The sequence below is a fragment of the Triticum urartu genome, chromosome 6A (genome assembly GCF_056163025.1).
Source record: "Triticum urartu cultivar PI428250 chromosome 6A, HENAU_Tu73, whole genome shotgun sequence".
Classification (NCBI taxonomy): domain Eukaryota; kingdom Viridiplantae; phylum Streptophyta; class Magnoliopsida; order Poales; family Poaceae; genus Triticum; species Triticum urartu.
The window spans coordinates 345,198,103-345,270,191 of NC_141878.1; the positions used below are offsets into that span (position 1 = coordinate 345,198,103).

At 45.6% G+C, this 72,089-nt stretch overlaps 1 protein-coding gene and 1 pseudogene across 1 annotated transcript; one reads left to right on the forward strand and one right to left on the reverse strand.

Annotated features, from left to right (window-relative positions):
- Positions 1-8,711: 8,711 nt before the first annotated feature.
- LOC147965203 (uncharacterized) lies at positions 8,712-40,778 on the forward strand (annotated as a pseudogene).
- An 11,579-nt stretch (positions 40,779-52,357) lies between these two features.
- LOC125516157 (nuclear transcription factor Y subunit B-1-like) lies at positions 52,358-55,477 on the reverse strand. Its single transcript, XM_087530337.1, has 6 exons — positions 55,314-55,477; positions 55,050-55,179; positions 54,514-54,592; positions 54,326-54,399; positions 52,875-52,956; positions 52,358-52,413 (listed from the first exon to the last, which is right to left on the reverse strand). Exons 1-6 carry the CDS (start codon positions 55,475-55,477, stop codon positions 52,358-52,360), a joined length of 585 nt encoding a protein of 194 aa, XP_087386463.1.
- Positions 55,478-72,089: the final 16,612 nt, after the last annotated feature.

Sequence of the window (72,089 nt, forward strand, 5' to 3'; positions counted from 1 at the left end):
TTCGATTGCTATATTTGGATAAAAGGTACTAGTACTATGGTCAACACTGACGTGAAGGAGGAAAGTATTTCTAGATTTGGATATAGGGAATACATTGTGTTCTCATATTGTTTTTCCTGCAGTTCATTCCTTGCTCTGCCAGAACACATGTACTCAAGATGCTCGGCCTTGCCATAACTGAATACACCAGTTTAATGGTAACAGTGAAGACAAGCCATGGATATAAGTTTCGAGTTGGGTTCATGAACCAAGAAGATCGCTGCTTTTTTATGGCCGAACTTGGATAAACTTTCTCAAGTGTTACGGACTGAAAGTTGGCGCACGAATGTTGATGGAAATAGCAAAACCTGGTCTCATCTTCACTGCGATCTTCCACCCCGACGTCGTTCCAATTGTTCATCCATGTTAGTTTTGTATCTGGTCCTTGCTTGTTGCCTTGATTACTTCTTAATCCACCTATTCTGTCTAACTGATCACAATTTAACTTTAGAAGTAGCAACGAATCTCTCACGAAGATGTTACTTCTAACTAATATTTTCTTATAATTGGTGGCACATGTAGGTTTTTTCAGAGTTAAGCAGGCTGCTCGTTTGTTATTCTATAACAACTCAGCTATTACTGATTGCACTGAAGTTGACTGGGACGACATCCACAAGTTCCTACACTTTATTGATCGTCTTGAGGTCCTTGTGGAGCATTTCAATGGTGGAAGGCAACGTGGGATATGTGTGCCACTGCTGTACTCATTGAACAGGTCCAACTGTGTCGAGAAACTTATGGTACAAGCTATTTTCTGTTATATATGTTGTTCATAAACTATTGCTTATACACAGTTTTACAGTTGTGATCTTCTTGAAACAGAAACTTCCCAGTTCTATTGTTCCTATACAGATGCCGGACCATGGTCGGGTCAGACTCACGCTTGGTCACAACATGGTGTTTATGTCGACCTACTCCATTCCCCTAGGAGGTGAAAAGATACTTATTCATGGGTGGTCTCAAATAATGAAGGCCCGTCCATCTTGGAGAATAGGACAGAAGATTATGTTCCAGCTTTTCCATGGATCTAAAGTGAATATCCTGTTTATTGACCACATTGCGAGATGAAGCCGCTTTCAGAAGGTTGTGGATGCACGGGGTGGCGCCTGGGCCTTGTCCTAGGGCTTGGCGGCCTCACCCTTGGTTAACTGTAGGCAAAGTAGCACTGTTCGAGGTGTGCTTTGTACGGTTGAACCTGTATAAGTACTCATACTGCTTTCAGCTATGGTTGTTAAGTGCCCTTGCTGGCTTCAGTTAAGGTTGTTAAGTACTCCTACTGCTTTTACAGTCTGTCGTGTTTCTTCAATCCTGTCTTCCTCCAGCCGCCAAAACCAAACCAGCTTCGGCTGGGTCGCCTGCTTCCGCCTCCCATGGCTGGCTGCGCCTCAGCGCACGCATCGCCGCCCCACCGTCCCCTAAATCGTTAACGCCGACGTCCGAGGCCTAACCATCGTCCTCCGCGCGCTTTGGTGCGCTCGCCGCGGCGCCGCCCTCTCGCGTTGTCAACATGGTCAACAAACAATAGGAATCAGCAGAAGTACGTGGAGAGGATGACATTAGGGCCCACCATGTCAGCGTATGGAAAAATAAAATGCTTCCTCCTAGTGTTTTCCTGACATCTGGGACCCACGACATTGTGAGCGTATATAGTCAATAGACAAGAGAACAGCACAAGATCGGCTGACACCTGGGACGTAGCAGCTCGAGCAGTATTTTTTTGTTATTGTTGAGACGGAGCAGGGTTTGAACTGGGCTGTGGCCCGTCTAGCCCAGGTTTATATTTCATGTTCACTATGTGACCAGCCCAGCTATTTTTTCTTTGTGAAAATGAGCCCAGCTTATTTTTTCTGAAGAATACCCAATCCAGGCCTACTTATTTTTCTACGCCCTGATGGGCTGCAACTCTTTCAAGACGCCTGCAAATCTTGAAAGTAATATGAAATGGGTTGTAAATATAAAAACAAATGACAAATTGGCAATTACTTTATAATTTCTGATTTTTTTTTCACATTTTCAGATTCCTATTTCACTGGGCATTAACCTAATTTAAATATATCTTCAAAGTACTTTAAATCTGGCTCGACATTTCGGCATTAAAAATAGTTTGGAACCCACAGAAATATGCAAAATTGGCCCTGGCCAACCAAAAAACGGACTGCAATAATTTGCATAAGAAGTCGCAATGAGCTCTATATAAATTATTAAAAAAAGAGGGAATGGTCTGACTTATGGGCCTATTAAGTTGACGCGTATGCAAGATTTTTTTAGTTATTATATACGTCAACAAACGATTCTAGCAGACGTAACCGTTGGATGTCAATCCAACGGCCATCGTGTTTCTTCAATCTCTGATCTTCTTGCTCCAGCCGCCAAATCCAGCGCCGACGGGACCGCCTGCTCCCGCCTCCCATGTAGGCCTCACCGCCCCCTACTACTCCTACCGCTGGCCAGGGCATCCCTCTACTCACCCACACCCCCTGTTATTCTGTGGCAACGGCAGCCTCACACCGCAGCCGAACTAGTGAACCCTCGTACTCCTCTCCGCGTGGGCATCCACTGCCGCGTCTTCCCCGGCTCCGCGTAGTCGCCTTTTTAGGCCTCGCCGTCGTCCACCACCCTGGTGCTCTCGGTGTGGCACGGTCAACGTGGTCAAGGAATGACTTCCATCGGAAGAGTACTGTCGTGGAGAGGCTGACAGCTGGGTCCACGGCAGCCGCAAGGAAGTGCCTCCTTATTACACGGAAAATAATTATTCCTCCACCTGACAGCAGGGACCCACCGGATGGGCCACCGTATTTGGCAAAAAAAATGTTTCCTCCCAGACTGTTGGGACCCACCAGACGGGCCACCGTATTTTGTGAAAAATGTTCCCCCCGCTGTCAGCTCGGACCCACCGAAAGTGCCTCCTTATTACGCACAAAAAAATGAATACTCCCCCTGCTAGTTGAGACCCACCTTGGTGGGAGGCTGACTTGTGGGCCTACTAAGTTGACGGGGACGGAGTGCTTTGTCAACTTAGTCAATATGAACGGTTCTATCTCCAGTGACCGTACGATGTCAATCCAACGGCCGTAGTGCTTCTTCAACATCTGGTCTTCTTGCTCCAACCGCCCAAACCAATGCCGGTTGTGCCTCATGCTCCTGCCTCCCGTGGCCGGCTGCGATGCGGCGGAGGCCTCACCGCTCCCTACTACTCCCACCGCCGGCCAGGCCATCCCTCTACTCACCACACCCCCTGTTATTCTGCGGCGATGGCAGCCTCACACCGCAGCGAACCAGTGAACCCTCATACTCCTCTACGCGTTGGCATCCACTGCCGCGTCTTCCCCAGCTCCGTGTTGTCCCCTTCCTAGGCCTCACCGTCGTCCACCGCTCTGGTGCTCTCGGCGCGGCGTGGTCAACGTGGTCAAGGAACGGCTTCCATCGGACGTGGACTGTACGTGGAGAGGCTGACAGCTGGGTCCACGGCCGCAGCAAGGAAGTGCCTCCTTATTACGTGCAAAATAATTATTCCTCCACCTGACAGCGGGGACCCACTGGACGGGCCACCGTATTTCGCGAAAAAACGTTTCCGCCTGACTGCTAGGACCCACCAGCTACATCTTCGCATGCAAGGAAGTGCGTTCGGGCAAAAAATCGATTCGCCCCCCTGACTCCTAGGACCCACCAGCTACATCTTTGCACGCAAGGAAGTGCCTGATAATCGGGACCCACCTGGTCGAAGCGTACGTAGCGTTGTCATTCTGGTCGCGAACGTGTACGTACATACTGGTCGATGTAGAGGCGCGCACGTAGCATGTACATGTACGTACAGCGGCCAGGGTGCAAGAAAGTAAATACGGCCACATACATACATACGGGCGGGGTCTTGAACGCCTACTCGTGCGTACGTACGGCCAGGGCCCATGTACATGGCTGGGTCAGAACGGAGAAACAGCGTCGTCGTCGTGTTCATGGGGAGCCAACTGGTTGGGTCGGAACGAAATGTGTCGTCGTGTTCATCGGGGGGGCATGGAGAGAACAGCCGATGGAAACGAGGCCTGGCATACCGCAAAACGGAGGAAACGGCTTTGTGTTCGACCGGCCACGTTCGAAACGGGATCCTGTTCAACGGGAGGGGTCTGGCATACCGCAAAACGGAGGAAATGGACCTCATACGGTCGAAATGGGGGTCCTGTTGATCGGGAAGGGTGTGGCGTACTGCAAAACGGAGGAAACGGACTTGTGCTGGAGCGCTTTGGTCGAAAACGGGGGGTCCTGTTCATCGGGAGGGGTGTGGCATACCGCAAAACGGGACTCCATGAGATATTGTTCATCTCCACCGTCGACCCCCTCCAGCCTCCACGGGCTACTGTTCATCAACCGTCGACCTCCTCCAGCCTCCACCTGCGACTGTTCATCCACGGTCTCCTGTTCATCCAGCCTCCACCGCGCGCTACTCCACCGGCTACTGTTCAACCAGCCCTCTCCACGGGCTCCTGTTCAACCACCCCTCCAGGGGCTACTGTTCATCTAGCCCTCCACCATCTACTGTTCATCCTGCCCTCCACGGGGTGGTCCTGTTCACCCTACCCTCCACGGGGTCCTGTTCATCCAGCCCCAACCGGCTCGATCGATCGGGGTCCTATTCATCCAGAGGCAACACCACGGGGTCATGTTCATCCACCCCTACCGGGAACTGTTCATCCAACCCCCTCCCCCCCCCCCCCCGCAACGCTCACTGTTCATCCAGACCCAGCATCGATCGGCTTCAGTTAGCAGCAGTAGCGAAGGAATCGCTCGATCGGGTTCAGTTAACAGTCATCGATCGACCGCTCGGGTTTAGTAACGCGTAGCCTGCAGTGCAATCGCTCAGGTTCAGTTAGAGCCCAACGCCTCACACCCACGCACGTGCGTGTATGAGAGAAATGCGCATCGCTCGGCCCCGACCACCCACCGTAACCGGGAACACCCCGATATTTTCCTCGCCCTCGCTTCTACCATGGTTTTTTCCATCATGGATGGCCCAAAGAATGTCATGCAGCTGCGTCTCCGGCCCGCCTAGGATGAAAAGCCCATTTTCTATCATGATTTTTTTGTCATAGAAGTAGGACCCCACCACATCTATGATGATACCGTGTTTTCTCATAATTATTGTCATAGAAGTGTCATAAGTATGACAGAAAAAAATTTCGTTCGGCCCAAAATGTCATGGATGTGTCTTTTTTTGTAGTGACTTACTCTACTTTGCTGCATCACCCTTTCCTCTTCAAGGGGAAAACCAACGCAAGCTCAAGAAGTAGCATGCGCCTTCAGTTGTAGAGAGTTGGTATTCGAAGTCTTTCTAGTCGTACCAGCAATCTAGCACATATATTCCAGCAAGTACCACTTTCCTGATTTTACTCCTGATGCTTAGGGTTTTCCCATTATATATAAACTGCGATCTGTGTAGGTGCTTTGTGTCCTACTAGCAGTTGTCCACCCTTTAAAGCTAAATAACACACCAATCATACGTCCTAAGGTTCTTTAAATACGAATATGATATGATACTGAAATTAGCTAATAGACACACATTTAATTGGTTAACTAATACTCCCACTTGAGTTTCCAAATGCATGTGGCCACATATAGAGAGACATCACGGAATGGCATTTCTTTGGGCACTCTGATTCATTATGGGTGGGCAACCAACATTGTATAGAAAGAAGGGGAATATCAATAATATGCTTCCCCTTGTATTCTTTAACATGGTCCTCTTCTGTTCTTCTTTAGTAAGTATAGTATGTTCCTTGTCAGGAAGGGGAGTAGGGACATGTGCAGTCGACGACTCTATTTGGGCCAGTTCTGCTACATGATTTCACACTTCGAGTTGGTCTGGCATAATTTCCCAGAAATGGTGGGAGCTGTGCGGTCTTTGATAGACTAGACTTATAGTAACAGATGTGTGCCTTCAGATGAATAGAGCTGGCCTATAGGTGATCGATAGGCTGCATATTAGTAGCGGCAACACCCTGTATTTTCCATCCAGTTTCGCTTTCCTGATTTATTTATGGTGATTATGGTGTACCCCTATTATCTACACTACGATCTGCCTAGTGGCTCTACGCTCTCGTTATCATGGTTTGGCAATAAACTTTCTATACGGTATATTATGAACCTATCATTTGCCAACTATCCTTATAGCTGGAGCTCCCAACAAGGAGCCTATTTTTTGTGTAGTTATGCCAGATTATATTAATCTACTCACCATATTACAACACACATGGGCTCTCTCGTCAGAATCCAGTGATAGCACACAAGGGTTTACAGGGAGCCCCGATTATATTACAATATGCTCTGCATTACACAGATAATCTCACTACTATTTATGTTTTCATGCTTTTCAGATATTGTACGTAATCACAATGAATATAAAAATGCGCACATCAAAGGAATATTGCGGAACAGTTCAATGGGTAACAAACTTGGCATCAAGGGATTGAGGTCCATTGTGGATCCAATGAAACCCACATGCTCCAGACCTATAGATTCGTATTTAGAATATGATCCTAATGACTATTCTGAGCTCAAGGAGTCAAAGGCAGATGGCCTATCATGTTCACCCAATAAGGCGCATGTTCTAATTTGGCATGGTTTATTGGTTGCACATATCTTGCATAAGGTGTCTTGCATTTCTTTTGCTTCGTTGCACCGCCATCTGGTTAGTTTACTCATGATATGTGTGAAGATGCCATGCCCATCCATTATCAACACCTATTCCATTTCTCGTCATAGCATGTTTTTCCATTCAAATGATGTTCTTGTGTTTCAGACATCCAAAAGAAAGAGGGTGATTGCAGAACCTGAAGGAGTACAAGCAAAGTCCTTGAAAAAGGTGGTGCTACCGGAGAAATCACATAGCACCCGACGTATATTGGCGATAGAACCAGCATTGCAAAACCTAGGATATCATAACTATGCTAGTCAGTGCTTTGCTCTTGTGAGTACCTATTGTCCTATCGTTGTCCTTACATTCATACCTGGTGGATTATGTGACATTATTGTGCACTATAGCTTGCTTATCCACTGTTCGCTCCAAATTATCATATCTATATTAATGCTTAAATTAATGTAGAATAAACCCAATGCTTATGAAGAAATTTAGTTCTGCATTGTTCTTGTAAGTATCTGCTGTCCTTCATCATTGTACTTATATTTGTCAACTAGTTCTTCATGTACACTTTGCAGCTTATTTTCCCTTGCCCTCCATTTTCTACATATCGGATCTACATTTACTCTTGCCAAAATATTGAATAAAACGAATGTTACTGAAGAAGTTTAGCTCCGCATTTCTCTTGTCAGTGCCTTTTGCCTATATGCTATATTTATATTTGTTCCTATATTTTCACATCTATATTTACTCTTAACAAAGTGTAGAATAAAGGCAATGCTCTTGAAGAAGAGTGTGCGATAAACTTCTTGAATTGCCCCCCCCAATCAATATGGACAAGGGCCTTCACTACTAATGTAAGTTTGTCCTCCTCGAGCCTTCAAACTTTGTTGTGTATATTTGGATAGCTATGAGTGCAAATGATGTTTATTTTTGTCGTCCACTACTAGGAAAATGCTTATAGATAGAAGTTTACCATTAGCATTTGTTTATGACCCCACTCTACTAGTAGTTAGTAGTAGCGCTGGCTAGAAAGAGCGCTATTGGTATCAGTTAGCAGCAGCGCTTGTTCTCTAGCCCCACGCTACTGCTAAGTGTAACACACCACACCCCCTTATCAATAAATATTAGCAGCGTTGGTCGTCCAACCGGCGCTACTATTAGTTTAGGATCTATAACACATGTTCAAAGAGACGCGCTACTGCTATTTCTTCTATGTATAACATTTTACTAGTAGCGTGTATAGGTGACCCGCGCTACTGGTGGTGCAACACTAGCCGTAGATATTTTGCAGGCGCCCATAGCAGTAGCGCGCATAGGTGACCCGCACTACTGCTATGGCCGCCAGCCACCTACCACCTTTCCCCTTCTTCCTCCCCTTTCTTCTTCCTCCCCCTTCCTTTCTCCCCCTTTCCTTGCACCTTGCTTGTTCCTTTCAATGCTCCCCCTCCACCACCCCCTCCATTAGAGCCCTCCCTCTGCCTCTTCTTTTCCCCTCCACCACCCCTCCATTAGAGCCCTCCCTCCCCCTCTTCTTTGCCCTCCACCCCCCTCTTCTCTGCCCTCCACCGCCCCCCTCCATTAACGCCCTCCCTCCCCCTCTTCTTTGCCCTCCACCACCCCTTCCATTAATGACTTCCCTCTCCTCTCCCTTTCCTCCCACTCTCCCCCTAGCTAGCTAGTTAGAGCTATATATCTAGAGCTACTAGGTAATTAAGAAGAAAGGTGCTCGATATCCCTCTCGACACATAGGTGAGCAAAAAAAGTTTTTGTGTGGATAGGACCGAAACTATATATATGGGAGATATGAGAATATACCGAATTGTGTGTGGCATAATTTGAGTTGCCTACATTGTGTATTTGATTAAATAATGTGGGTGACATGAGTTGCCTATGTTTTGCCGAAATGTCGAATCAATTCCGTTTCAGCGAATTTTGGGCAAACTCAATATGTCCTATGTTTAGGGAAGGCCATGCCTAAATTTTGTATGAATTTGATCCATGCATGCACACGTGGTTATAATATTTGCTCCGTGCGCAGGTGATCATGAAGGTCAACAGAAGGATGGTGGAAAGATACTAGCAATCCACTGTGGACGACATCTATAAAAAAGACTGAAGGATGTTGTATGTCCATGCAGAAAATGCAAAGGAATAGTCAGGCTCGACCCCTTTGAGGGTGGTACATTCAAGGCGCACTTGCTCATGCATGGTTTCATGGATGGCCATACTCCATGGATAAGTCAATATGATGATGATGAGGAGGAGGACATCGACGGGGCAGGAAATAATGACATGGGGCCACTGGACGAAGAGATGACCGATTATGTGCCCGAAGAGGAAGATGGACTCGGAAATGTCGATGGCGAAGAGGCAGTTCAAGGCAGAGAAGAAACGAACATGTCGCCGTCTTTGTCGCTACTAAGTTCAGCCATGTGGGACCCGCATGTTCGAGACCTGCTTCGCAAGAGGACGACTAGCGACAGAGCTGCTTCTAGAGAGGAGGCCAAACTGGCGCAACTGGAGGTAGACTCGATGACTCCTTTGTATGATGGTTGCAATCCCGAGGTGACCCGCTTCAGTTTCACACTAGAACTTCTAAATACGAAGGCAAAAAACAAATGGACAGATGTAAGCCTGGATGAGCTTCTGAAGTATCTAAAGAAGGTTCTTCCCGCGGGAAGCCTGTGTCCTACTAGTGTCGAGGAGGCAAAGAAATCGTGTGCCCTCTTGATCTGCCACGCATTAGATAACACACATGCATCAATGATTGCATCATATATCGGAATGAGCACGCGGAAAAAACCATCTATCCAAAGTGCAATGCTTCACGATATAAAAAGGCCAAAAAGAAAGCTCCACAGAAAGTTGTATGGTACTTTCCGATCACTCCGCGGCTACAGAGGTATTTCATAGATCCTAAGGAAGCAAAGCTTATGCACTAGCACACGGAGAGGGTGAAGCCAGATGATGAAGATGATCCGGAGCTGAGACACCTCATAGATGCTAGCCAGTGGAGAGCATTAAATGCTGAATTTGATTTTTTCACAAATGATCCAAGGAACATCGTGCTTGGCGCTAGTAGTGATGGCATGAATCCGTTTGGCAACCAGAACACCAATCATAGCACATGGCCCGTGTTTGTGTGGATGTACAACCTCCCCCCTGGTTGTGCATGAAGGAAAAATACATACACGTGGCTATGCTTATTCAAGGGCCGAGACAACCGGGAAATGATATAAATATGTATCTCAGGTTACTGAAAGAGGAGCTACAGACCTTATGGACAACGCCGGCCAAGACATGGGATGCAAGCAAAGGAGAGTATTTCTACATGAGAGCCACGCTGATCACAACGGTGCAGGACTATCTTGGTTACAGCTATCTCTCCGGCCAGGTGTGCCATGGATATTGCAGATGCACGAGGTGCATCGATGATACAACTTCTCAGGAGCTACCGAAAGATGGCGGGTCTTCGAAAATCATGTACATGGGGCATCGAATATGGCTCGAGAAGGATGACCCATGGAGAAAGTGTGGAGAACTATTCAATGGTAAGATTGAGCATCGAGGTCCTCCACGTAAGCATAGCGGTGCAGAAATATATGAGTTATTGAAGAACTGGGAAGAGTGCCCCTCGCCGGGAAAGACGAAGAAAAAGGTGCCGGAGCCCCTGCTGAAGGTATGGAAGACGAGATTTGGTTTCTGGGACTTGGAATACTGGCCCAAACTTGACACGCCTCATAGCCTTGATCAAATGCATAGCACAAAAAATATCCTTGAGAGTTTGCTTGGAACATTGATGAAAATGTTGGAGAGGACCAAGGATGGGCCAGAGGCAAGAAAAGACTTGGAATTTTTTAATATCAGGAAAGATCTCCAAATGCCCGGTAAAAAGTCATCAAAGGAGACCGAGACGGAGACCGAGACCGAGACCGAGACGGAAGATAGGGGAAAAAAAGTAAACAAGAAGGAAGAACAATATCCCCCCTCTTGCTTCACCTTAGATCCGAAGGAGGTCGATCAATTGTTCAAGTGCCTTGCCGAAATCGAAGTTAGTTCCGGATACTGTGAGAAGATAAGTAGATATCTGGACACTAAGAAAAAAAGGTGCAATGGGGTGAAGTCTCACGACTGTCATGTGATGATGACGCAGTTACTCCCGGTTGCACTTAGAGGGATTATGGACACACATGTGCGTGAGATGCTTACTGACCTATGCCAATTTTTTGATGCTATCTCCCGAAAGTCGATCAGTGTGAAGCAACTCCATAGGCTACAGGAAGAGATCGTTGTCATACTGAATGAGCTAGAGATGTACTTCCCGCCCGCGTTCTTTGATGTCATGGTGCATCTATGTGTCCATATCGTGGACGACATCATTGACCTAGGGCCGACATTCCTGCACAGCATGATGTCGTTCAAGAGGATGAATGGGGTCATCAAACGATTCATTTGTAACATGTCCCGTCCAGATGGAAGCATGGCCCAGGGATATCTGACCAAAGAGTGCATCTCTTTCTGTGAGAGTTATCTAGTAGGCACCGGAGACTGATACGTCTCCAACGTATATATAATTTTTGATTGCTCCATGCTATATTACCTACTGTTTTGGACTATATTGGGCTTTATTTTCCACTTTTATAATAATTTTGGGACTAACCTATTAACCGGAGGCCCAGCCCAGAATTGCTGTTTTTTTCCTAATTCAGTGTTTCAGAGAGACAGAATATCAAACGGAGTCCAAATGGGATGAAACCTTCGGGAACGCGATTTTCCCATCAGATAAGACCCAGGAGACTTGGACCCTCCATCAAGAAAGCGACGAGGCGGTCACGAGGGTGGAGGGCGCCCCCTCTAGGGCGCGCCCCCCTGCCGCGTGGGCCCCTCGAAGCTCCACCGACGTACTTCTTCCTCCTACATATACCTACATACCCCCAAACGATCAGAGAAGGAGCCAAAAACCTAATTCCACCGCCACAACTTTCTGTATCCACGAGATCCCATCTTGGGGCCTGTTCCGGAGCTCCGCCAGAGGGGGCATCGATCACGGAGGGCTTCTACATCATCATCCAAGCCCCTCCGATGAAGTGTGAGTAGTTTACTTCAGAACTATGGGTCCATAGTTAGTAGCTAGATGGCTTCTTCTCTCTTTTTCGATCTCAATACAATGTTCTCCCCCTCTCTCGTGGAGATCTATTCGATGTAATCTTCTTTTTGCGGTGTGTTTGTTCAGACCGATGAATTGTGGGTTTATGATCCAGTCTATCTATGAATAATATTTGAATCTTCTCTGAATTCTTTTATGTATGATTGGTTATCTTTGCAAGTCTCTTTGAATTATCAGTTTGGTTTGGCCTACTAGATTGGTTGTTCTTGCCATGGGAGAAGTGCTTAGCTTTGGGTTCGATCTTGCGGTGTCCTTTCCCAGTGACAGAAGGGGCAGCAAGGCACGTATTGTATTGTTGCCATCGAGGATAACAAGATGGAGTTTTTATCATATTGCATGAAACTATCCCTCTACATCATGTCATCTCGCTTAAGGCGTTACTCTATTTTTAACTTAATACTCTAGATGCATGTTGGATAGAGGTCGATGAGTGGAGTAATAGTAGTAGATGCAGGCAGGAGTCGGTCTACTTGTCTCAGACGTGATGCCTATATACATGATCATACCTAGATATTCTCATAACTATGCTCAATTTTGTCAATTGCTCAACAGTAATTTGTTCACCCACCGTAGAATACTTATGCTCTTGAGAGAAGCCACTAGTGAAACCTATGGCCCCGGGGTCTCTTTCTCATCATATCAATCTCCATTACTTTATTATTGCTTTGCTTTTTTACTTTGCCTTTTACTTTTCACTTTGCATCTCTATACCAAAAATACCAAAAAAATATTATTTATCATCTCTTTCAGATCTCACTTTCGTAAGTGACCGTGAAGGGATTGACAACCCCTAAGCGCGTTGGTTGCGTTGAGCTATTGTTTTTGTGTAGGTACGAGGGACTCGCGCGTAGCCTCCTATTGGATTGATACCTTGGTTCTCAGAAACTAAGGGAAATACTTACGCTACTTTGCTGCATCATCCTCTCCTCTTCGGGGAAATCCAACGCAATGCTCAAGAGGTAGCAAGAAGAATTTCTGGCGCCGTTGCCGGGGAGTCTGCACAAAAGTCAAAATACCAAGTACCCATCACAATCCCTATCTCCCGCATTACATTATTTTCCATTTGCCTCTCGTTTTCCTCTCCCCCCAATTCACCCTTGCCGTTTTATTCACCCTCTCTCTCTATCCTCCCACTCTTTCTCTATTTGCCTCTTTTCACCTGTTTGCCTCTTGTTTGCTCGTGTGTTGCATTGCTTGTTTGTCGCGATGGCTCAAGATAATACTAAATTGTGTGACTTCACCAATACCAACAATAATGATTTCCTTAGCACTCCGATTGCTCCTCTTACCGATGCTGAATCTGGTGAAATTAATACTGCTTTGCTGAATCTTGTCATAAAAGATCCGTTTTCCGGCCTTCTTAGTGAAGATGCCGCTACCCATCTTAATAGCTTCGTTGATTTGTGTGACATGCAAAAGAAGAAAGATTTCAATAATGATATTGTTAAATTGAAGCTATTTCCTTTTTTGCTTAGAGATCGTGCTAAAGCTTGGTTTTCATCTTTGCCTAAAAATAGTATTGATTCATGGAACAAGTGCAAAGATGCTTTTATCTCTAAGTATTTTCCTCCCGATAAGATCATCTCTCTTAGAAACGATATTATGAATTTTAAGCAACTTGATTATGAACATGTTGCACAAGCTTGGGAGAGAATGAAATTAATGATACGTAATTGCCCTACTCATGGTTTAAATTTGTGGATGATTATACAAAATTTTTATGCAGGATTGAATTTTGCTTCTAGAAATCTTTTAGATTCGGCCGCGGGAGGCACTTTTATGGAAATCACTTTAGGAGATGCTACTAAACTCCTAGATAATATTACGGTTAATTATTCTCAATGGCATACTGAAAGATCTACTAATAAAAAGGTGCATGCGATAGAAGAAATTAATGTTTTGAGTGGAAAGATGGATGAACTTATGAAATTATTTGCTAATAAGAGTGTTTCTTCTGATCCTAATGATATGCCCTTGTCTACTTTGATTGAGAATAATAATGAATCTATGGATGTGAATTTTGTTGGTAGGAACAATTTTGGTAACAACGCGTATAGAGGAAATTTCAATCATAGGCCTTATATTAGTAATCCCTCTAATAATTATGGTAATTCCTACAACAATTCTTATGAAATTATAATAAGATGCCCTCTGATTTTGAATCAAATATTAAAGAATTTATTTCTTCGCAAAATAATTTTAATGCTATGATTGAAGAAAAATTGCTTAAGATTGATGATTTGGATAGGAACGTTGATAGAATTTCTCTTGATGTTGATTCTTTAAAGCTTAGATCTATTCCACCTAAGCATGATATCAATGAGTCTCTCAAAGCCATGAGAATTTCCATTGACGAGTGCAAGAAAAGAACCACTATTAAAGCATGTTTTTCCAATTCCTATTAAAATAAAGATGAAGATCTAAAAGTTATTGATGTGTCCCCTATTAAATATTTGTTTTGCAATATTAATCTTGATAATGATGGGACTGAATATGATCCACCTTTACCTAGAAGGCGTTCTAAAAATTCAGAGTATTTAGATCTTGATGGTGAAATTGATACAAGTGGGATTAAAAGAAATAAAACCCTAGATGATGCTAAACCCACTATATTGGATTTCAAGGAATTTAATTATTAAAATTGCTCTTTAATTGATTGTATTTCATTGTTGCAATCCGTGCTAAATTCTCTTCATGCTTATAGTCAAAATAAAGCCTTTACCGAACATATCGTTGATACCTTGATGCAATCTTATGAAGAAAAACTTGAGTTGAAAGTTTCTACCCCTAGAAAACTTTCTGATGAGTGGTAACCTACTATTAAAATTAAAATTAAAGATTATGAGTTTTATGCTTTGTGTGATTTGGGTGCTAGTGTCTCTACTATTCCCAAAACTTTGTGTGATTTGCTAGATTTCCGTGATTTTGATGATTGCTCTCTAAACTTGCATCTTGCGGATTCCACTATTAAGAAACCTATGGGAAGAATTAATGATGTTCTTATTGTTTCAAATAGGAATTATGTGCCCGTATATTTTATCGTTCTTGATATAGATTGCAGTCCTTCTTGCCCTATTATTCTCGGCAGACCTTTCCTTAAAACGATTGGTGCAATTATTGATATGAAGGAAGGGAATATTAGATTTCAATTTCCATTAAAAAAGGGCATGGAACACTTCCCTAGAAAGAAAATAAAATTACCATATGAATCTATCATGAGAGCCAATTATGGATTGCCTACCAAAGATGGCAATACCTAGATCTATTCTTGCTTGTTATGCCTAGCTAGGGGTGTTAAACGATAGCGCTTGTTGGGAGGCAACCCAATTTTATTTTTATTCCTTGATTTTTTCTCATGTTTAGTAATAAATAAATTAATTATCCTCTGTTTTTGTTGTGTTTTTTGTGTTAATTAGTGTTTGTGCCAAGTAGAACCGTTGGGAAGACTTGGGGAAAGTCTTGTTGAACTTGCTATAAAAAAACAGAAACTTTAGCGCTCACGAGAACTGCTGTCATTTTTATTTGGAGAGTGATATTTAGTTAATTCTTTTTGCATATTATTAATAGATAAATTCCTCACGTCCAGCAATTTATTTTAGAATTGTTTAGGTTCCAGATCTTGGGCTAGCTACAGATTACTACAGACTGTTCTGTTTTTGACAGATTCTGTTTTTCGTGTGTTGTTTGCTTATTTTGATGAATCTATGGCTAGTAAAATAGTTTATAAACCATAGAGAAGTTGGAATACAGTAGGTTTAACACCAATATAAATAAAGAATGAGTTCATTACAGTACCTTGAAGTGGTCTTTTGTTATCTTTCGCTAACGGAGCTCATGAGATTTTCTACTTTAAGTTTTGTGTTGTGAAGTTTTCAAGTTTTGGGTAAAGATTTGATGGATTATGGAACAAGGAGTGGCAAGAGCCTAAGCTTGGGGATTCCCATGGCACCCCAAAGATAATATAAGGACACCTAAAAGCCAAAGCTTGGGGATGCCCCGGAAGGCATCCCCTCTTTCGTCTACTTCTATCGGTAACTTTACCTGGAGCTATATTTTTATTCACCACATGATATGTGTTTTGCTTGGAGCGTCTTTTATGATTTGAGTCTTTGCTTGTTAGTCTACCACAATCATCCTTGCTGTACACACCTTTTGAGAAAGCCATACATAATTTGGAATTTGATAGAATACTCTATGTGCTTCACTTATATCTTTTGAGCTCTATAGTTTTACTCTAGTGCTTCACTTATATCTTTTGAGTTTTATAGTTTTGCTCTAGTGCTTCACTTATATCTTTTAGAGCACGGTGGTGGATTTTTTTTATAGAAACTATTGATCTCTCATGCTTCACTTAGATTATTTTGAGAGTCTTAATAGCATGGTAATTTGCTTAATAATAATATGCTTGGTATTCAAGATTTGTAAAACTTTCTTTTGAGTGCGTTGAATACTAAGAAAAAAATTGATGCTTGATAATTGTTTTGAGATATGAGGATGGTGATATTAGAGTCATGCTAGTTGAGTAGTTGTGAATTTGTTAAAGTTTGTGATTCCCGTAGCATGCACGTATGGTGAACCGTTATGTGATGAAGTCGGAGCATGATTTATTTATTGATTGTCTTCCTTATGAGTGGCGGTCGGGATGAGCGATGGTTTTTTCCTACCAATCTATCCCCCTAGGAGCATGCGCATAATACTTTGCTTTCATAACTTCTAGATTTTTGCAATAAGTATATGAGTTCTTTATGACTAATGTTGAATCCATGGATTATACGCACTTTCCTTCCTTCCACCATTGCTAGCCTCTCTAATACCGCGCACTTTTCGCCGGTATCATACACCCACCAAATACCTTCCTAAAAACAGCCACCATACCTACCTATCATGGCATTTCCATAGCCATTCGGAGATATATTGCCATGCAACTTTCCACCGTTCCGTTCATTATGACACGCTCCATCATTGTCATATTGCTAGCATGATCATGTAGTTGACATCGTATTTGTGGCAAAGCCACCGTTCATAATTCTTTCATACATGTCACTCTTGATTCATTGCATATCCCGGTACACCATCGGAGGCATTCATCTAGAGTCATATTTTGTTCTAAGTATTGAGTTGTAATTGCTGAGTTGTAAGAAAAATAAAAAGTGTGATGATCATCATTTTTAGAGCATTGTCCCAAGTGAGGAAAGGATGATGGAGACTATGATTCCCCCACAAGTCGGGATGAGACTCTGGACGAAAAATAAAAAAAGAGGCCATAAAAAAGAGAAGGCCCAAACAAAAAAATGAGAGAAAAAAGAGAAGGGACAATGTTACTATCCTTTTACCACACTTGTGCTTCAAAGTAGCACCATGATCTTCATGATAGAGAGTCTCTCATTTTGTCACTTTCATATACTAGTGGGAATTTTTCATTATAGAACTTGGCTTGTATATTCCAATGATGGGCTTCCTCAAAATGCCCTAGGTCTTCGTGAGCAAGCGAGTTGGATGCACACCCACTTAGTTTCTTTTGTTGAGCTTTCATATACTTATAGCTCTAGTGCATCCGTTGCATGGCAATCCCTACTCACTCACATTGATATCTATTGATGGGCATATCCATAGCTCGTTGATATGCCTAGTTGATGTGAGACTATCTTCCCCTCTTTTTGTCTTCTCCACAATCACCATTCTATTCCACATATAGTGTTATGGCTCACGCTCATGTATTGCGTGATGATCGAAAAAGTTTTGAAAATGTCAAAAGTATGAAACAGTTGCTTGGCTTGTCATCGGGGTTGTGCATGATTTAAATACTTTGTGTCGTGAAGATAGAGCATAGCCAGACTATATGATTTTGTAGGGATACCTTTCTGTGGCCATGTTATTTTGAGAAGACATAATTGCTTTGTTAGTACGCTTGAAGTATTATTATTTTTATGTCAACATGAACTTTTGTCTTGAATCTTTTGAATTTGAATATTCATACCACAATTAAGAAGGTTTACATTGAAATTATGCCAAGTAGCACTTCGCATCAAAAATTCTGTTTTTATCATTTACCTACTCGAGGACGAGCAGGAATTAAGCAAGGGACACAATGTTTTACCCAGGTTCGGGCCCTCTTGATGGAGGTAAAACCTTACGTCCTGCTTGATTAATATTGATGATATGGGTAGTACAAGAGTAGATCTACCACGAGATCAAGGAGGCTAAACCCTATAAGCTAGCCTATGGTATGATTGTTGTATGATGAAGTTGTTCTACGGACTAAAACCCTCCGGTTTATATAGACACTGGAGAGGGTTAGGGTTACACAAAGTCGGTTACAATGGTAGGAGATCTTGAATATCCGCATCGCCAAGCTTGCCTTCCACGCCAAGGAAAGTCCCATACGGACACGGGACGGAGTCTTCAATCTTGTATCTTCATAGTCCTGGAGTCCGGCTGAAGGTATAGTCCGGCCACCTGAACACCCCCTAATCCAGGACTCCCTCAGTAGCCCCCGAACCAGGCTTCAATGACGACGAGTCCGGCGCGCAGATTGTCTTCGGCATTGCAAGGCAGGTTCTTCTCCAAATTCCGTGTACCTGCTGAATAATGTCCGATTTTCATAATGTAGCGCACCTTGGCTTCCACGCCCAATAATGGCCGTCTTCCACGTGTCAAATGAATGTGAAAAGTCGGGGTGTTTTTACATTCACACCCCTAGCCACATAAACGAGCCACCTATTTAATGGGATGGGGATTCAGATCCAAACCACACCTTCTCCTCTCCGCGAGTAATCATCAGAGCGCCTCCAGCAAAGGTTCGTTCCAACATGGCCAGCCGTCGTAGCTCCTCCTCTCGCCCTTCCAGTCCTAAACCTGGAGACTGGGAGAGGTGCTCCATCCCGCACAGCGAGCTAGTGTCGCTTCAGGCCAAGGGATTTCTCCCTCAGGCCTATATGGTCCCGGTCCGAGCCGGACTCGCCACCTATAATGGCGGAGAGCAAGCGGAGAGCACCCCCAGTCCCTCCAAAGGAGAGCGGGTGTGCCTCGTCCCTTATCTAGTAAGAGGACTTGGATTTCCAATCCATCCATTTCTCCGTGGGCTTCTGGAGTTCTACGGCCTCCAGCTGCATGATCTCACGCCCGCCTCTATATTGCATATCACGGGCTTCGTCGCTCTTTGCGAGCTATTCTTGGGTGTTGAGGCTCATTTCGCGCTGTGGAAGAGATTATTCTGTCTGGTGCCCCACTCTCAAGAGGGGTCTATATATCAAGTGGGCGGAGCCGAAGTGTGGTGTATCGCCGGGACCAGATATCTATCCGGAACCCCAAAGAAGGCATCCCAGGACTGGCCTTCGGAATGGTTTTATATAGATGATGTCCCGCTACCGGACCCTATCCGGGTCGGTCTCCCCGAATTCAACAGTGCTCCCTTAAAGAAACGCCTGAGCTGGCGTCCGCGGAGCTCTCAGAGAGAAAGCGACAGGGACGTCCTTCGCCTGATGGGCCGGATAAGACTATTGGCTCATTCCGGACTAACCATGATTGGAGTCATGGCCGCATGCATTATGCGGGGGGTGCAGCCGCTTCAATATAGAGCCCCCCCCATGTGGGATTTTAACAGGGAGGATGACGCCACCCATTACGATCGTAAGGGGCCAGCCTCAGCTGCCGCTCTAGTAAAGATCTTATCCTCTTTGTACAAGGGAGAAGAGGAGGAATTCCTCCGCGTCAACCCGCAGGGCGGATTTAGTATGTACAACCCCCCGAGTTGGGTAAGTGAACAATTGTGCCTGCCCATCCACTTTATATTCCCATGATTAAATATGTAGTCCAACGATTTCAACACGGGAATTGCGTCAGGAAGTAGAGGATATAAACAGCCGTCCCCCACAACCCGAGGATCCAGAACAGTCCATCGATCCGGACTCCGAAGAGGATCCGGATATATCGGTGGAGTTGATTGACGGGGTGTTTCATCAGTTAAGCAAGGACAATACCTTGGTGGCCATTACGGCTGATTACCCAGGGTTAATCCCGGCCTCCCAGGTAACAGAGAGTGGAGTCTCATCCCTTTGAGAAGGAATCCATTCTCACGCATTTCAGTTTTCCTGACAACGACCGTGTTTTGCAGGGGAGGTTTCCAAGGCGGGAGGCCGAACCTGCGGCGGCTAGCCAACGAGGGGCCGCAGGGCCCCGTGGGGCAAAAAGGAATGTAGTCCGGACTAGGATGCCGGCGCAAAGGTATAGCGCATCCTCTTTTTCCCTGGTGTTATTTCTTCAGGGCATATTAACGTTCGTGCTATCTTCAGGACGAAGAGACCTCGCCGGACTACATCCGGAGAGGTTGCCAACCGCGCCTCCACCAGCCAGGCTCCAACGCCTGGCCCAGAAGTGGGAGCGAACACGAGGCACGCACCGGACGCTCCTCCGACAGAGGATGCGGACAGGCTGTCTGCCACCAATTCCGAGGTGGAGAGTGCCATGAACCACAGGCGTCGCCGGACAGTTCTTCGCGACGCTTGTTTCTCCCGAGAGGCATTAGATGCCTTCAATTCGGGAGATGCGTACCTCCGTGCCGCTCAAAATGGTTTAACCAGAGCCACAGAGCAATATGTAAAAGACATACGGGTAAGAAAATTTTGGTAAATATATATGTATATACCAGTAGCCCCCGAGACTTGAAACAGTTAGAGTAACTGGTTTAAGGATCATTTGTTATGCAGGTTCTTACAGAGAAGAATACTGTACTGTCCCAGGAGCTGAAAGAGTGCAAAGCCCAACTGGAGGCCGCACTAGCCACGGCAGGGGAGCCTAAAGAGACCCCCTCTGGTAAGATACACTTCGAAAGATTAATATCTTGCGAAGTGCGGCGTGGGTATGAATCTGCCAAATCATATTGCAGATGGCGCCGGACTAGATCCGGAGAGGCAACAACTCTTACTCCGGCTAAAGGCCGGTGAGAGTATGTTGACAAGGGTGAGGCGGGAGAAGAATGAGCTTCAGGATGCCAACACCAAGCTGGACGTTGAACTTAAAGATGTTCGTGGCCAGCTGTCGGACTCTACTAAGGAGAATCAGCGGCTTCGACGCGGCATATTTAGTAAGTGCTTAAGTGAATCTTTGAAAGAAAAGAGTTCGGCGAGGAAGTTGACTAACAGAGTAATGTCTGTAGGTATGCTAACGGGTCGTCCTGCAGAGGAGATGCCCGATTCTACGGGTGACCTTCTTCCCGAGCTCTCGCAACTGCACGAGCGAGTTCGGCAGGCGATGCGAGGCGTTGCCCAAGCCTTATGGCCTTCCCACTCCATGCCCGAGGGCCTTGGAGAGCTTTCGGAGAAGCTTAAGGGAGCTTAGCGGTGCTTCCAGTTGTGGAATATATCGGCCTGCCAACAAGGCGCTAGGGAGGCCTGGGCCATGGTGAAGACACGGTACACGAAGTCTGACCCAAACCACATGGCCGAGGTCGGACCTATGGGGCCTGACGGGAAGGAGATCCCTGTAAGCTTAGTGTACGGCCAAGTAGAATTGGCCGCAAAGTATTCCCAGCAGGACTGTAAGTTAGACAGCCTGTTAGATGGTATTGAAGAGGAATACAATCAGTCAGAGTGACTATGTAGTTTTTAATTGACATGTGTAATGCCTTCTAGCCGGATTGTAGATCGTTTGTCATTGCCGACCTTTTCGCTTCAACCTCAGGACCTAATGGTCCGGAGTGTGTCTGAATACCCTACCGGTTATGTAAGAACCGGGGTATGCATGGAGACCAGGCGTAGGGGTCATTAGTGCTTTATCAGACAAGTGCCCAACTAGTTATGTTATATTACATGGTTAGTAAGAAACATCTTCCAGGGAGAATAGTTCCGTTAGGGGTTCCTTTCTCTGGGAGGCATGCCCTAAAGTGCATGTCCGGACTGCAAATGCAGGAAAATCATCTGGGGGCATATACATAAATAAGTAAAAAAAAGGTCATCTTTTAGTTCACCGACCGAACATTCCCTTAAGAACGCTAGCTTTCGGCTTCACGCAGTCTGAGGTACACATCCGGCTGATCCGGCAGTAACAATCGCAGAGGTGCTCCCTTTACCACCTAGCCGAACAATCGGGAACGTAGGGGTAAGCACAGGAGCCAGGCAACCCAGCTTGGCCAAAACTTAAGTCATATCGATGCATATAATGGTGAAGAAAAGGTACATGCGGAAGTTTGACACATGTGGTGGGCGTGAAGCCCGTATAAATAAGCTTCTGTTAAAGAAGCCCCCAGGTTTAATGAGCGCGAGTAGCACTTCACTTGAGGAGCCTTTAAGGGCTATAAAAGAGAAGAGGGGAAGGAGAGAAATTTAAGACAGAAAATGTAAAAAATGGACAGAGGAAGGAGACAAACACAGAGTCCGGCGCTAGGCATAGAATCTTCGGAGACGGGCTGCGTTCCATGGGTTCGGCTCGAGTCGGTTATCCGACGCATCTCGCAGGCGGTATGCTCCACCAGTCAGGACTTGGTCTATTATGAAGGGACCTTCCCACTTGGGCTTCAGCTTGTCCTTTTTCTTGTCCGTCAGGCGTAGAACTAATTCGCCAACGTTATAGCTTTTGGCCCGCACTTCTCTGCTTTGATATCTTCGAGCCTACTGTTGATAGAATGCGGAACGGGCTTTTGCCACGTCACGCTCCTCCTCTAAGGCGTCCAAACTGTCCTGCCGATCGAGCTCAGCCTCCCTTTCTTCGTACATGCGCACTCGAGGTGAGTCATGAATTATGTCGCAGGGCAAGACTGCCTCTGCGCCGTACACCATAAAAATGGTGTGTATCCGGTGGTGCGGTTCGGCGTGGTCCGCAGCCCCCAGAGTACGGAGTCGAGCTCCTCTACCCAGTGCATGTTAGATTCCTTGAGGGACCGCACTAATCTGGGTTTGATGCCGCTCATGATGAGACCATTTGCATGTTCGACCTGACCGTTAGTTTGTGGGTGATAGACGGAAGCATAATCGAGCTTGATGCCCATGTTTTTGCACCAGAGTTTTACCTCATCGGCCGTAAAGTTCGTGCCGTTACCGGTGATGATGCTGTGGGGGACGCCATAACGGTGTACGACCCCAGGTATAAAGTCTATCACAGGTCCGGATTCAGCCGTCTTAATAGGCTTGGCTTCTATCCATTTGGTGAACTTATCCACCATGACCAGTAAGTATTTTTTCTTGTGGGTTCCACCTTTAAGGGGTCCCACCATGTCAAGCCCCCAGACCGCGAAAGTCCAAGTGATGGGGATAGTTTGGAGGGCGGTGGGTGGCATATGGCTTTGGTTTGCAAAAAGCTGGCAACCGACGCATTTATGGACAAAGTCCTGAGCGTCCGCCCGGGTCGTCGGCCAATAAAAGCCTGTATGGAAAGCCTTGCTTACGAGGGACCGGGCTGCGGCGTGATGGCCACCGAGTCCGGCATGAATTTCAGCCAGCAGGTTCCGCCCTTCCTCTTCAGAGATGCACCTTTGAAGGACTCCGGTAGTGCTTTTCTTTTAAAGTTCTCCCTCATGGACTTTATAGGCTTTAGATCGCCGCACTATACAGCGTGCCTCGTTTTGGTCCTCTGGGAGTTCCTGCCTAGTAAGGTAGGCTAGGAATGGTTCTGTCCACGGGGCGATAACGGCCATTAGTACGTGGGCTGAGGTTGTTATTTCATTGTCAGAGTCTCCGATTATGTCAGATTGTTCGGCGTCGGACAGTGCGGTTGGGTCCGGACTGATATTGCCATGTTCCCCTTCCCATACTACGGATGGCTTGAATAGTCTTTCCAGGAAGATGTTGGGGAGGACCGCATCGCGTTTTGCGCCGATGCGTGCCAGGACGTCTGCCGCCTGATTGTTTTCTCGGGCTATATGGTGAAATTCAAGCCCTTCAAACCGAGCTGACATTTTGCGGACGGTGTTGCGGTAAGCTGCCATTTTTGGATCCTTGGCATCGAAGTCTCCATTTATTTGGGATATCGCGAGGTTCGAATCCCCGCGCACCTCTAGGCGTTGAATGCCCATGGATACTGCCATCCGGAGACCATGTAAAAGGGCCTCATATTCGGCTGCATTGTTGGAGTCCGTGTACGTAATCTGGAGTACATATGGAACTATGTCTCCTGTGGGGGACGTTAAAACGACGCCGGCCCCTAGTCCGGCCAACATTTTGGAACCGTCAAAGTGCATTATCCAGTTGAAATATGTGCCGTACTCTTTAGGGAGTTCTGCCTCCGTCCATTCTGCGACGAAGTCGGCCAAAACTTGCGACTTGATAGCTCGTCGTGGCCTATAAGTTATGTCGAACGGGAGGAGCTCGATGGCCCATTTTGCAATCCGGCCCGTTGCGTCACGGTTGTTTATAATATCATTGAGTGGTACTTCCGATGCTACTGTGATTGAACACTCTTGAAAGTAGTGTCATAGCTTTCGGGATGCCATGAATACCGCATATGCAATCTTTTGATAATGTGGGTACCGTGATTTGCATGGGGTGAGGACAGTGAACACGTAGTAAACCGGCTTTTAAAGGGGGAATTTGTGTCCGTTCGTTTCCCGCTTGACGACGAGTACTGCGCTGACAACTTGATGGGTTGCTGCAATGTACAATAGCATTGGTTCGCCGATGTTTGGCGCGGCCAGGACGGGGTTTGTTGCCAATATGGCTTTTATTTCCTCGAGTCCGGCCATGGCGGCGCCCGTCCACTCGAAGTGTTCGGTGCGCCGAAGGAGGCGATAGAGGGGTAGCGCCTTTTCTCCCAACCGGGAGATAAAGCGGCTTAGAGCCGCCACGCATCCGGTTAATTTTTGTATTTGTTTGAGGTCCTTTGGGATATCCAATTGTGATAAAGCTCGGATCTTGGCTGGATTTGCTTCGATTCCCCTATCGGATACAATGAAGCCCAAGAGCTTTCCGGCTGGAACGCCGAAAACGCATTTTTCCGGATTTAGCTTGATGTCATATGCTCGGAGGTTGTCAAATGTAAGCCTCAAGTCGTCTACTAGAGATTCGACATGTCTTGTTTTTATGACCACATCATCCACGTATGCCTCTACTATTTTGCCGATCTGGTTTGCCAGGCATGTCTGAATCATGTGCTGATATGTTGCGCCGGCGTTTTTGAGCCCGAAAGGCATTGTGTTGAAGCAGAATGGGCCGTATGGGGTGATGAATGCCGTTGCAGCTTGGTCTGACTCGGCCATCTTGATTTGATGGTAACCGGAGTATGTGTCGAGGAAGCACAACGAATCGTGTCCTGCAGTGGCGTCGATAATTTGATCGATGCGGGGGAGGGGGAAGGGATCCTTTGGGCAGGCCTTGTTGAGGCCTTTGAAGTCAACGCACAGGCACCAGGATTTTTCCTTCTTTGGTACCATCACCAAGTTTGCTAGCCAGTCCGGATGTTTTATATCTCTGATGAATCCGGCCTCCAATAGTTTGGCTAGCTCCTCTCCCATTGCCTGTCTCTTGGGTTCAGAAAAACGCCGAAGGGCTTGTTTGACAGGTTTGAATCCTTTTAGGATATTTAAGCTGTGTTCGGCCAGCCTGCGTGGGATTCCTGGCATGTCCGAAGGGTGCCATGCAAAAATGTCCTAGTTCTCCCGTAGGAATTCTCGCAGCGCGGCGTCTACATCAGGGTTTAATTGTGCCTCGATGGAAGCTGTTTTATTGGGGTCCGTTGGATGGACCTGGAATTTGACTATTTCATCCGCTGGTTTAAAGGAGATGGACTTGGATCTTTTGTCGAGTATCACATCGTCCCTGTTTACCGTGGAGCGCAGCGTAGTCAGTTCCTCAGCCACTAGGGCTTCGGACAGTGCCTCAAGGGCCAGTGCGGCTGTCTTGTTTTCGGTGCGGAGTGCTATGTCCGGATCACTAGCGAGAGTGATGATTCCGTTCGTCCCGGGCATCTTGAGCTTCATGTACCCGTAATGGGGTATTGCTTGGAAGATTGTAAACGCTTCCCGCCCCAGCAGAGCATGGTATCCGCTGCTGAACGGGGCCACTTGGAATGTGACCTCTTCGGACCTATAATTATCCGGCGTGCCGAACACCACATCTAGTGTGATTTTTCCTGTACAGCGTGCTTCCCGACTGGGGATTATTCCTCTGAAGGTTGTGCTGCTTCGCCTAATGCGGTTCCAGTCTATTTCCATTTTTCGAAGGGTTTCCTCATAAATGAGGTTCAATCCGCTGCCTCCATCCATGAGTACCTTGGTGAGGCGAAAGCCGTCCACTATAGGACTGAGTACCAATGCGGCTGGTGCTCGAGCTGTTCGGAATTTAGGTTTGTCGCTGGCATTAAAGGTAATAGCCGTGTCACTCCATGGGTTTATTGTTGCTACTTGATAGACTTCGGCGAAGCTGCGGAGTGTTCTTTTTCGCATTTTATTTGATGCGAAAGTCTCGAAGACTGTTAAGACTGTACTGGAGTCCCTGAGGTGGCTTTCTGCGGCCTCCGGAATTAGGAGATCTTCGCCCCTTTTGGCCACCTGCCGGAGTATCCAACATGCTCTAAGGCTATGAGTTGGTGTGGCGTCCTCTGTACTATGAATTTTACAGGGTCCATTAAGCCATCCCTCCAGTACAGTTCCATGCCCTGTAGAGGGTTTTGGTTTTTTGGTTTTTAACCCGGGTGTCTGATGATGATGCACCCTTTTATTTCAGACGAGGTTTCTATTCAGGGCCGGATTGTCCCAAAATTTAGTTTCGATTTTCCGGGCGCTTTCCATCGCACAGTACTTTTGTACTATGGACGCCAAGTCAGCGAAGCGTGTAAGATCACGACGACCTGTGGCGTTGAGGATTCCCTTGTCCGTGCAATTATTGCAGAAGATTGAGATTGCGTTTTCCTCGCGGCAGTCCTTTATCCTGTTCATAACCAGGAGGAACCTTGCCCAATAATGAGTACTGTTTCTTCGGGCTTTTGCCTGATTTGGGATAGATCGCTTATGTTCAGGCGGGTGGGTGGAATTAAATCCGGAACTTCACCCAGTCTAAGACTCAGAGGCCAAGGAGTTTCCGAACTCTGAGGTTTGGATTCTTGGATGTTGTCCAGTGAATCTAGCCCGTTGCCTGATTCTAAGTTCAGGTCTTGAGTTACATCCTCCCCTCCGCGGGTATCCGGCTTGGAGGGATCTGGAATCCGGACGTAGCTAGTCCTTAAGATAGATGAAGAGTCGCCGCATTGTGCCTCTACTACGGCAACGTGATGGGTGACTTGGGGAGAATTAATTTCTCTTAGATCGGCTTTAAGCCCAACCTGGTCATAATCCGTAGTGACCCCCAAGGCGGCGATGCGATCCAAGAACTCGTTTATGGAAGAGAGATCCATTGGATCTAACTGCTCGACGAGTTCCGAGCTGACGTGAAGATTGCTTTTGATGACCCGAGAGGTCACCATTGGCGCGACGGCCGAACATGCGGTCATGAGAAAACCGCCTAGCCGAAGAGTTTGGCCGATAGCCAAGGCTCCCTTAGTAACGGCGCCGTCTTTAAAGACGGGAAGAGGCATCCTTCCTGATTGCGACGACACAGAGGAACTCTCAATGAAAGCACCAATGTCGGTGTCAAAACCGGCGGATCTCGGGTAGGGGGTCCCGAACTGTTCGTCTAGGCCGGATGGTAACAGGAGACAAGGGACACAATGTTTTACCCAGGTTCGGGCCCTCTTGATGGAGGTAAAACCCTACATCCTGCTTGATTAATATTGATGATATGGGTAGTACAAGAGTAGATCTACCACGAGATCAAGGAGGCTAAACCCTATAAGCTAGCCTATGGTATGATTGTTGTATGATGAAGTTGTTCTACGGATTAAAACCCTCCGGTTTATATAGACACCGGAGAGGGTTAGGGTTACACAAAGTCGGTTACAATGGTAGGAGATCTTGAATATCCGCATCGCCAAGCTTGCCTTCCACGCCAAGGAAAGTCCCATCCGGACACGGGACGGGGTCTTCAATCTTGTATCTTCATAGTCATGGAGTCCGGCTGAAGGTATAGTCCGGCCACCCGAACACCCCCTAATCCAGGACTCCCTCATTGAGGATGCTTGATACGTCTCCAACGTATCGATAATTTTTGATTGCTCCATGCTATATTACCTACTGTTTTGGACTATATTGGGCTTTATTTTCCACTTCTATATTATTTTTGGGACTAACCTATTAACCGGAGGCCCAGCCCAGAATTGCTGTTTTTTGCCTATTTCAGTGTTTCGGAGAAACAGAATATCAAACGGAGTCCAAACGGAATGAAACCTTCGAGAACGCGATTTTCCCATCAGATAAGACCCAGGAGACTTGGACCCTCCGTCAAGAAAGCCACGAGGCGGTCACGAGGGTGGAGGCCCCCCCCCCCTAGGGCGTGCCCCCTGCCTCGTGGGCCCCTCGAAGCTCCACCGACGTACTTCTTCCTCCTACATATACCTATGTACCCCCAAACGATCAGAGAAGGGGCCAAAAACCTAATTCCACTGCTGCAACTTTCTGTATCCACGAGATCCCATCTTGGGGCCTGTTCCGGAGCTCCGCCGGAGGGGGCATCAATCACGGAGGGCTTTTACATCATCATCCAAGCCCCTCCGATGAAGTGTGAGTATTTTACTTCGGACCTACGGGTCCATAGTTAGTAGCTAGATGGCTTCTTCTCTCTTTTTGGATCTCAATACAATGTTGTCCCCCTCTCTCGTGGAGATCTATTCGATGTAATCTTCTTTTTGTGGTGTGTTTGTTGAGACCGATGAATTGTGGGTTTATGATCCAGTCTATCTATGAATAATATTTGAATCTTCTCTGAATTCTTTTATGTATGATTGGTTATCTTTGCAAGTCTCTTCGAATTATCAGTTTGGTTTGGCCTACTAGATTGGTTGTTCTTGCCATGGGAGAAGTGCTTAGCTTTGGGTTCGATCTTGCGGTGTCCTTTCCCAGTGACAGAAGGGGCAGCAAGGCACGTATTGTATTGTTGCCATCGAGGATAACAAGATGGGTTTTTTATCATATTGCATGAAACTATCCCTCTACATCATGTCATCTTGCTTAAGGCGTTACTCTGTTTTTAACTTAATACTCTAGATGCATGCTGGATAGCGGTCGATGAGTGGAGTAATGGTAGTAGATGCAGGCAGGAGTCGGTCTACTTGTCTCGGACGTGATGCCTATATACATGATCATACCTAGATATTCTCATAACTATGCTCAATTCTGTCAATTGCTCAACAGTAATTTGTTCACCCACCGTAGAATACTTATGCTCTTGAGAGAAGCCACTAGTGAAACCTATGGCCCCCGGGTATCTTTCTCATCATATCAATCTCCATTACTTTATTATTGCTTTGCTTTTTACTTTGCCTTTTACTTTTCACTTTGCATCTCTATACCCAAAATACCAAAAAAATATTATTTATCATCTCTATCAGATCTCACTTTCATAAGTGACCATGAAGGAATTGACAACTCCTAAGCGCGTTGGTTGCGTTGAGCTATTGTTTTTTGTAGGTACGAGGGACTCGCGCGTAGCCTCCTACTGGATTGATACCTTGGTTCTCGAAAACTGAGGGAAATACTTATGCTACTTTGCTGCATCATCCTCTCCTCTTCGGGGAAATCCAACGCAGTGCTCAAGAGGTAGCAGAGACCCTGTTGTTAGTTTGCCCGTCAACAAGCACTGTGGAGGGCTCGAAGACGAAGGTCACACCAATGGTCATAGGGATGTGAATGTGTTACGCTCGGGCCGACAAAACGACCTTGTAAGGGCAAAGTTAGTAGTGCTACGACACCTAGATGTGCTAGAAGATTTCGTGACACTGCACAAAGAGACCATCGCAAAGAAGTACCGTGACCGTGGGGTGCATAGGACAGATGCTGAAGTTATTAGAGAGCACAACTCCACTTTCTTGCTTTGGTTCAAAGAGCGAGTTCTGGCTAATCCCCCGGAAGAGGGTTGTCCGGGCGGAACTCTCATATACGCCTTAGCACATGGCCCGTCGACCAACCTCGCGACTTATCAAGCATATGATATCACTGGATACACGTTCTGCACGGAGGAGAAAGATATAATCGGTGATGACCAAAACTCAGGGGTGACGATGGAAGCCATGACCGGGAATGTAATTGAAAGATATTACGGAAGGGTCAAAGAGATATGGGAACTTAACTACTCTTGATTGCATAGCGCGACGACGTTCCGTGTCAGATGGGCTAAGAATGTACATACAGAAAACCGACATTTCACTACCATGTGTATACCTGACTCCGATAGCGGTACCGTCAATGCCACCGCCAAAAATGAGCCATGGGTACACGCTAAACATGTGGCACAATGTTTCTTCATAACTGACCCGATCAATCCCAGCCGTGTTTTCATGAGGAGAGGCAAAAGGAGCATTGTCGGGATGGATGGAGTCACCAACGAGGAAGTCTACGACCAATACGGTGATCCAATGGGGGAAGATGATGCTGATGACGGTGAAACATACATCAAAACAAGAATGAAGACTACATTACCTATGAAAGATCGTAATCCTCGGAAAAGGAAAAGTCATGACCATGGGCTCAATTATTCGACAACGAACAAAAGAGGGAAGAAGATCAGTCTGAAGCGTCGTCGTCGCCCAAGCTGACAAACTAATCCACAAATTTTATGTGTGTCTATTTTGCATACTGCCGTTAGCAGTCAAATGATGTAATATATATTATACTAATTATTATCCAGAGGGTAACAGTGGTATTGCTCCAATGACGGACCAAATTAAACCCTAGCTAGCTAGAGCTATATACATGTACTTGTTGGAAATATGCCCTAGAGGCAATAATAAAATGGTTATTATTATATTTCTTTGTTCATGATAATTGTCTATTGTTCATGCTATAATTGTGTTATCCGGAAATCGTGATACATGTGTGAATACATAGACCACACCACGTCCCTAGTGAGCCTCTAGTTCACTAGCTCGTTGATCAAAAGATAGTCATGGTTTCCTGACTATGGACATTGGATGTCATTGATAACGGGATCACATCATTAGGAGAATTATGTGATGGACAAGACCCAATCCTAAGCATAGCTCAAAGATCGTGTAGTTCGTTTGCTATAGCTTTTCCGAATGTCAAGTATCATTTCCTTAGACCATGAGATTGTGCAACTCCCGGATACCGTAGGAGTGCTTTAGATGTGCCAAACGTCACAACGTAACTGGGTGACTATAAAGGTACACTACAGGTATCTCTGAAAGTGTCTGCTGGGTTGGCACAAATCGAGACTGGGATTTGTCACTCCGTATGACGGAGAGGTATCTCTGGGCCCACTCGGTAATGCATCATCATAATGAGCTCAATGTGACCAAGTGGTTGATCACGGGATCATGCATTACGGCACGAGTAAAGTGACTTTCCGGTAACGAGATTGAACGAGGTATTGGGATACCGACAATCGAGTCTCGGGCAAGTAACGAACCGATTGACAAAGGGAATTGTATACAGATTGATTGAATCCTCGACATCGTGGTTCATCTGATGAGATCATCGAGGAGCATGTGGGAGCCAACATGGGTATCCAGATCCCGCTGTTGGTTATTGACCGGAGAGTCGTCTCGGTCATGTCTGCGTGTCTCCCGAACCCGTAGGGTCTACACACTTAAGGTTCGGTGACGCTAGGGTTGTTGAGATATTAGTATACGGTAACCAGAAAGTTGTTCGGAGTCCCGGATGAGATCCCGGACGTCACGAGGAGTTCCGGAATGGTCCGGAGGTGAATATTTATATATAGGAAGTCAAGTTTCGGCCATCGGGAAAGTTTCGGGGGTAATCGGTATTGTACCGGGACCACCGGAAGAGTCCAGGGGGTCCACCGGGTGGGGTCACCTATCCTGGAGGGCCCCATGGGATGAAGTGGGAGGGGAACCAGCCCCTAGTGGGATGGTGCGCCCCCCTTGGGCCTCCCCCTGCGCCTAGGGTTGGAAACCCTAGGGGTGGGGGCGCCCCACTTGGCTTGGGGGGCAAGCCACCCCATTGGCCGCCGCCCCCCTTGGAGATTGGATCTCCTAGGGCCGGCGCCCCCCCTAGGGACCCTATATATAGTGGGGGAGAGGGAGGGCATCCGCACCCTAGCCACTGGCGCCTCCCTCTCCCTCCCGTGACACTCCTCCCTCTCCTTGAGCTTGGCGAAGCCCTGCCGAGATCACTGCTGCTTCCACCACCACGCTGTCGTGCTGCTGGATCTTCATAAACCTCTCCTTCCCCCTTGCTGGATCAAGTTGGAGGAGACGTCTTCCCAACCGTACGTGTGTTAAACGCGAGGTGTCGTCCATTCGGCGCTAGGTCATCGGTGATTTGGATCACGACGAGTACGACTCCATCAACCCCGTTCTCTTGAACGCTTCCGCGCGCGATCTACAAGGGTATGTAGATGCACTCCCCTCTCCCTCATTGCTAGATGACTCCATAGATTGATCTTGGTGATGCGTAGAATATTTTAAAATTCCGCTACGTTCCCCAACAGTGGCATCATGAGCTAGGTCTATGCGTAGTTTCTATGCACGAGTAGAACACAAAGCAGTTGTGGGCGTCGATATTGTCAATTTGCTTGCGGTTACTAGTATTATCTTGATTCGGCGGCATCGTGGGATGAAGCGGCCTGGACCGACCTTACACGTACGCTTACCTGAGACTGGTTCCACCGATTGACATGCACTAGTTGCATAAGGTGGCTGGCAGGTGTCTGTCTCTCCCACTTTAGTCGGTTCGGATTCGATGAAAAGGGTCCTTATGAAGGGTAAATAGAAATTGGCATATCACGTTGTGGTTTTGGCGTAGGTAAGAAACGTTCTTGCTAGAAACCTATAGCAGCCACGTCAAAACTTGCAACAACAATTAGAGGACGTCTAACTTGTTTTTGCAGCATGTGCCGTGTGATGTGATATGGCCAAAAGGATGTGATGAATGATATATGTGATGTATGAGATTGATCATGTTCTTGTAATAGGAATCACGACTTGCATGTCGATGAGTATGACAACCGACAGGAGCCATAGGAGTTGTCTTTATTTATTTATGACCTGCGTGTCCACGTAAACGTCATGTAATTACTTTACTTTATTGCTAAAGCGTTAGCCATAGTAGTAGAAGTAATAGATGACGAGACAACTTCAAGAAGACACAATGACGGAGATCATGATGATGGAGATCATGGTGTCATGCCGGTGATAACGATGATCATGGAGCCCCGAAGATGGAGATCAAAAGGAGCAAATGATATTGGCCATATCATGCCACTATTTGATTGCATGTGATGTTTATCATGTTTTACATCTTATTCGCTTAGAACGACGGTAGCTTAAATAAGATGATCCCTCATAATAATTTCAAGAAAGTGTTCCCCCTAACTGTGCACCGTTGCGAAGGTTCTTTGTTTCGAAGCACCACGTGATGATCGGGTGTGATAGATTCTAACGTTCGAATACAACGGGTGTAAGCTAGATTTACACACGCAATACACTTAGGTTGACTTGACGAGCCTAGCATGTACAGACATGGCCTCGGGACACGGAAGACCGAAAGGTCGAGCATGAGTCGTATAGAAGATATGATCAACATGAAGATGTTCACCGATGTTGACTAGTCCGTCTCACGTGATGATCGGACACGGCCTAGTTGACTCGAATCATGTTTCATTTAGATGACTAGAGGGGTGTCTATCTGAGTGGGAGTTCATTGAATAATTTGATTAGATGAACTTAATTATCATGAACTTAGTCTAAAATCTTTACACTATGTCTTGTAGATCAAATGGCCCATGCTAATGTTGCCCTCAACTTCAACGCGTTCCTAGAGAAAACCAAGCTGAAAGATGATGGCAGCAACTATACGGACTAGGTCCGGAACCTGTGGATCATCCTCATAGCTGCCAAGAAAGATTATGTCCTAGAAGCACCGCTAGGTGACGCACCCATCCCAGAGAACCAAGACGTTATGAACGCTTGGCAGTCACGTGCTGATGATTACTCCCTCGTTCAGTGCGGCATGCTTTACAGCTTAGAACCGGGGCTCCAAAAGCATTTTGAGAGACACGAAGCATATGAGATGTTCGAAGAGCTGAAAATGGTTTTCCAAGCTCATGCCCGGGTCGAGAGATATGAAGTCTCCGACAAGTTCTTCAGTTGTAAGATGGAGGAAAATAGTTCTGTCAGTGAGCACATACTCAAAATGTCTGGGTTGCATAACCGCTTGACTCAGCTGGGAGTTAATCTCCCGGATGACGCGGTCATTGACAGAATCCTTCAGTCGCTTCCACCGAGCTACAAGAGCTTTGTGATGAACTTCAATATGCAGGGGATGGAAAAGACCATTCCTGAGGTATATTCAATGCTGAAATCAGCGGAGGTGGAAATCAAAAAGGAACATCAAGTGTTGATGGTGAATAAAACCACTAAGTTCAAGAAAGGCAAGGGTAAGAAGAACTTCAAGAAGGACAGCAAGGGGGTTGCCGCACCTGGTAAGCAAGCTGTCGGGAGGAAGCCAAAGAATGGACCCAAGCCCGAGACTGAGTGTTTTTATTGCAATGGAAGTGGTCACTGGAAGCGGAACTGCCCCAAATACTTAGCGGACAAGAAGGCCGGCAACACTAAAGGTATATGTGATATACATGTAATTAATGTGTACCTTACCAGTGCTCGTAGTAGCTCCTAGGTATTTGATACCGGTGCGGTTGCTCACATTTGTAACTCAAAGCAGGAGCTGCGGAATAAGCGGAGACTAGCGAAGGACGAGGTGACGATGCGCGTCGAGAATGGTTCCAAGGTCGATGTGATCGCCGTCGGCACGCTGCCTCTACATTTACCTACGGGATTAGTTTTAAACCTCAATAATTGTTATTTAGTGCCATCTTTGAGCATGAACATTGTATCAGGATCTCATTTAATTCGAGATGGCTACTCATTTAAATCCGAGAAGAATGGTTGTTCTATTTATATGAGAGATATGTTTTATGGTCATGCTCCGCTGGTGAATGGTTTATTCTTAATGAATCTCGAGCGTAATGTTACACATATTCATAGTGTGAATACCAAAAGATGTAAGGTTGATAATGATAGTCCCACATACTTGTGGCACTGCCGCCTTGGTCACATAGGTGTCAAACGCATGAAGAAGCTCCATGCAGATGGACTTTTGGAGTATCTTGATTACGAATCATTTGACACGTGCGAACCATACCTCATGGGTAAAATGACCAAGACTCCATTCTCAAGAACAATGGAGCAAGCAACCAACTTATTGGAAATCATACATACTGATGTGTGCGGTCCAATGAGTGTTGAGGCTCGCGGTGGCTATCGTTATGTTCTCACCCTCACTGATGACTTGAGTAGATATGGGTATGTCTACTTAATGAAACACAAGTCTGAGACCTTTGAAAAGTTCAAGGAATTTCAGAGTGAGGTTGAGAATCAACGTGACAAGAAAATCAAGTTCTTGCGATCAGATCGTGGGGGAGAATACTTGAGTCATGAATTTGGCACACACACTTAAGGAAATGTGGAATAGTTTCACAACTCACGCCGCCTGGAACACCTCAGCGTAATGGTGTGTCCGAACGTCGTAATCGCACTCTATTGGATATGGTGCGATCTATGATGTCTCTTACCGATTTACCGCTGTCATTTTGGGGCTATGCTTTAGAGACTGCCGCATTCACTTTAAAAAGGGCTCCGTCGAAATCTGTTGAGACGACACCGTATGAATTATGGTTTGGGAAGAAACCTAAGCTGTCGTTTCTAAAAGTTTGGGGATGCGATGCTTATGTCAAGAAACTTCAACTTGAAAAGCTCGAACCCAAATCGGAAAAATGCGTCTTCATAGGATACCCTAAAGAAACTATTGGGTATACCTTCTACCTCAGATCCGAAGGCAAGATCTTTGTTGCCAAGAATGGATCCTTTCTAGAGAAAGAGTTTCTCTCGGAAGAAATAAGTGGGAGGAAAGTAGAACTTGATGAAGTATTACCTCTTGAACCAGAGAGTGGCGCAGCTCAGGAAATTGTTCCTGAGGTGCCTGCACCGACTAGAGAGGAAGTTAATGATGATGATCATGAAACTTCAGATCAAGTTGCTACTGAAATTTGTAGGTCCACAAGAACACGTTCCGCACCAGAGTGGTACGGCAACCCTGTCTTGGAAATCATGTTGTTAGACAACGGTGAACCTTCGAACTATGAAGAAGCGATGGCGGGCCCAGATTCCGACAAATGGCTGGAAGCCATGAAATCCGAGATAGGATCCATGTATGAAAACGAAGTATGGACTTTGACTGACTTGCCCGATGATCGGCGAGCCATAGAAAATAAATGGATCTTTAAGAAGAAGACAGACGCGGATGGTAACGTAACCATCTATAAAGCTCGGCTTGTCGCTAAGGGTTATCGACAAGTTCAAGGGGTTGACTACAATGAGACTTTCTCACCCGTAGCGAAGCTGAAGTCCGTCTGAATCATGTTAGCAATTGCCGCATTCTATGATTATGAGATATGGCAAATGTACGTCAAAACAGCATTCCTTAATGGTTTCCTTAAGGAAGAATTGTATATGATGCAGCCGGAAGGTTTTGTCGATCCTAAGAATGCTGAAAAGGTGTGCAAGCTCCAACGCTCGATTTATGGGCTGGTGCAAGCATCTCGGAGTTGGAACATTCGTTTTGATGAGATGATCAAAGCATTTGGGTTTACGCAGACTTACGGAGAAGCCTGCATTTACAAGAAAGTGAGTGGGAGCGCTGTAGCATTTCTCATATTGTATGTGGATGACATACTGTTGATGGGAAATGATATAGAATTCTTGGAAAGCATAAAGGCCTACTTGAACAAGTGTTTTTCAATGAAGGATCTTGGAGAAGCTGCTTATATATTAGGCATCAAGATCTATAGAGATAGATCGAGACGCCTCATTGGTCTTTCACAGAGTACGTACCTTGACAAGATATTGAAGAAGTTCAAAATGGATCAGTCAAAGAAGGGGTTCTTGCCTGTATTGCAAGGTACGAGATTGAGCACGGCTCAATGCCCGACCACGGCAGAAGATATAGAAAAGATGAGTGTCATCCCCTATGCCTCGGCCATAGGGTCTATCATGTATGCTATGCTGTGTACCAGACCTGATGTAAACCTTGCCGTAAGTTTGGTAGGAAGGTACCAAAGTAATCCCGGCATGGAACACTGGACAGCAGTCAAGAATATCCTGAAGTACCTGAAGAGGACTAAGGATATGTTTCTCGTTTATGGAGGTGACGAAGAGCTCGTCGTAAAGGGTTACGTCGATGCTAGCTTCGACACAGATCTGGATGACTCTAAGTCACAAACCGGATACGTGTATATTTTGAATGGTGGGGCAGTAAGCTGGTGCAGTTGCAAGCCAAGCGTTGTGGCGGGATCTACATGTGAAGCGGAGTACATGGCAGCCTCGGAGGCAGCACAAGAGGCAATCTGGGTGAAGGAGTTCATTACCGACCTAGGAGTCATACCCAATGCGTCGGGCCCGATGACTCTCTTCTATGACAACACTGGAGCTATTGCCCTTGCCAAGGAGCCCAGGTTTCACAGGAAGACCAGGCATATCAAGCGTCGCTTCAACTCCATTCGTGAAAGTGTTCAAAATGGAGACATAGATATTTGTAAAGTACATACGGACCAGAATGTGGCAGATCCGTTGACTAAACCTCTCCCTAGAGCAAAACATGATCAACACCAGAACTGCATGGGTGTTCGATTCACCACAATGTAACTAGACTATTGACTCTAGTGCAAGTGGGAGACTGTTGAAAATATGCCCTGGAGGCAACAATAAAATGGTTATTATTATATTTCTTTGTTCATGATAACTATCTATTGTTCATGCTATAATTGTGTTATCCGGAAATCGTGATACATGTGTGAATACATAGACCACAACACGTCCCTAGTGAGCCTCTAGTTGACTAGCTCGTTAATCAAAAGATAGTCATGGTTTCCTGACTATGGACATTGGATGTCATTGATAACGGGATCACATCATTAGGAGAATGATGTGATGGACAAGACCCAATCCTAAGCATAGCTCAAAGATCGTGTAGTTCATTTGCTATAGCTTTTCCAAATGTCAAGTATCATTTCCTTAGACCATGAGATTGTGCAACTCCCGGATACCGTAGGAGTGCTTTGGGTGTGCCAAACGTCACAACGTAACTGGGTGACTATAAAGGTACACTACAGGTATCTCCGAAAGTGTCTGTTGGGTTGGCACGAATCGAGATTGGGATTTGTCACTCCGTATGACGGAGAGGTATCTCTGGGACCACTCGGTAATGCATCATCATAATGAGCTCAATGTGACCAAGTGGTTGATCACGGGATCATGCATTACAGCACGAGTAAAGTGACTTGCCGGCAACGAGATTGAACGAGGTATTGGGATACCGATGATCGAGTCTCGGGCAAGTAACGTACTGATTGACAAAGGGAATTGTATACGGATTGATTGAATCCTTGACATCGTGGTTCATCTGATGAGATCATCGAGGAGCATGTGGGAGCCAACATGGATATCCAGATCCCGCTGTTGGTTATTGACCGGAGAGTCGTCTCGGTCATGTCTGCGTGTCTCCCGAACCCGTAGGGTCTACACACTTAAGGTTCGGTGACGCTAGGGTTGTTGAGATATTAGTATACGGTAACCAGAAAGTTGTTCGGAGTCCCGGATGAGATCCCGGATGCCACGAGGAGTTCCGGAATGGTCCGGAGGTGAAGATTTATATATAGGAAGTCAAGTTTCGGCCATCGGGAAAGTTTCGGGGGTAATCGGTATTGTACCGGGACCACCGGAAGAGTCCAGGGGGTCCACCGGGTGGGGTCACCTATCCTGGAGGGCCCCATGGGATGAAGTGGGAGGGGAACCAGCCCCTAGTGGGCTGGTGCGCCCCCCTTGGGCCTCCCCCTGCGCCTAGGGTTGGAAACCCTAGGGGTGGGGGCGCCCCACTTGGCTTGGGGGGCAAGCCACCCCATTGGCCGCCGCCCCCCTTGGAGATTGGATCTCCTAGGGCCGGCGCCCCCCCCTAGGGACCCTATATATAGTGGGGGAGAGGGAGGGCATCCGCACCCTAGCCACTGGCGCCTCCCTCTCCCTCCCGTGACACTCCTCCCTCTCCTTGAGCTTGGCGAAGCCCTGCCGAGATCACTGCTGCTTCCACCACCACGCTGTCGTGCTGCTGGATCTTCATCAACCTCTCCTTCCCCCTTGCTGGATCAAGTTGGAGGAGACGTCTTCCCAACCGTACGTGTGTTAAACGCGAGGTGTCGTCCATTCGGCGCTAGGTCATCGGTGATTTGGATCACGACGAGTACGACTCCATCAACCCCGTTCTCTTGAACGATTCCGCGTGCGATCTACAAGGGTATGTAGATGCACTCCCCTCTCCCTCGTTGCTAGATGACTCCATAGATTAATCTTCGTGATGCGTAGAAAATTTTAAAATTCTGCTACATTCCCCAACAGTACTATACAAACTTGTACAAATGCAAATAAAAGAGAAGAAAAAGGAAAGTGCAAATGAAAGAAAAAATAAAAGAAAAAGAAAAACAAAGGAAGTTTTGCAAAATGCAATGAAAGAAAAAGGAACTAATAAGTTGTGGAAAATGAAATGAAAGAAAAAGAAAAGGAAAAAGAAAAAGAAAAAGAAAAAGGAAAGAAAAAGTTAGCAGTAGCGTTGTTTGTGCTGGGCAGCGCTATAGCTAAGTTAGCTATAGCGCGTTTTGCTGCCCCGCGCTATAGCTAACTTAGCTATAGCGTGTTTTGCCACACCACGCTATAGCTAACTTGCCTACACAGCACGATCGAGCAACACTTATCTCTTTTGTTTATCTCACTCTCGCTCGATCCCCTTTCTCTGAGCTCCCACGCCACTGGCCACCGATACCGCACCCGACACCGACGTCAGCCACTGGCCACCGTCGACGCCGCACCCGCCCACACCGCCATCGACGCACGCCGCACCCGACCCCAAGGCCGGCCATTGGCCACCCCAACACTCCCTCCCCCCGTGGTGCCCCTTGCCCTAGGTGCACCCCGGCCGGCCCCTCCCCCTGTGCCGCCCCTCCCTCGAGTAGTCCCCTCCATAGGTCGGTGCCATCTTCTCTCCACTGGCAGGTCTCTGTCTCTCTCTGACCAAATTTGGTCTCTCTTTGCAGATCGACGAGGAGGAGAAGGACGCATCCCCTCTACCCCGGCGACCCGGACCCGATCCCAACCCCAAGGTGTGCCAATTCCCTCCCTCTTCATATGTTTGTTTTGTTCAAATGCTTGTTGTCCAAATGTTGATTCATGCGGTGTCCAAATGCTTGCTGACCAAATTTGGTCTCTTTGCTCTCTGAAATGCATGTTAAAATGCATGTTGTTAGAGTGTTAAAATGTCTGTTGTTAGAGTGTTCAAATGTCTATTGTTAGAGTGTTCATATTGTTGTTAAAATGCCTATTGTTAGAGTGTTCAAATGCTTGTTGTTAAAATGAAATGCAACAACAGATTGGTTCATGATTCATATTGTTGCTATCCATTTGGATTTTGTTGCTAGAGTAAATGAAAATGAGTGTTTAGTTTGTTGATAGAGTAAATAAAATGAAATTAGCATTTTATTAGGCAGATTGTAGGTCCACAATTTATCTTGTGTGTCTACAATAATTGATCTTGTGAATGCTTGATGCACATGTAGATAACCGACGTGCCGCTCGACGACGTTGCTCGAAGATCATCGACACCACACCCGCATCCTCGACAGGCAGATAGTGAGCATCCCAAAACCCACACTATATAGAGCTCTGTCCATGTAGATGCTAGATGATAGTACATGTGCATGTGGTTGTTGTGCTGCTATAGTGAGCATCCTATATTGTTGTGCTATTGTAGTTGTGCTGGACTTTGGTTGTTTGCCAGAAATGTTTTGATACTATAGAATGATAGTGAGCATCTGATTGCGAGTGACCTATGTTTTGCCCGAAATGTTGATTCATTTCCATTCCGGTAAATTTCAGGCGCTCTATATGTGCACTTTCTAGCAAAGGTCATGCTGAAATTTTCCATGAATTTTGGCATGACTTGTGCTAGAAAGTTGGACATATCGAGTGCTCAAGATTTGTCGCGGTGGGAATGAAATGACATCAGGCAAAACAAAGGTCACTTTTTTGTCATTATTCACTTTATTATATAAAGCTCGATAATTAAACGACTACGACATTGAACCCTAGGAAACATGACCGACACCGATGAGGACGAAGGTTCTCAGTCCCAATTAGGTCGAGCACAGGCCTACCTCGACTTTCTGGCGGATCAGGAGAGACAGCAAGCTGGGTGTCAGGACCCCCTTGTCATGACGGATGATGACGGTGGTGGCGCAGGCGCCGACACTGATGCCACCAACGACACCGGCACTGAGACTGGCGCAGATGATGTTGCTAACTACAACACGGAAGGTGGGACCTCCCAAGCCAGTGAAGGAAAGAAGGAAAAGAGGGAACGACACCGAAATGAGCTCGGCACCGGAAGACTGGTGGTCACGGCGGTGCACCCTGGCGAGTTCGAGCCAATAGAGCCGCGGGAAGTGGCAGCGTGTTACGGTAACCAGCTAGCATGCATCCTACGGGATACCGCTAACATCAACACCACGAAAATACGGAAGAATGAACATTTGAAGAAGCTGCTCCTAACTAGGTTGCACGCAAGATTCCTGTTCCCCAGTCGGAATGACGATGTCAACCCATGGGATGATGATTCCATGCAAAAAGTCAACAACAAAGCCCTAGGGAAGTTCAAAAACGCATTGAGCGCTTGGAAAACTAGGGTGAAAAAGGCGATTAAAGTAGACCATGAAACCTACGCTGAGATTGTTGCAGACAATCCAAAAATTACGATAGAGGACTTTGAAAAGTTCAAGGAGACTTGCAATGAAGAAGCTGCCAAGGCCAGGTCGGAGAGAGGCAAGCAGCTGCAGGAAAAGAACATGGGGAACCACCGCCTTGGAAGTCGTGGTTACACGGGAAAGAGGACCGTGTCGGCTAAGGAGGACGCAAAATGTGAACGTCATGGGATCCCAGACCCATTGGCTGAGTTCACCGACCAGCAGGAGCACGACTTCATCAGGGCCCGATTTTCGTGGGACCCCCAAAAAATATTATTATTTTTCACCGACGAGCCGACTAGGAAATTCATGAGATTACTGGTAATTATCCTTTTACCACCTTACATATTAGCTTCTGGTCAAGGAAGCCTACTACATTCTAGTCGCATTCGTAAATGATTCACGCTCAATTTTGCAGAGAGAGCAACACAAGCTTGCGGCCGAAAGCGACTCGTCGACTCAGTCGACTCAGTCGTCGGTGAAGTACAAGTGGGACACTCCTTTCAACCGGGCCATGAACATAATGATGGGACACCCGATGGACCAGCGGCCACAATATGGACATGTGCATGGCGTCGGGGACGGCGCCACATGGAAGTACTATTATAACAAGGACCCCGAGGCTAAAAGACGGAGAAAGAAGCTCAGTCAAGTGACTATCAACGAGAAGGTGGCACGGGTGATGGAGAAAACAAAAGCTGAGACCAAAGTTGAGGTAATCCGGGAAGCGGTAGCTGCCTGTAGAAATGATATGGTGGCTACCTTTACAAGCTTGATTCCAATTGTGGTCAACTGGGTGCAACAAAATCCAAACACGCCACCAACTGATTTTACCATGCCCAGCTTCATCGGGAGCAACTCAATGAACACCGCACCCATACCCGTACCTAGTATGGCAACCGCACCCACACCTGCTCCTGCACCCAGCTCTCATAGCAGCCCTAGATCCGTCTCTGGCTTGAATGTAGGGCCGTCGACATTGGCTGAGCTCGATGCCCTCACGGTAAATACGCGTCGCACCCTCATCAACTCAACTAATTAAATAATATTCAGTTGCCGTTCTTTCTGGATCTCTAACGCCGCACGTGTCTGTCTTTGTAGGCCAACTCCACTTCGTGCACCCTCCTTTACCACATGAAGGGCGGCTTGGTGGATGTGGGGAAGGGTACTATAGTGAAGCCCAAGGATCGATTGTTCCACCGCTGGCGGATGCCTGATAATGCCTTAAGGGTCTCTGTGGCAAGTGTGAAAGCGGGCTACGAGGGCTTCCCTCGTCCGATACAAACCGATGGAGAGGATGACGAGACCCCCACGCAGCTTGGCCAATGCAAAAAGTGGTTGATCCTGTGGCCGAAAAATCTTCTTCGTGTCGAGGTGGCCGAGAGCACACCAATGGAACCTCATGAAGGTATGACCACTGAGGGAGTCCTAGATTAAGGGGTCCTCGAGCGTCCGACCTGTTGGACATAGGCCGGGCTGATACAAGACAGAAGACTCTATCCCGTGTCCGGATGGGACTCACCTTGGCATGGATGGCAAGCCTGGCATTCGGATATGAAGATTCATTTCTCTATAACCGACTTTGTACAACCCTAGCCCCTCCGGTGTCTATATAAACCGAAGGGTTTAGTCCGTAGAGGCGATCATAATCTTACAGGCTAGGCTTCTAGGGTTTTAGCCATTACGATCTCGTGGTAGATCAACTCTTGTAATCCTCATACTCATCAATATCAATCAAGCAGGACGTAGGGTATTACCTCCATCAAGAGGGCCCGAACCTGGGTAAAACATTGTGTCCCCTCCCTCCTGTTACAATCGACCTTACATGCATAGTTCAGGACCCCCTGCCCGAGATCCGCCGGTTTTGACACCGACATTAGTGCTTTCATTAAGAGTTCCACGGTGTAGCCTTCAGAAGGTTCGATGGATCCATCCATCATCTACAATGATGCAGCCCTAGGGGATGTTTTTCTCCCCGGCCAGATCTTCGTATTCGGCGGCTTCGCACTGCGGGCCAACTCGCTTGGCCATCTAGAACAGATCGACAGCTATGCCCCAGGTCACCAGATTAGTGTTGGAAACTTGGATTATGTCGCTGATATCCGAGGAGACTTGATCTTCCAAGAATTCACGACCCCAACCTCCGCTCTGGCCCTAGATCCGGAGCATATCGCCAGGTCCGAAGATGGGCTCCCTGAGCTCGCCGGACTATCGGTGGCCACTAGGCCCAGCACTGGAAAGCCGGAGGAGGCAGTGTTGCCGACAACCATCACAAAGCTGGACTCTTCCCCGGACGATGGCTCCAAACTCTTAGAGTCAGCATTGTGTGAGCTCGGCCGAGGAATTCCCTTCCCACCATACTCTACAGATTCTTTTCTCCCTCAACAAACCTTGCCTTTAAGCAAGGCTCTGGACTTGATGCGATCCCTCATGATTACATAGGAGCAACGTCTGAACTACGCCAAGCCCGGACTAGGGGCTGAGAGCAGGGAATTTTACATCCCACCCACCACCCACTTTATAGCCACTGTCGAGGACTTAACAAACATGCTCGATTATGACTCCGAAAATATCGATGATATGGACGCCGATGCCGGAGAAGAGGAGGCCCAAAACTCACAGTTTACCGGACGCTGGACAGCCACCTCTTTCTATGACGTGTACATGGTGGATACACCCAAGGAGGGTGACAGTGATAATGAGAAAAATCCAGTACAGGATAAACCTCCCGAGATACAACCAATGCACCGACGGCACCGCTCTAAATCACGCTGCAGCAAAGATAGCAATACCGGCACGAGCGACAACAATACTCCAGATAATGCCGAAGACCAAGAAAACCCCGTCGAGCAAAACTCTAAACAAGACGATCGGGAGCATGGGCAAGTTAGCCCTGATGAACATGCCATAAACGAAGACACAGAGGACAATAACTATCTTCCGCTCTCCGAGGATGAGGTGAGCCTCGGCAACAAGGATTTTATCGTGCCTGAGGAACCTCTCGAGCAGGAGCACTTTAAGCGCCGGCTAATAGCCAGTGCAAGGAGCCTGAAAAAGAAGTAGCAGTAGCTTCAAGCTGATCAAGATCTGCTGAACAACAGATGGACTGATGTCCTGGCAGCCGAGGAATACAGCCTCGAGCGCCAAACCAAAAGTTACCCGAAGCGCAAATTGCTACCTCAATTCGATGATGAGGCATGGGAGCCCGTACCATCAGCGTGTAATGCGGCTGATCGACCACCACGTGGCCGGGACAACGTAGCAACTCAAGTCGAACACCAGCCCGTCCTACCTCGCCATAAAGGCAGAGACACAACAGCTCGGAGGTACACATACGACCTGTGGCAGGACCTAAAGAATAAATCAGGTCCGGCCAGATCGATCTACGGATCGCGGGGGTGTGCCCCGACGCGCGACGATGGTCGTTAAGCCGAACATGACAAGCACAATCACGTCTGGGCCGAAAACCGCGAACGGACTCCATCTGAACTACGTCGCGGTCTGGCCTGATATAGAGGCACTGCACACCCCCTCTGCTTCACCGATGAAGTAATGGAACATGAATTCCCAGAAGGGTTCAAACCCATGAATATCGAATCATATGATGGAACAGCAGATCCCGCGGTATGGATTGAAGACTTTATTCTCCACATTCATATGGCCCGCGGTGATGATCTTCATGCCATCAAATACCTCCCCCTAAAACTCAAGGGACCGGCCCGGCACTGGTTGAACAGCGTGCCTGGAAACTCTATTGGCAGCTGGGAAGACCTAGAAGACACCTTCCGTGACAACTTCCAAGGCACATACGTCAGACCTCCGGATGCCGATGACTTAAGTCACATAGTTCAACAGCCCGGAGAGTCAGCTAGGAAATTCTGAACCAGGTTCTTAACTAAAAAGAACTAGATCATCGACTGCCCGGATGCTGAAGCCCTAGCGGCCTTTAAGCATAGCATCCGCGATGAATGGCTCGCCCGACACCTCGGACAAGAAAATCTGAAGTCCATGGTAGCCCTCACGGCACTCATGACCCGCTTTTGCGCGGGCGTAGACAACTAGCTAGCCCGTAGCAATAACAATGCAAGCGAACCTGACACCTCTAAAGCCAAAAATAGCAATGGCAAGCCCCGACGCAACAGACACAAGCATCGAAACAATGATAACAACACCTATGACACGGCGGTCAACACCGGTTTCAGTGGCTCTAAGTCCAGTCAGTGGAAGAAGCCATATAAAAGGAACAATTCGGGCCCTTCCAGTCTGGACCGCATACTTGAACGTCCCTGTCAGATCCACGGCACCCCTGATAAACCAGCCAATCATACCCACCGGAGTTGTTGGGTTTTCAAACAGGCCAGCTATTTAAACGCCGAAGACAAGGAGAAGGGGTCACAAAGCGAGAATAACGACGAGGAACCCCGTCCACCGAACACGGGGGGACAGAAGAAGTCCCCCCCAGGTTAAAACGGTGAACATGATATACATTACCCATATCCCTAAGAGGGAGCGCAAACGTGTGCTCAGGGACGTCTATGCGATAGAGCCAGTCGCCCCAAAATTCAACCCATGGTCGTCCTACCCGATCACTTTCGATCACAGAGACCATTCGACCAGTATCCGTCATGGCGGTTCAGCCGCACTGGTCCTCGACCCAATTATCGATGGATTCCACCTCACGCGAGTCCTCATGGACGGTGGCAGCAGCCTCAACCTGCTCTATCAGGATACAGTGCGTAAAATGGGCATCGATCCATCAAGGATCAAGCTCACCAAAACTACCTTCAAAGGAGTTATACTAGGTGTAGAGGCCCGCTGCACGGGTTCAATCACACTAGAAGTCATCTTCGGATCTCCGGACAACTTCCGAAGCGAGGACTTGATCTTCGATATCGTCCCCTTCCGCAGTGGCTATCACCCGCTGCCCGGACCATGCGGTGTCATAACAGTCAATGGAAACACGAAGCGCTCCCTCCATACTGAGGAGCACACCGCGACCCTGGTAGCAGAAGTACAGAGCAGCCTTAACAAGCAGAACCTTAATTCGGCGGCCATGCTCCCGGACACTATCAAACGAGTCCGGACTACTCTGCAGCAGGACAGTCCAGCTCGTCAGGAGCTTGACTAGCAATTCGGCCTCCATCTCAGTCTCGACCAAGTAGCGGCATATGTACCGCGCGTACATAACTACGCACTAAAAATACCATGGGCAGAGACAGAGGCATAACCAGACTGTGGTCCACAATACGGCTCGACCTTCCCTGGACACACATACTCTTACTTTTCTTTTTTATCCTGTTCAGGTTTCTTTTCCACAGACCCTCTCGGCGGCCTGATAATCGGTCCTTTCGAAGGACAGATACACCAGGGTGGCAAGTAGCACAGATGTGTGGGGGAATCTCTAGATGTTCTTCTTAACGATCATTCTACCTGCTTTCAAGACCCGTACGCAGCTCCCCCTTGGTCTTGGCATGTTAAATAGCCACTATTGCTTATCGCACTATTTGTACAAATACGCTTTGACGTACTAATCAAAACCATAATGGAAACAGTTTGCGGCCCAACTTATGTGGCACTATCTTACTACTTCATTTTATTTCGCTATTCTTATCGATTGCATCCATACACTTTGGTACGCTGTAGTTCGCCAGGGGCTTTATCGCGCCCCATACTACGGCACCAAGTCTGAACACTTCTATAGTATAGTTCGGCCCCCGAATTTAGCATTATATGCATCGGCTCCGAATCATGTCTTTGGTAAATAGTTGGGTTGCCCGGCTCCTGTGCTTACTACCTTACGTTTTGCTCTATCGGCTAGGGTAGTAAAGGGAGAACTACTGTGATTGTGTCTTGGTTTTTCCGGATGAGCGCCTTAGTAGAGAAAGCCGAAAACTGACTGTCATGATGTGGCGTGAGCTGGTCAGCACTTCGGAGGTTAAAATCTCTTGCGATTTTTTCCGCATTATGCGACGGATCGGCCTTCACCCGATCAGGTGTCTACAGCACCCTAGTCCGTACTAACCAATACTAGGGGTTGCGCCTACATTTCTATTGTCAAACTCCTATGGCTAAGTGAGGGTGATAAAGCCACATAGTCTGGTTGCCTGATTCGCTGCGCTAAACACCTCCTTTAAGGACCAAAAATTTGGATCAAGAGTATTTAGGTTTCAACCCGAACACCCCCGTACTACCTCCGTGGGGGCTAAAGCCGACGACTGACCAACTCTCAGATTTAAATAAATGGCCGCACAGGAGGTAAAATCCCAAAATAAACAGCAAGCATTATATTACATATCAGTCTTGTTTTCATCATACAGGGCGGGATAACATGAAGGTACTCATTCAAAGATAATGTCTTTTGAACACCGGCCCTCTACAATGCGGGATCCCTTGAGGACATCATCAAAATACCGCTCCAGCGTGCGGTGCTCCTTGCCAGCGGGCAGTCCCTCGGTCGCGAGTTTGACGGCGTCCATCTTCGCCCACTATATCTTCACACGGGCAAAGTCCATCCGCGCACCTTCGATGCAGATCGGCCGCTTGATGACGTCAAGCCGGGGGCATGCATTAACCAGCCGCTTCACGAGCCCGAAGTAGCTGTTGGGTATGACTTCGGCAGGCCATAGCTGGATTATTAAATCCTTCATGGCTAGTTCGGCCACCCTATGCAGTTCCACTAGCTGTTTTAGCTGATCGCTAAAGGGCACCGGATGTTCTGGTGCAAGGTATTGCGACCAAAACAGCTTCTCCATCAAGCTCCCCTCTTCGAGTCGGAAGAACTCCGTAGTGTCGACAATGCTGTGCGGCAGATCCGCAAACGCTCCTGGAGAACTCCAAATCTGGGTCAGTAAGAGAAATCTTCTCTTCACATACTTGCTCTGCATAATAAAGGCCTTACCCACCGCGATTTTTCTAGCCTCATGGATTTCCTGGAGGGTGCCCTGGGCTTCAATCTGGGCATCGTGTGCGCTCTGGCGGGCCTTGGCAAGTTCGGACTCTTGATCCGCAATATTGCGCTCCAAGGACTCGTATTTCTGCACAGTGTCTTGGAGCTCCTGCTGGACCTCAGCAACCCTGGCCTCGTCTTTCTCAAGAGCGGCTTGTTCCTTTGTCGCTCTCTCTTGGGCTTCAGCCAGCGCCTTCTTGAGGGCCTCCACCTCGGTCGCCGCTCCTAACAAATATCATGGCACTATGGTCAGCACAAATCATTCATCCCTTCTGGATCTACAAAAGGTCATTGCATACCTTGATGATCCTCCAGCTGTTTTTTCACGCGGCCGAGCTCTTCCTCGGTCCGCTCCAGACTCTGCTTCAGTCCGGATACCTCCGCAGCATGAGAGGTCGCAGCCAGCAAAGACGCCTGCTTATTCACATAGACACGTATGGTTAGTCTCCTGTGAAAATTAGTTGATCCTCTGTCCGGCTTTTCTTTTCAAACACCGGACAATGTCTCAGGGGCTACTATCTGTACTATGACATTCTTTTTACATAATTGTGTCGCTTACCTCAAAGCTTGTTAGAAGGCTTGTGCAGGCTTCGGTCAGTCCGCTCTTGGCGGACTGAATCCTCTCAACCACCGTACCCATGAGGGTACGGTGTTCCTCAACAATGGAAGCACTTCGCAGCGCTTCCAATGGAGTATCTGGTGCCTCTAGATGGACAGAGGCCACCGGTGGAATTGGTGCGCCTCCTTCGAAGCTTGCCGGATTCTGGAGCCGTATAGGTCTCGGGATCATATTTGGCTGGGGGCCAAATTGGATATGGCCTCCATCGCCAGTCTCCATGGGGATCTGCTCCCCCATGTGTCCGGCGGCCGAGGTATCATCCTCTGGCGCCACCGTGATGGCCTCATGTTCCTCCCCGTGGGCCGGGAGGGTCCGTCAGGACAACACTTTAGCGTCCTTCGTAGCCTTGGGAGAGGAGGCAGCCGGAAGGGACCCGCTATCCATCACCTTCGGATCTAGCGAATTTCCCAAAGATGAGGATTGCTTGAGGTCGGAACAAGCCGGACTTCAAGTGCATGATTTAACATGTTAAAATTATGAAGTAAAGAGGCTAGGTATTTGTGTGCGTCTTCGAGTACTTACGATTCGGCCAGGGGCTTATCCCTGGGGCGCCACTCGGAGCTGCTATCAATCTCCCACGTGGGGTTGTCTGCCGCAGAGGCCTTCCCCTTCTTGGATGCCTCTGCCTCCAGATGCATGGAGGCTGCCCTTTTCTTCCTTCCCCCTCAGGGGGAGAATTGCTTTCCTCCTCTTCCTCGGTGTTGGTGGCGGGAGGGGAGTGGGTTTCGGCGTCTTCGGACGTCACATCCGAAGTGCCCTTATGGCGGAGACCACCCCTGGTCCCCTTGGCCTTCTTCTTGGCCTTCTTCTCCGGCGCTTGATAGGGCACCGGAACCGGAATCTTCGTCAGAAGCGGGATAGCTGGTTCTTCGGGGCGGAGCCGGACACCGAATCCGCTCTGCCTTCTTTGTCCAGCCCTGAAAAAACAAATTGGGAAGCTTAGACATCTTCCTTGAGTATGCAAGTAAAGGATACACCTTGAAATACGAAAAACTTACCGCACTAGCGGGATGGGCCAGGTCGTGTCCGCGGTCCTCGGTCGTCGCCGGCCACGTCTCGTTGGCCTAGAAGAGCACCTTCCAGATGTCTTCGTGCATAGTGTCGAAGAACTGTTGCAAGGTCTGGTGCTTGGCCGGATCGAACTCCCACAAGTGGCAAGTCCGGCTTTGGCACGGCAGGATCCAGCGAACGAGCATCACTTGGATCACATTGACAAGCTTGACGTTCTTGTCCACCATGAGTCTGATGCGCATCTGAAGCATTGTCAGCTCGTCCGACAAAGACCAGTCCAAACCCTTCTCTAGCCAGGAGGTGAGCCGCATCGGGGTGCCGGACTGGAATTCAGGAGCCGCGGCCCAAGTGGCATCGCGAGGGTTTGTAACGTAGAACCACTGCTGTTGCCACCCTTTGACGGTCTCCACGAAGGTACCTGATACGTCTCCAACGTATCTATAATTTTTGATTATTCCATGCTATTATATTATCCATCTAGGATGTTTTATATGCATTTATATGCTATTTAATATGATTTTTGGGACTAACCTATTAACCTAGAGCCGAGTGCCGGTTTTTGTTTTTTCGTTGTTTTTGAGTACCGCGGAAAAGGAAAGCCAAACGGAGTCCAATTGACCTGAAACTTGATGGAGCTTATTTTTGGACCAGAAGAAGGCCAGGAAGTAAAAGAACTGGGCCAAAAGAGTCTCAGGCTGCCCACGAGGGTGGGGGGCGCGCCCGTGTTATATAAGAGGTGTTGGAGTCGGGAACAAGGCAGGGGGGCCTCCGGGCCACCCCCTGGGCGCGCCCCCTGTCTCGTGGACAGCCCGGAGACCCCCCCTTCTTTGTTCCTGACTCCAACACCTCTTATATAACCCAAAACTTCTAGAAAGAAACCTAGATCCGGAGTTCCACCGCCAGAAGCCTCCGTATCCACCGAAAACCAGTCTAGACCCGTTTCGGCACCCTGCCGGAGGGGGGAATCCCTCTGCGGTGGCCACCTTCATCATCTCGGTGCTCTCCATGATGAGGAGGGAGTAGTTCTCCCTCGGGGCTGAGGGTATGTAACAGTAGCTATGTGTTTGATCTCTCTCTCTCGTGTTCTTGAGGTGGCACGATCTTGATATATCGCGAGCTTTGGTATTATAGTTGGATCTTATGATGTTTCTCCCCCTCTACTCTCTTGTGATGAATTGAGTTTTCCCTTTGAAGATATCTTATTGGATTGAGTCTTTAAGGATTTGAGAACACTTGATGTATGTCTTGCATGTGCTTACGCTACAAGAAATATGTCAACTTATGACCACCACTATTGGTCACTGAATGGTCACAAATTTCCATTTATGACCTTTTTGTGACCAAAAAACATAAGGTCAAAAGCTGGGCGTCGTAAACTAACTATAGCGACCTTTCTTCTGGAATGGTCACAAACGTTTATGACCAAAATAAGCCTATTGTTCTGTTTTGGTCACTAGCAACCTCCCCAGTCCACGTAGGCATCCAGCGTGGCAAGCTGATGTGGCACAAGATTCAGCCCGGTCCAATTCAGTTTTCTACATGGGCCTAGCCCAACAATTCGGCCTTTTATATTATTTCTCCCTATTAATTTTGGTCAGCTACATGGGCCAGGCCCAACATTATAGCCTTTTTATTTTTGGGCTATAGCCTTTGTTTTTCTTTTTTTTACGCACCCCAATTGTCAAATTCTGGTAAATAGGTCCCAAATGTGGCGTTTTGGTTCACGGACCCTGCTATCAAGGTCATGTTCTTCAAATTTCAATATACCAATACAGAAAACTAACACAATACTTCAAGTAACAGCAAGAAGCAATCTGCTATATCATATAACATACGTACAATGTGATCATCATCAAGTTTACAATTGGATAACAGCTCTACAAGTGTACAGTTTACCACATGATTATCACATGAGCCCTACAAGTGTAGGGTCTACCACATGAGTCTACCACATGAGTCTACAAGTGTAGAGTCTACATCATATAACACACATACAAATAGGATCAGCCTAAAGGGCTTCATTACTCCCAGAACTAGCTCCAATGAGCTAGAACTATGCTTCTTCCAACTTTGTCCTGATGCTCGTGAAGAAACATGAAAGGCCAACATCTGCACGTTATAGAACAAAATGATTAGGAACAAAATAAAAGTAAATCTGACAGCATATTTACTTTGCAAGGAACCACAACATATTTCTGCAGGAAAAGAACATGTATGCAAACCAACCACCAAACAAATAACGAGCTGGTTCATCTTATACTAGAATAAAAAGAACACCGACAAGGAATAGAAGCATTCCTTGGTTTTCAAGCACACCAATTCATAGACATGATTTGGATATGGAAAAGACAAACATAGCAACAAGAGATAATCATAGAAAGTCGGCCATCCTACTATTCAATAAATGGTTCAGATTTCACCGTAACAAAACACTTAACAAGCTCAACACTTGTATTTTTGCTTGCTGCAATCTAAACACCACCACCACAAGTTCTATGATGCATCCAAACTAGTGAACTTTGTGCATAGATCGGATCGAATCGAAGAGAGAAAGGGAAGGGAAGGGCTACCTTGAGGATCGAATCGAATCAGCCTTCTTCTTCCTGCCATCTTCTTGTGAACAGCCTTCTTCTTCCTGCCATCAGCAGAAAGCTTTTTATGAAGTACAACAGGAGAAACGTTTCATACAGCGGAAAGGGGGGCTTGATCAACATCCACTAACTTCACAAAAGAAAGCACCTATCCAGGCAATAATTTCCCCCTGATTTAATAAGACAGCAAGCATGTTAAAAAAACTAGGCTCACTTACTTCTTCATGGGATTCAGATAAAAAAGGGTTCAAAAAGGGACCTATCCAAGAACCACATGTTATGATCTGGAGAATGGACGTAAATTATTTGACCATCGACATTCGCTGATCAAGGTAAACTGTAGCTAACTAGCTGATTGACCAATCAGAAAATGTATAAAGTAACCACCAATGCAATAGATTATGTTCTACTTCTAGCGCATTCATTCATAAGCGAAACATGGTGAACTGGAATCTAGAACTCATCGACATAGGGAGACTTGATCCACATCCAACAAATAGACACGAGCTAGATTTGAGGAAGTCAGTCAAACAAATCTGTAAAAGTAAGCATTCATGCCTACTGGATTTGTAAGCAATTAGTTGATCCACCAAACGGGAAAGAGCATTGACAGCATTAAATTGCAGAAGCAAAACTAACAGCAACCCAAAATCACCCAAATCACTAGTTGATTAGCAACAAACAAGACGCGCGTGCGTGGTAATTCAAAGAAGAAACGGCCCTGCCGACAACAGCGCCGCCCATGACAAGGAGCTGCCCTATACAATCCACCAATTAGTATACATTACATGACAGGTTATTTACTACTCCATAAGTACATAAGTAGTATTTGTATCAGTATAGCTACACTGGCACGTAGTACAAACATGGTATCTCAGCATTCACTTGTAGGTGGCATCTGTATATACCTAGAGGTTAGCTCATCTTTTTATGTCAAGAATAGAAATCATATAGATTTCCTTGAATAACATAGGAGAAGAAAATTGTTCAGCAAATATGTATCACAAATTTAATGATGAGACAAGGCTAGATGAAGACATTTTCTAATTGACAAGCACCCAAATATATACAGGCACCAGTTCAGGAAATTCATGACTTGGACAGTGTATTAATAACAGATATGACGAACTAATGTACTTGAACTTGATCTAGTTGAATACATGCAGAATAAGTTCATGGTATAATTTGAATAGGATCAACAAGCCATTTATGTTGCCTTTCATCCAAATTTGATGTATTTCCATGCTAAGGTGAATTCGATTGTATTTCCATGAGGGGGGTTATTTCATATCCCTTAATTTTAATACATTGGCATGATAACATGCTAGCTTTGGCAACATTGAGACAATCAATTAATCTGCACCGAGCAAACATGAATAGGATTGAAGGAATAAATTTTGTTCAGATTCAATTATATATAACACATTCACAGCAGATTTAATTGGAAGCAACTTAAACTGCTGCATGAAGGAAACATCTCTGGACCGCTCGGCCATGTAAACAGCTAAATTTGAATAAATATAAACATGTAACAAAATGGAAATGTTATGATATCTCTGTTGCATGAGTTTTTATCATCAATCGCATCTCGACTCGGCAGATCTACCCGACTTCGTACCCGAAAGTCCCCATCGCCAGCGTAGACACATGGCTGTGTCGTCTTCGTGCTGGATCTTGGCCAGACCAAAGTCAGCAACCTGCACAAGACAGAAAAAGCCCCATCACGCTTTGAGCTGGACATTCAGAATATATCTTCCAAGCACATGTACGCATGCATGTCCCAGTTGAATAAAAGACTTCATTTTAATAGTTGGACTCCGGAGACAATTCTTAGTGCTTCAAATCATTCAGTTATCTGAATTAACAGTAAACAATTGAAGATCTCAATGACAGTAGTAATTGGAGGGATAAATCAACACTTGTTCTAAGGACAATAAGATGATTGGTGCCAGGCAGTGTGGGGTCTCATCAGTCACCAAGCTGAACATGAGTGTTTAAATTTGCCAACTAGGACTAACAAAAGTGCCAAATAGAGCTTTTCAGGGTACAGCAGCAACATATTAAACTATCATGGACCTACCTAACTCTCAAAGCACTAATCCATCCCCAATTAGTTCAGATAAAAAAGTCCCACATGGCTAAATGGGCATGCACCTCTCTGTAATTCTGCAGATAAACCTTGAGGGGCTCAATGTACTCCTGAAAGCCTAGCATGGCCATCGCCCAGAGCAGGTCGTCGATGTTGATGGTCTTGCACTTCTCCCTCTGGCACTTGCTGCTCGCCCTACAATACAGACAAGACAAAACGGCGACAGGTCAGCACCAGACCACACTTGATTCGGGCAGGCAAAACAGAGCGGCAGCGGTCAACAGAGGCACTCACTCGCTGGCGATGAAGCAATGAACTCCGAGATGCACTCCCGCACGATCTCCTTGGCGTCCTTGGCGATCTTGCCGTTGGCCAGGATGGCCTTCTTCATGATGCTGCTGATGTTGGCGATGGGCAGGAACCTGTCCTGCTCCCTGACGCCGCCGAAGCCACCGCTGTCGCCGTCCGGCGGGCTTGCTGGCGTGTCCGACATCCGGCCGCCCTCCTACAGCACACCAGCAACCCCACCAGATCCATCAGCGCACCGGCGCACCAAACCCTAGACCCCGACTTCCGGAAGCGCGGGGAGAGAGGTGAGGGGAGAGGGAGGTGTACCTTATATAGACGGGCGTGTAGAGGGAGGGAGGGAAGGTGGTGGAGGGGAATGGATGTGCGGTGAGGGCAGCGAGCGACGTCCCCGTGCTCCGCGAGCCTCCGCGGCGCCTTTCTGGCCACCAGAGGAGCTGAGGGCCGAATCCACTGCGGTTGGCTCGCCTGCCCAAGCCCCATCGATGGAGAGCGCCTGCTCGATCCAGATCGAGGTCCTGATTGGCATGGGGTTGCCTGCGAATCTTGGGGGCGGCTCTGGGCATGGGCTCGATCTTGGGTCGGCCTCGACCTCGTCTACGGTGAGGGTCGTCGATGGTGGCAGTGGGGGTGGGGTTGGGGGCCGCAGCAGATCAAGATCTGAGGGAAGGAGAAGGGGGTGGGGTTGGGGGCGTGGGCGCGGGGCGTGGGTGGGAGGGAGAAGGGGGCAGCGGCGGCTGGAGTGGGAGGGGAGTTAGGGCGGGACGAGCGCGGCGAGTGAGGCATCAGGGACGGCACAGGCAGCAGAGTGGGCGTGGGCGGCGGGATCTAAATCGGGGGCGGGAGGTAGGTGGCGGCTGCGAGTGGATCTGAATCGGGGGAGAGAGGGGAGAGGAGTGGAGTTAGGGTTTGGGTTGGCCTGCTGAGAGGTGAGCGAGAGACGTTGGATTCGCCTAGTGTGGACGGTTCAGATCATATAGAGTGGGGTGATCCGTGAGAAGTGTTCTGATTGGTTCGAGAATCTGTGATTTAAAATAATTTCCAAGTACTAAAGATAGAGCTATTTTGTGAAGCAACTATCAAAAATATTTTGCAAAAGGGCATTATACAAATTTTCACTCAAGTTAGACCACATTTTATGGATGAGCACCAATTTGTATGCATTTCTGATCTTTCTACCTATTTTTAATCATTTTTCGAGTGTCCAAACTGAGTTTTTTTGTGAAGGACCTATAATATATTTGTTGCAAAATTGGACCAAGTTATTTTTCTAAAATACTAGGACATATTTAATGCACAATTGACCAAATGGTTGGGTGTCAAAAATTATGATCCACCTCTCGTGAAAAAGACAAATTTCTGCCGATTCTGCTGAAAGTGGGTCAAATTTGAACTGTAGCTGCCTCATAGTTTGCTATTTATTTTTCCTAAAAATCATTTTTTAGGTACAAAAGTATCTATTTAATCAGAGAAATACGAAAAATTTTCCAAGATTCAACCACTAGCTAGGAACGGCCATGCCCGTCGTTTTGATCGCATTTTGAAACAGGCATAAAAAATTCAAAAAAAATCAAAAAATTGCAAAACCTTCGCATTGTGTCATTATATGTGGCCAAGTTACCAGGAAAAATAATAAACTTGAAATACGGCAATTCTTTTTAAAAAGTGTTCTCAGAAACGAGCCATCATGTGTGGAGATCAATGCCTTTCAAGCCAGATGATCAATCTTATGGCCACATTCATGGAATAGTTTGTTCAAATGATCTCATACTATGCACAAGGGTGCATATTGGAATGGCAAACAATGTTGCCTAAGGGAGTTTTTATTTTCTTTGCACGGAAAATTCGTGTTCCATTTTTCGAGTGCCTGAAATGAGTTTATTTTGTGAAGGACCTACCATATATTTGTTGCAAAATTGGACCAAATCAATTTTCTAAAATACTAGGCCATATTTAATGCACAATTGACCAAATGGTTGGGTTTCAAAAAAAATTATCCACCTCTCGTGAAAAAGACAAATTCCCGCTGATTCAGTTGGAAGCGGGTCAAATTTGAACTATGGCTGCCTCATAGTTTACTATTTATTTTTTCCAAAAATCATTTCTAGGTACATAAGTATCTATTTAATCAGAGAAACACCAAAAAAATTCCAATATTCAACCACTAGCTAGGAACGGTCAAGCCCGCCGTTTTGACCGCATTTTGAAACGGGCATAAAAAAATCAAAAAAATCAAAAAATTGGGAAACCTTCGCATTGTGTCATTATATGTGGCCAAGTTCCTAGGAAAAATAACAAACTTGTAATACGGCAATTATTATAAAAAAGTGTTCCCAGAAACGAGCTATCACGTGTGGAGATCAATGGCTTTCAAGCCAAATGATCAATCTTATGGCCACATTCATGGCATAGTTTGTTCAAATGATCTCATATTGTGCACAAGAGTGCATATTGGAATGACAAACAATGTTGTCTAAGGAAGTTTTCATTTTCGTTGGACGAAAAAACCATTTTCCATTTTTCGAGTGCCCGAAAGGAGGTTTTTTTGTGAAGGAACTACCAAATAATTGTTGCAAAATTGGACCAAATCATTTTTATAAAATACTAGGCCATATTTAATGCACAATTGAAAAAATTGTTGGGTGTAAAAATTTTTGATCCACCTCTCGTGAAAAAGATAATTTTCCGTCGATTCAGCTGGAAGCGGGTCAAATTTGAACTACAGCTGCCTCATAGTTTGCTATTTATTTTTTTCAAAAATCATTTCTAGGTACATAAGTATCTTTTTAATCAGAGAAACACCAACAAAATTCCAAGATTCAACCACTAGCTAGGAACGGTCATTCCCGCCGTTTTGACCGCATTTTGAAACGGGCATAAAAAATTCAAAAAAATCAAAAAATTGGGAAACCTTCGCATTGTGTCATTATATGTGGCCAAGTTCCTAGGAAAAATAACAAACTTGTAATACGGCAATTATTATAAAAAAGTGTTCTCAGAAACGAGCTATCACGTGTGGAGATCAATGGTTTTCAAGCCAAATGATCCATCTTATGGCCACATTCATGGCATAGTTTGTTCAAATGATCTCATATTGTGCACAAGAGTGCATATTGGAATGACAAACAATGTTGTCTAAGGAAGTTTTCATTTTCGTTGGACGAAAAAACCATTTTCCATTTTTCGAGTGCCCGAAAGGAGGTTTTTTTGTGAAGGAACTACCAAATAATTGTTGCAAAATTGGACCAAATCATTTTTAAAATACCAGGCCATATTTAATGCACAATTGACAAAATGGTTGGGTGTAAAAAGTTTTGATCCACCTCTCGTGAAAAAGACAAATTTCCGCCGATTCAGCTGGAAGCGGGTCAAATTTGAACTGCAGCTGCCTCATAGTTTGCTATTTATTTTTTCCAAAAATCATTTCTAGTTACATAAGGACCTATTTAATCATAAATACATGGTTTGGTGGTGATACGTCGAGGTTTGGGCGGTGGCCGAGGGCCCCAACTCTAGAGCGCGTAAACTCGCATGCCCGTCGCATGGTCACCGCGTGACCGTAATGTTGCCATGTGTTCTGGGCGGCCTAGGCATGTCTAGTGGGTTAGGCACTCCCCAGGTTGGTGCTAGGAAGAAAATTACAACATAAGATTCTCACGAGGAGACCGATCGATGCTCAAACATAAATTAGCAGCCAAGTGTTTGATTAGCGGTACGGGAAATGCACATGGCCAATGGGCGTGAGTTTTGGCTGAGGATGATCATCTACTAAGGAGAATGTCTTCACAAATTTTTAGCTCAAAAGGAGGATCCTAGGTTGTACTTGCTTTGCAAAGTACCACAATGGACAAAAATATGAATGTTGAAGCTGGGCTCAAAATAATGAATGGAGTGAGCTGAAATTTTGTGGAGGATGGTTATTTGGGCATAGGAAAGCATTGTAGAAAATTGATACCATTTGGACATGCCAAAGAAGTACTTCCTTCACAATGCTCTTCTATGGACAGAAACTTGGGAAAACTAGTGAGAGAGATTGGATGAATGAAATGATCTCAAAATTGGTGTAGGTAAGTTACTTAGGTATGGTCATGCGCTGGTAAATTTTCAGATCATTTGGGTAAGCCTAGCTAGTACTTACTTCACAAAGCTTCTCTCGAGGTAGAAACTTTGGAAATTTTCCGAGAAAGATTTACTAGGAAAATTGAGCTGAATGTTATCATGTGGAAATGATTTGGGTATGGAAGAGTGCCCAAAAAGTTTGAGGGTAATAGGAGGGGTCTATATAACACTTGCTTTGCAACGTGCCAATTTGGCCATAAAATATAAATTGAACCTGGGCTCACATAGATGATTTGACTGAGCTGCAATTTGAAGGAGGTTGATAATTTGGGCATATGAAGGAACTGTATAAATTTCATGTCATTTAGAGATATAAAAAAGGTACTTCCTTCACAATGCTTCTAGGTGGACAAAAACTTTGGAAATTTGCCGAGGAAGATTTGCTAGGCAAATGGAGCTGAATTTTGTCATGCGGTAATAATTTGGATAGGAAAGAGTGCCCAAAAATTCCGAGGGCAATCAAGAATATATAAATAGCACTTCCTTCATAAAGTGTTGTTGTGAACAGAATAGGAAAATGAATATTGTTGAATTAGTTTTGAACTAGGCAAGGAAGGATTTTTACATATTTGATGAAGATATGCCCCAAAGAATTTATGAGATTTTTTTGGGAATTTTGGGAATTATAGAAATATAGGTTGCTTCACAACCTAGGGCAAAAACTGCCACATGGACATGACACATAGGCAAAACTGATGAGATGGCGCCTAGTCATCACAACCCACCACAATCTACAAGGCTATGACCATCTATATTGGTCATTAACAACTAGAAATAAGGCAGCAGACTAGCACTGTTTGCTTTGTGACCATTTCGTGTAAGGAAATTACGACCTTTCTGACCAAAATGGTCGCAATGGTTTAGGGTTTGGAGCCCCCTGAACAGCTTTTGACCAATTGGTCTAAAATGGTCATAAATTTATGACCAATTCTTTGAGGGTCACTGACAGAAGGTCATAAGTTGACATATTTCTTGTAGTGTTATCTGTGGTGACAATGGGATATCACGTGATCCACTTGATGTATGTTTTGGTGATCAACTTGCGAGTTCCGTGACCTCGTGAACTTATGCATAGGGGTTGGCACACGTTTTCATCTTGACTCTCCGGTAGAAACTTTGGGCACTCTTTGAAGTTCTTTGTGTTGGTTGAATAGATGAATAGGGATGTCAATGGGGACAATCCCCTATGGGGATACCTACAACATCCCCATCCCCATCTATTCACTATCATCCCATCCCCATCCCCGTTTACATGACTGGGAATGAAATTTCCCCATACCATGCCCCACCGGGGAACGGGGCCCCATTAGGGTCCCCATCCCCATAAACAAATACCCATATACATAATATGACACCCTATAATCAACATACATAAATGGTGTTGTCCTTGTCCTGCTAATGCATATCTAGGTCGTACTGACTTCTTGGTCATGGTGGCAGCTGAGGTGAGGACATGAGATAGGTTTAAGGTTTTTTCAGAGCTTTTTTTGTTTTCGCAAGTTTGTTTGTGAATATTTTAAGGTTGACCGCAGTGTCACAGTTACTAACCGGGTCCCCGATGGGTATTGGGTCTGGGGAATAGGATATCGTCCCCATCCCCGTTGTACCCTATGGGGAATAAATTAGTTTGGTAAATATCCCCATGGGGATGTTTTTCGCCCATCCCCACCCCCTAATAGATGAAATCCCCATGGGTTTGACGGGTATGGGGCCCCGTTGCCATCCCTATAGATGAATCTGAGATTGTGTGATGCATATCGTATAATCATACCACGGATACTTGAGGTGACATTGTAGTATCTAGGTGACATTAGGGTTTTGGTTGATTCATGTCTTAAGGTGTTATTCTAGTATGAACTTTATGATAGATCGAACGGAAAGAATAGCTTTGTGTTATTTTACTATGGACTCTTGAATAGATCGATCAGAAAGGATAACTTTGAGGTGGTTTCGTACCCTACCATAATCTCTTCGTTTGTTCTCCGCTATTAGTGACTTTGGAGTGACTCTTTGTTGCATGTTGAGGGATAATTATATGATCCAGTTATGTTATTATTGTTGAGATAACTTGCACTAGTGAAAGTATGAACCCTAGGCCTTGTTTCCTAGCATTGCAATACCGTTTACGCTCACTTTTATCATTAGTTACCTTGCTGTTTTTATATTTTCAGATTACAAAAACCTTTATCTACCATCCATATTGCACTTGTATCACCATCTCTTCGCCGAACTAGTGCACCTATACAATTTACCATTGTATTGGGTGTGTTGGGGACACAAGAGACTCTTTGTTATTTGGTTGCAGGGTTGCTTGAGAGAGACCATCTTCATCTACGCCTCCCACGGATTGATAAAACTTAGGTCATCCACTTGAGGGAAATTTTCTATTGTCCTACAAACCTCTGCATTTGGAGGCCCAACAACATCTACAAGAAGAAGATTGTGTAGTAGACATCAGTACCTTTGGGCCATGTGACATTGGGCAGCTTGCTCACCATGGCGCCTCCGCACTCTACATGTTGGCCATCCACCACCTTCGGCTTCACGTTGAAAATCTTCAACCATAGTCCAAAGTGGGGTGGGATACGGAGGAAGGCCTCGCACACGACAATGAATGCCGAGATATTGAGGAAGGAGTTGGGGGCAGATCGTGGAAATCCAGCCCGTAGTAGAACATGAGTCCGCGAACGAATGGGTGGAGAGGAAATCCCAACCCACGGATGAAGTGGGGGATGAACACGACCCTCTCATGGGGCTCCGGAGTAGGGATGATCTGTCCCTTGGCCGGAAGCTGGTGGGCGATTTCCTTGGCTAAGTACCCGGACTCCCGGAGCTTGGTGATGTCCTTCTCCTTGATAGAGGAAACCATCCACTTGCCTTGTGCTCCAGATCCGGACATGGCTGGAGTGCTTCTTTGAGGCGGAAAGGATGGAAGCTTGGGCGCTGGAGCTCGAGAATGGATGGGCAGAGAGAAGGAAGGCGTGGGTGAAAGAGGTGAATCCTTATCCCTTTATAAAGGCAGTGAATATCAAGCGCCTCCCCACTCGCCTTAAAACTCGCTTATTCCCCAAGGATCATGCAGGTGGCGCGGTTGCATTACCCACGCCCGTATTGATGAGGATCACGCAATAAGGGGACATGATCTCTGCTTTGACAAGACGTGCCAATAAAACCGCATCTTGAAACATGGAGCAGGAGGCTAAAACCAGTTCGAAATAATGACCGGGCTGTGACGTGATGTCACGCTACAAAAGTTGTCAGTGGATTGGACTCATAAAATATTATACTCTCTGCGTATGTGTGTGGTACTCGTTTTGTAGAGCCAGACACGTTTTCTGTGTTCGAAGGCTGTTTTGGAGTATTTGCAGGAGGAACCCGCCTTGCAATGCCGAAGACAATCTGCGTGTCGGACACCTCATCATTGAAGCCTGGTTCAGGGGCTACTGAGGGAGTCCTGGATTAAGGGGTCCTCGGGCGTCCGACCTGTTGGACATAGGCCGGAATGATGGGCCGTGAAGATACAAGACAGAAGACTCTCTCTCGTGTCCGGATGGGACTCACCTTGGCGTGGATGGCAAGCCTGGCGTTCGGATATGAAGATTCCTTTCTCTGTAACCGACTTTGTACAACCCTAGCCCCCTCTGGTGTCAACCGAAGGGTTTAGTCCATAGATGCAATCATAATCTTACAGGCTAGGCTTGTAGGGTTTTAGCCATTACGATCTCGTGGTAGATCAACTCTTGTAATCCTCATACTCATCAATATCAATCAAGCAGGACGTAGGGTATTACCTCATCAAGAGGGCCCGGACTTGGGTAAAACATTGTGTCCCTTGCTTCCTGTTACCATCGACCTTAGACGCACAGTTCGGGACCCCCTACACGAGATCCGCCGGTTTTGACACTGACGACCACAACCCCACCTACACAAGTACAACCACCGTCTGTGCTACTTGCTGAGATCGAGAGACACAAGGAAGGAGGGCCAACCGTTCCGGCAGATGATGCCATCTACCCCATGGAAGAGGATATGGATCATGACATGGAGGAGGCCGATGACCCTCTCCAGTATCTCAATACCGGCTTTGACAACGAAGTAATAATGAGTCAACCATATGAATATGAGATGCATGTACCAGAGTCAGAGCATCCTCGGGAGTGCAAGAAGTCTTTGTTCATGCAATCCTCGTAGGACACGCCTCCAGATGCCGGTTCCACCCAAGCTCAACTAATTAGCCAGAGTCGTCCAATGCTGAGCCCGAAACACTAGGGGTGGTGCTCAGGGAGGGTCTGACAGACCCACCAGCACCTAAGCCCACCAAGAAGAAGCAGAGGAAGAGACCTACGGCGAAAAAAATCCAATAAAGCTGGCAATGTTGGTTCTATCAGTCGGCCACCTTCGCCAAGGTTGACAGTGTATCGCTGAAACATGCGCCATTAATCCATGTTGCGGGAGAGATAATGGTACCGATGAATGCACTAACTGCCATAACACGGGATCTCAGGAGACTCCATGACCATGTGCTTTCGATAGAGAGAAGCCTCCTCGCCTCGGATGATCCAGGATACCCACTTTATATGGTTCATGTGCCGAGCAGTTGCAAGATGTACGTCCACACATGCCCCGTGGACCTCTTTTTCCTGCGATTTGATTACATCTTCCGGATGTTTCAAATGAGGACACTCGATTTTACATTCGCCCGCCCGTATGCGCTGCACATGAACGACATCTTCAGGAGAGAGCAAGTCACTGGTCTTGCGGTCGCAGACCCATACTACATGCATGAGGGCTTCTTGTCAATCAACGACGCCAACCGTCAGTATGAGAGTCAGTACATCGAAGAATTCTTGGTCAACAATAAGGCCAAAGAAACGATTATCCTACCTTATCATCCCGGGTAAGTCATCCACGGATAGCACTATAACACATACATCCTTTCGTGCATTTCAATAACTACTTTGCACGCATGGAGGCTAACTTGATTGTGTATTTTGCGTAGCGGGGGTGTCGTGTGGTTCTCATCGTTCTTTACCCGCGTTACTCACGCGCTCTATATTTTGGACCCATCGAAGAACATACAGAAGAAAGATTACACACAGATAAAGTATGTTCTGGACAGAGCTATGCTGGGCTTCAGCATGCGGGGTGGCTACATCCAATGCCAAAACAAATAAGGACGGGCTATGTTTCGGCCACAAGACTGACTTCTGTTGCATCCAGCAACCAACAAGAAGTGAGAACGATGGATTCTACATCATCCATCTAATGATGGAGTACAGAAGGGATGTGCAATCACTTTGCATCAAATCTTCATCCGATACCCATATCCAGAGATGGGCCGAAGCCTTTGGAGCCGTGCCGCATAATCAACTTTGAAATGATTTTTACCAGATCCAACAGGAAATTGTGTCCATCATCATGAAAGATGTCCTCAAAGAGAATGGGATGTTCTACGGCAGCCCAATATCACGAGCTGACGTCCGAACCCGCATTGCCCTGCAGCGTCAGGACATGACGCCTTTCACTAAGCTTGGGTCCACCCTCCCAGATATGGACGGATGGGAAGAGTGTATTGCTTAAAAACAATGTGTCTGTTTAGTTACTTGTTACTTTCTGTACGACGAAACTTCTAATGTCTCAGTACGATGAAACTGTTAGATGTATGGTGCCGCGCTCTAGTTAATTACTTTCGGTACGATGAAATTTGTTAACTATGTTTACTATATATGTTGCTTCTATTTCATAACCTCGTTGAATTCTCTTCATGATATATATATATAGTGTTACTATTCATCACCCAGGGTGCAGAATAAGTTACTCTTCACTCAGGGTGCATAATATTGTGTGTGTGTGTGTGCATCTTTGACATGTATATAGATCAACGATGGCGAGGAAGTGGCATGTCGTGTATGTAGGGCATGTTCCGGGTGTGTACAATGAGTGGCCAGAGTGTCAGGCCCAAGTCTCTGGCTTCTCGGGCGGAAACCAAGGGTTTGATAGCAGAGTGGAAGCCGAAGCTAGTTACTTGAGTTTTGCTGCCTCTTGAGCACTGCATTGGATTTCCCCGAAGAGGAGAGGATGATGCAGCAAAGTAGCGTAAGTATTTCCCTCAGTTTTTGAGAACCAAGGTATCAATCCAGTAGGAGGCTACGCGCGAGTCCCTCGTACCTACACAAAAAAATAGCTCAACGCAACCAACGCGCTTAGGGGTTGTCAATCCCTTAACGGTCACTTACGAAAGTGAGATCTGATAGAGATGATAAATAATATTTTTGGTATTTTTGGTATAGAGATGCAAAGTAAGAAGTAAAAGCAAAGCAATAATAAAGTAATGGAGATTGATATGATGAGAAAGAGAACCGGGGGGCGTAGGTTTCACTAGTGGCTTCTCTCAAGAGCATAAGTATTCTACGGTGGGTGAACAAATTACTGTTGAGCAATTGACAGAATTGAGCATAGTTATGAGAATATCTAGGTATGATCATGTATATAGGCATCACGTCCGAGACAAGTAGACCGACTCCTGCCTGCATCTACTACTATTACTCCACTCATCGACCGCTATCCAGCATGCATCTAGAGTATAAAGTTAAAAACAGAGTAACGCCTTAAGCAAGATGACATGATGTAGAGGGATAGTTTCATGCAATATGATAAAAAAACCATCTTGTTATCCTCGATGGCAACGATACAATATGTGCCTTGCTGCCCCTTCTGTCACTGGGAAAGGACACTGCAAGATCGAACCCAAAGCTAAGCACTTCTCCCATGGCAAGAACAACCAATCTAGTAGGCCAAACCAAACTGATAATTCGAAGAGACTTGCAAAGATAACCAATCATACATAAAAGAATTCAGAGAAGATTCAAATATTATTCATAGATAGACTGGATCATAAACCCACAATTCATCAGTCTCAACAAACACACCGCAAAAAGAAGATTACATCGAATAGATCAACACAAGAGAGGGGGAGAACATTGTATTGAGATCCAAAAAGAGAGAAGAAGCCATCTAGCTACTAACTATGGACCCGTAGGTCTGAAGTAAACTACTCACACTTCATTGGAGAGGCTTGGATGGTGATGTAGAAGCCCTCCGTGATCGATGCCCCCTCCGGCGAAGCTCCGGAATAGGCCCCAAGATGGGATCTCGTGGATATAGAAAGTTGCGGCAGTGGAATTAGGTTTTTGGCTCCTTGTTCTGATCGTTTGGGGATACGTGGATATATATGGGAGGAAGAAGTACGTCGGTGGAGCTTCGAGGGGCCCACGAGGCAGGGGGCGCGCCCTGGGGGGCGCCCTCCACCCTCGTGACTGCCTCGTGGCTTTCTTGGTGGAGGGTCCAAGTCTCCTGGGTCTTATCTGATGAGAAAATCACGTTCCCGAAGGTTTCATTCCGTTTGGACTCCGTTTGATATTCTGTTTCTCCGAAACACTGAAATAGGCAAAAAAAATAGCAATTCTGGGTTGGGCCTCCGGTTAATAGGTTAGTCCCAAAAATAATATAAAAGTGGAAAATAAAGCCCAATACAGTCCAAAACAGTAGATAATATAGCATGGAGCAATCAAAAATTATAGATACGTTGGAGACGTATCAAGCATCCCCAAGCTTAATTCATGCTCGTCCTCGAGTAGGTAAATGATAAAAACAGAATTTTTGATGCGGAGTGCTACTTGGCATAATTTTAATGTAATTCTTCTTAATTGTGGTATGAATATTCAGATCCGAAAGATTCAAGACAAAAGTTCATATTGACATAAAAATGATAATACTTCAAGCATACTAAGCAATTATGTCTTCTCAAAATAACATGGCCAAAGAAAGTTCGTCCCTACAAAATCATATAGTTTAGTCATGTTTCATTTTCGTCACACAATAATGCTATCATCATGCACAACCCCGATGACAAGCCAAGAAATTGTTTCATACTTTAGTAATCTCAAACCTATAAACTTTCACGCAATATATGAGCGCGAGCCATGGACATAGCACTATGGGTGGAATAGAATATAATGAGGGGGGTATGTGGAGAAGACAAAAAAAGGAGAAAGCTTCACATCAACGAGGCTAATCAATGGGCTATGGGGATGCCCACCGATTGATGTTAATGCAAGGAGTAGGGATTGCCATGCAACAGATGCACTAGAGCTATAAATGTATGAAAGCTCAACAAAAGAAACTAGTGGGTGTGCATCCAACTTGCTTGCTCACGAAAACCTAGGGCACTTGAGGAGGCCCATTGTTGGAATATACAAGCCAAGTTCTATAATGAAAAATTCCCACTAGTATATGAAAGTGATAACATGAGAGACTCTCTACTATGAAGATCATGGTGCTACTTTGAAGCACAAGTGTGGTAAAAGGATAGTAATATTGTCCCTTCTCTATTTTTCTCTCATTTTTTGGGCCTTATCTTTTTTTATGGCCTTTCTCCTTTTTTGGGCCTTCTCTTTTTTTGGCCTTTCTCTTTTTTTTATATTCCTCACTTGGGAAATGCTCTAATAATGATGATCATCACACTTCAATTTATTTACAACTCAATGATTACAACTCGATACTAGAATGAAGATGACTCTATATGAATGCCTCCGGTGGTGTACCGGGATATGCAATGAACCAAGAGTGACATGTATGAAAGAATTATGAATGGTGGCTTTTCCACAAATACTATGTCAACTACATGATCATGCTAAGCAATATGACAATGATGAATGTGTCATGATGAACGGAATGATGGAAAGTTGCATGGCAATATATCTCGGAATGGCTATGGAAATGCCATAATAGGTAGGTATGGTGGCTGTTTTGAGGAAGATATAAGGAGGTTTATGTGTGAAAGAGTGTATCATATCACGGTGTTTGGATGCACCGGCGAAGTTTGCGCCAACTCTCAATGTGAGAAAGGGCAATGCACAGTACCGAAGAGGCTAGCAAGGATGGAAGGGTGAGAGAGTGTATAATCCATGGACTCAACATTAGTCATAAATAACTCACATACTTATTGCAAAAATCTACAAGTCATCAAAAACCTCGGCACTACGCGCATGCTCCTAGGGGGATAGATTGGTAGGAAAAGACCATCGCTCGTCCCCGACCGCCACTCATAAGGAAGACAATCAAATAACACCTCATGTTTCAAATTTGTTGCATAACGTTTACCATACGTGCATGCTACGGGACTTGCAAACCTCAACACAAGTATTTCTCAATTTCACAACTACTCAACTAGCATGACTTTGATATTATTACCTCCATATCTCAAAACAATCATCAAGCATCAAACTTTTCTTAGTATTCAACACACTCATACGAAAGTTCTATTATTAATCTTGCATACCAAGCATATTAGGATTTTAAGCAAATTACCATGCTAATAAGACTCTCAAAATAATCTAAGTGAAGCATGAGAGATCAATAGTTTCTATAAAAAAAATCCACCACCGTGCTCTAAAAGATATAAGTGAAGCACTAGAGTAAAACTATAGAGCTCAAAAGATATAAGTGAAGCACATAGAGTATTCTATCAAATTCCAAATTATGTATGGCTTTCTCAAAAGGTGTGTACAGCAAGGATGATTGTGGTAGACTAACAAGAAAAGACTCAAATCATAAAAGACGCTCCAAGCAAAACACATATCATGTGGTGAATAAAAATATAGCTCCAAGTAAAGTTACCGATAGAAGTAGACGAAAAAGAGGGGATGCCTTCCGGGGTATCCCCAAGCTTTGGCCTTTAGGTGTCCTTAGATTATCTTGGGGGTGCCATGGGCATCCCCAATATTAGGCTCTTGCCACTCCTTGTTCCATAATCCATCAAATCTTTACCCAAAACTTGGAAAATTCACAACACAAAACTTAAAGTAGAAAACTCGTGAGCTCCGTTAGCGAAAGAAAACAAAAGACCACTTCAAGGTACTGTAATGAACTCATTCTTTATTTATATTGGTGTTAAACCTACTGTATTACAACTTCTCTATGGATTATAAAATATTTTACTAGCCATAGATTCATCAAAATAAGCAAACAACACACGAAAAACAGAATCTGTCAAAAACAGAACAGTCTGTAGTAATCTATAGCTACCTCAAGATCTGGAACACAAAAAATTATAAAATAAATTGCTGGACGTGAGGCATTTATCTATTAATCATCTGAAAAAATAATTAACTAAATATCACTTTCCAAATAAAAATTACAGCAGTTCTCGTGAGCGCTAAAGTTTCTGTTTTTTACAGCAAGTTCAACAAGACTTTCCCCAAGTCTTCCCAACGGTTTTACTTGGCACAAACACTAATTAAACACAAAAAACACAACCAAAACAGAGGCTAAATAATTTATTTATTACTAAACAGGACAAAAAATCAAGGAATAAAAATAAAATTGGGTTGCCTCCCAACAAGCGCTATCATTTAACGCCCCTAGCTAAGCATAACAAGCAAGAATAGATCTAGGTATTGCCATCTTTGGTAGGCAATACATAAGTGGCTCTCATGATAGATTCATAAGGTAATTTTATTTTCTTTCTAGGAAAGTGTTCCATGCCCTTTTAATGGAAATTGAAATCTAATATTCCCTTCCTTCATATCAATAATTGCACCAACCGTTCTAAGGAAAGGTCTACCGAGAATAATAGGGCAAGAAGGACTGCAATCTATATCAAGAACGATAAAATCTAAGGGCACATAATTCCTATTTGCAACAATAAGAACATCATTAATTCTTCCCATAGGTTTCTTAATAGTGGAATCCGCAAGATGCAAGTTTAGATAGCAATCATCAAAATCATGGAAATCTAGCAAATCACACAAAGCTTTGGGAATAGTAGAGACACTAGCACCAAAATCACACAAAGCATAAAACTCATAATTTTTAATTTTAATTTTAATAGTAGGTTCCCACTAATCATAAAGTTTTCTAGGGATAGAAACTTCCAATTCAATTTCTTCTTCATAAGATTGCATCAAGGCATCAACGATATGTTTAGTAAATGCTTTATTTTGACTATAAGCGTGAGGAAATTTTAGCACAGATTGCAACAAGGAAATACAATCAATTAAAGAGCAATTTTCATAATTAAATTCCTTGAAATCCAATATAGTGTGTTTAGCAACATCTAGGGTTTTAATTTCTTCAATCTCACTTTTATCAAATTTAGCATCAAGATCAACAAATTCCGAATTCTTAGAACGCCTTCTAGGTAAAGGTGGATCATATTTAGTCCCATCATTATCAAGATTAATATTGCAAAACAAAGATTTAATAGGGGACACATCAATAACTTTTAGATCTTCATCATTATTTTCATAGGAACTAGAAGAACACGCTTTAATAAAGGCATCTTTCTTAGCACGCATCCTAGCGGTTCGTTCTTTGCACTCGTCAATGGAAATTCTCATGGATTTGAGAGACTCATTGATATCATGCTTAGGTGGAATAAATCTAAGTTTCAAAGAATCAACATCAAGAGCAATTCTATCAACGTTCCTAGCCAAATCATCAATCTTAAGCAATTTTTCTTCAATCATAGCATTAAAATTCTTTTGCGAAGAAATAAATTCTTTAATATTAGATTCAAAATCAGAGGGCATCTTATTATAATTTCCATAAGAATTGTTGTAGGAATTACCTAGGATAAGGCCTAGGATTGAAATTTCCTCTATACGCGTTATTACCAAAATTGTTCCTACCAACAAAATTCACATCCATAGATTCATTATTATTCTCAATCAAAGTAAACAAGGGCATATCATTAGGATCAGAAGAAACACTCTTATTAGCAAATAATTTCATAAGTTCATCCATCTTTCCACTCAAAACATTAATTTCTTCTATCGCATGCACCTTTTTAGTAGATCTTTCAGTATGCCATTGAGAATAATTAACCATAATATTATCTAGGAGTTTAGTAGCTTCTCCTAAATTGATTTCCATAAAAGTGCCTCCCGCGGCCGAATCTAAAAGATTTCTAGAAGCAAAATTCAATCCGGCATAAATTTTCGTATAACCATCCATAAATTCAAACCATGAGTAGGCCAATTATGTATCATTAATTTCATTCTCTCCCAAGCTTGTGCAACATGTTCATGATCAAGTTGTTTAAAATTCATAATATCGTTTCTAAGAGAGATGATCTTAGTGGGAGGGAAATACTTAGAGATAAAAGCATCTTTGCACTTGTTCCATGAATCAATACTATTTTTAGGCAAAGATGAAAACCAAGCTTTAGCACGATCTCTAAGCGAAAAAGGAAATAGCTTCAATTTAACAATATCATTATCTACATCTTTCTTCTTTTGCATGTCACACAAATCAACGAAGCTATTAAGATGGGTAGCGGCACCTTCACTAGGAAGGCCGGAGAATGGATCTTTCATAACAAGATTCAACAAAGCAGCATTAATTTCACAAGATTCAACATCGGTGAGAGGAGCAATCGGAGTGCTAAGGAAATCATTATTGTTGGTATTGGCATATTTTCAACAGTCTCCCACTTGCACTAGAGTCAATAGTCTAGTTACATTGTGATGAATCGAACACCCATGCAGTTCTGGTGTTGATCATGTTTTGCTCTAGGGAGAGGTTTAGTCAACGGATCTGCCACATTCAAGTCCGTATGTACTTTACAAATATCTATGTCTCCATTTTGAACACTTTCACGAATGGAGTTGAAGCGACGC

Excerpts from the sequence above, each read along its gene's own strand:
- LOC125516157 (XM_087530337.1), bottom strand. The coding sequence starts at position 55,477 with ATGTCGGACACGCCAGCAAGCCCGCCGGACGGCGACAGCGGTGGCTTC. Across the intron at positions 54,593-55,049 it reads ATCTGCAGAATTACAGAGAG|GTTGCTGACTTTGGTCTGGC; the intron begins GTGCATGCCCAT and ends TGTCTTGTGCAG. Across the intron at positions 52,414-52,874 it reads GATTCGATTCGATCCTCAAG|ATGTTGGCCTTTCATGTTTC; the intron begins GTAGCCCTTCCC and ends TATAACGTGCAG.